Below are 72,089 nucleotides of genomic sequence, written 5' to 3'. Positions count from 1 at the left end.
AGAAAATGTAATCGATAATTTTGAGAAAACAGAACACGGAAAATATAAAAGTAGCTGGCGAAGTTGAAAAGCAACTCGCTCTCGAAAAAAAAGAAACTATAAATGGTATTCCATACATAACTGTTGTAGCGGATGGTAGTTGAATGAAGAGATCATACGGCAACGCCTGATTCTCTTTCTGGTGTTGGTGCTATAATTGATTATCGCACAAAAAAGATTCTCTTCGTCGGTGTTCGCAATAAATTTTGCACGATATGTGATGTAGCGGAACGAAACAGAATCGAACCAAAAAACCATAAATGCTACAAAAATTTCGATCGCAACGCAAGCTCTACAAGCATGGAGAGCGACGCCATTGCAGAAGGCTTTAAGGGGATCCTAATACGACGACCGAACTCCGACGGGATAGCGCCCTCATTTAAGCGTAATTAAAATTGTCGATAATACCGACAATTTTAATTTCGACATTACCGACAGTAGTATATATGCATAATTCATGTATATTACAAAGAATAATTTTTAATTGTGTTTAACATGTTAAAATCAGACAACATCTTTCTGCTTCTTTATCGCACGCATATCGAAGCATGTAGATAACAGAAAAATATAGATGTGTCTGGCATATCATATGTATAATTTAAACATAATTTAATGATTATTCATGACTATACATATATATATATATATATATATATATGTATATGTATATGTACATATACATATACATGTATATATGTATATGTACATTATGTACATATATATATGTATATGTACATAATCAATATATATATATATATATATATATATATATATATATATATATTGATTATGTGTCTTCTCATGTATCTTATAAGAGTAATAACACATTTGGCCATTTGTGTACATATGTATCTATAAATATATACATTTCTATATGTTATATTCTATATATTCTATATTTCTATATATTTTTTCCAATATAAAATATAAAAATTTATTATTCTGTCACGAATAAGACCATGTATTGTAAATGTTTGTAAATTTCTATTATAATTATATAAATAATTATACATATATCTAATGGAAGAAACATTTACATGAAAAAAAATTTAATTTCATAAAATGTATTTTTGTTAATTCCATTATACTGATTATGTGTTAAAAAAAACAATCTGTACTGCATAGATTGTAACTTATATAAAGTTACATTATATATATACAGGGTGAGTCAAAAGTATGTTTTAAAAATTTGTGAGCGTGTTCCTGGATAAAAAGGAAGAACAAATGTTGATATGAACATATGGTCGCAAATGCTTTGTTGTCGAGATAATGGACATAAATCAGCAGTATCAAATAATGCTTTATTTGAACGTTTACAATTTTGTTATTGTTACGAATGCGCCACCCCCCACCCCCTACCCCCCCTACCCAACCAAACCAAACCACACTACCAACCAAAAAAAAAACAAAAAAATAACAAACAACAATAACAAAATTGTAAACGTTCAAATAAAGCATTATTTGATACTGCTGATTTATGTCCATTATCTCGACAACAAAGCATTTGCGACCATATGTTCATATGAACATTTGTTTTTCCTTTTTATCCAGGAACACGCTCACAAATTTTTAAAACATACTTTTGACTCACCCTGTATATATATATAGTAGGTATTATCACACATGTAACTTTTTATAAAATACAATCTATGCAGTACAGTTTGCTTTTTTCACATATAATCGAATTAGAAAAAAATATTATATGAAGTCACATATTTTAATCATGTGTACATATTTGGTTTGTTACATGTGTGTACAAATGTTTATATTTATAATAAAAATTTACAAATATTTACAACATATTATCTCGATTGGGACAGAATACATTTGTAAAAAATATGGAAATATAGAAATATAAAATATAATAAAAATGCAAAAATATAGAAAAATATAGAATAGGCCCCTTCATCGCCCATTCCCGTGAGAACGCTACCAAAATATTTTATGTATTTAATTCGTCTCTGCGACAGTAATTTATAAGCGAAATTGAGGCGCGTTTTTTATTTGTCTCACTCTTACGAGTCAGAATATAGATCTTTTTGTTAAATTATAACATTTCATTTTGAAAAAGGCAACAGTTTATTGCTTTTTATAATTTTATAAAAATGTTTATATTTTTTTAATAACCAGCACACGAATAGATTGCCTTTGGATTACATTTTTTTAATAACCAGCACACGAATAGATCGCCTCTGGATTACATTTCTTTAATAACCAGCACACGAATAGATCGCCTCTGGATTACATTTTTCTAAAATAACCAGCATACAAGTAGTTCGCCTCTGGATATTTTGTTTAATAACCAGCACACGAATAGATCGTCTCTGGATATTTTTTTAAATAACCAGCACATGAATAGATCGTCTCTGAATTACATTTCTTTAATAACCAGCACACGAATAGATCGCCTCTGGATTATATTTCTTTAATAACCAGCACACGAATAAAGCGCCTTTGGATTACATTTTTCTAAAATAACCAGCACACAAGTAGTTCGCCTCTGGATATTTTGTTTAATAACCAGTACACGAATAGATCGCCTCTGGATATTTTTTTTTAATAACCAGCTCACGAATAGATCGCCTCTGGATATTTTTTTTTAATAACAAGTTCACGAATAGATCGCCTCTGGGATAAACTATTTTTTTTCATAATCAGAGCGCACATGCAAACCGCTTCTGACAAGAAATATTTTCTGAAACAACCAGCTCACGAATAGATCGCCTCTGGTATAAACTATTTTTTTCATAATCAGAGCGCACATGCAAACCGCTTCTGACAAGAAATATTTTCTGAAACAATCAGCTCACGAATAGATCGCCTCTGGGATAAACTATTTTTTTCATAATCAGAGCGCACATGCAAACCGCTTCTGACAAGAAATATTTTCTGAAACAACCAGCTCACGAATAGATCGCCTCTGGGATAAACTATTTTTTTCATAATCAGAGCGCACATGCAAACCGCTTCTGACAAGAAATATTTTCTGAAACAACCAGCTCACGAATAGATCGCCTCTGAGATAAACTATTTTTTTCATAATCAGAGCGCACATGCAAACCGCTTCTGACAAGAAATATTTTCTGAAACAACCAGCTCACGAATAGATCGCCTCTGTGTTGTTTTCATAATCTGTGCATGTTGTACATAACCCTAATTATAACAAAGTTCTACCGTTTAAACTATCCTGTTTTTATTGTAGAAAGTCGGCGAGCATACAAAAGTAAACATTTAGCGCTATACGTCACTACCATTGTATAAAAATAAATAAATATACAAAAAATAATAAATATATGTAACTTTCGTAACTTTCGATTGAAAACGTCACTAGTCACGATCGACTCTTTTTCCGCGCTGCCTTGTTCTTACGCGTAAGTACGGCGCGACAACGAGTACTGTTGGCGAAGTAAATATATCACAACATGATTCCGCGTTATACTATAGAAAATACAAATTTGATATTTTTTATTTTTTCAATTTGAAAATAATTGCAATAGATTAATGAGATTTTTTCAATTAAAATGACACCAAATACGACATAAATCGGATCATTTTTAATTAAATATATAATTAAAATTTAAAAATTAATTTGATTAAAAATAATCCGATTTATGCCGTGTTTGGTATCATTTTAACTGTAAAAATCTCATTAATCTATTGCAATTATTTTCAAATCGAAAAAATGTTAAATAAAAATTTTAATTTGTACGATATTTAAATCCATAACAGTTGTTATAGATAAAGAAAGGTCTCCGATTTGAAGCGAGAGCGGGAACGAGTAAAGAGCAAGCGAGATAACGAGTCATAAAAGAGTTCCGAAGTCCCGCTCGCCAGGCTCGCTGTTTCTTATCTTCATAGGTATACGTGTCATCTTATTCTAAAAAATAAAATTTTTATATTTCGCATTTTTTCGATTTAAAAATAATTTCAATGGATTAATGAGAATTTTGCGATTAAAATGACACCAAACACGACATAAATCGGATTATTTTTAATTAATTATATAATTAAAATTTAATAATTACTTTAATTAAAAATGATCCGATTTATATCGTGTTTGGTGTCATTTTAATCGCAAAAATCTCATTAATCCATTGCAATTATTTTCAAATCGAAAAAATGCGAAATATAAAAACTTTATTTTCCATAATAAGATGACATATATACGTATAAAGATAAGAAAATACGAGCCTGGCGAGCGAGACTTCGGAACTCTTTCATGATTCGTCATCTCGCTTGCTCCTTATTCCTTCTCGCTCTCGCTTGAAATCGGAGACCTTCCCTTATCTATAACAACTGTTATGGATTTAAATATCATATATATATTAAAATTTTTATTTAGCACTTTTTCAATTTGAAAATAATTGTAATGGATTCATGAGATTTTTACAATTAAAATGACACCAAACACGACATAAATCGAATCATTTTTAAATAAATTGTTAAATTTTAAATCTTTCTCGTTCACTACGTAGCGCTTGTCAGTTTCATGCTTCATTCTCTTACATTCGCACTTCTCTCTCTCTCTCTCTCTCTCTCTCTCCCTCTGTCTCTGTTTATTTGCCCGGTATTCTTCCATTCGCTTATGTCACTTTTACTTTTTTGATTCTCGTTCCTCCATATAAAATTAAATTTTATATATATATGCATTTTTATTTTATAATACTAACGAAATATAAAATATTAAATTTGTCTCTCTTTCTCTCTGTTTTGTTATAATAAATACACCTATGTAATACAATTAATATGTATTTTTTACATTTGCAGTAAGAAAAACGTTTAGGACAATTGATCATAATTTGTAGCTATTTACGAACAATAAAGTTGAATGTATATAGAATCAATTTACACAAAATAAAATTTGATAGATTTTATCAATTTATATTATTAAACATGTATGAGCGTATTCAATTTTATTTTAATTATTAATTTCATACAATACAATAATAATAATCACATGATTTTTATAGCTGATAAGTATGTATTTATAATTTATAAGAACTATATAGTCTATATTTGTCAACAAAACAAAATTTTCTTAAAGTAAAACTTGTAAATTTCATTATTATATCATATGTGGAGGTAATTCGTAGTAGTGATTTTATTAATATATATATTTGTGATGCAAATTGATTCTACTAAACTTTATTCTTGGTAAATAGTTGTGAATTGTTATCAATTATCATAAAGATTATTCTTACTGCAAATGTAAAAAGTATATATAAATTGTATTACATAGGTGTATTTATTATAACAAAACAGAGAGAAAGAGAGACAAATTTAATATTTTATATTTTGTTAATATTATAAAATAAAAATGCATACATATAAAAAGTTTTTTTTGATATAGAGTAATAAGAACCAAAAAACAGTAAAAAAAACATGAGCGAATGTAAGAATATAATACCGAGCAAAAAAACAGAGAGAGAGAGAGAGAGAGAGAGTGAGCAAGCGATAGAGAAAGAGCGAACGAGCGAGCGAGCGCGAGAGAGAGAGAACGAACGAGACAGAGAGAGAGAGAGAGAGAGAGAGAAACGCAACATGTAATGTGAAGCATGAAGCTGAGCTATATGTAGTGAGTGAGAGATTAAAAAGAGAGAGAATGAGCATATGATCGAGAAAACGAAAGAAAAAAATACGAGGGAGTGCAATAATAATAATGCGTATATGTATAAACTATTATCACAGGCATGAAAGAGGAAAAGAGAAAAAACGATTTTGTCTGTCCTTGTCAATAAAAGTTTAGATGGCAGTGCCCTCTATCATGCTATCCGTTAACTAATTTTGTTTGGTTTTACTCTTTTGATATCGATACTGTACACGCACGCACGTACACTAAACAGTTCGATCATATATCTTTTTATACAAGCTTCTAAGATCATTTCTTTTACTTCTGTATTATTCTTTCATGTTATCCCAAGTGAGGACGCTGTGTCTTTTACACAGACAAACTGCAAAACTTATATATTAAAACAATATTGTTACGACGTAATGCAAAAAGTCGGTAACACGACTGTAATTAACACAATTATAAATAACTTTTCTTGGTTTTTTGCATGAAGTTATAGCGTCCTCACTTCGTTATTCTTAGTACTTTAATTGTGGAAAAGGATTTATCGATCTGTGTAGCCAATAAAAAGATATATGATCGAACTGATTCTTCGCATTTTGTCGGTAAAAAAGTCGACTTTAGGATCCCCTTAAAAGTAGCCTGGAAATGCATGGAATAATTTATAGAACGGTTATTGCCGATGGTGATAGCAGCGTATGTCAGACCATCGTTGACAGTAGACCATATCGCGAACAAATGGTAACCGTGAAAAAAATAGAATGTACCAATCATTTGCTTCGCAATCTATGTACATAAAAAGTTGAGGGCTGTAACAGAAACAACTCAGCAAAAAATGCCCAGAAAGCGTGGTTTCGTGCAGCTACGAAATGTTATAAGAAACAACATTTTGAACATACGAAAAGAAGTGATAAAAGCAATTGATGTACGAAGAGAAGAAAAGCAACCTGATCATTATAAGGCTATGGAATTACAAAAAGATATATTGAATATTCCTAGTCATATATTTGGTGAACATAAACGGTGTAAGAAACGCAGTCGTATATGTGATGACTGTGATAAGACGAAGAAAAATTATGTTCTATATCTCAAATTGCACGGTCTTTACCAAAAAATAGAGAGTGCTATCGTATATTTAAGCGCTTATTCCGATAGCTTGTTGCTGAAATTCACCAACAATCCTGCAGAGTCCTTGAACTCGATAATCTGCAAAGAAATAGGTGGAAAGCGCATCAATTTTGGTAACCGAGGTTCCTACAATGCTAGAATTGCGGGGTCAGTTGTACAATTTAATACGCAACAAGTTCTCACGCAATTGCATAAAAGCATATGTAAAAATGTTCCTCCCATTGTCGAGACTATGGAAAAGCGACGACAAGCAAAAGTTGCAAGAACCAGAGAATCTCGAAAAATGAATGGAAGGCAAAAGAAATTTAAACGGGAGTCAGGAACGGATTGTCATTACGGCCCGCAATCACAAAAACCAGATCTTCCACCCAATGTTTTTGAGCAACTTCGACAAAATCATTTGGAAAAGTTGTTTGAAAATGGGAAGAATTGGAAATAAATTGAACATGATACGAGGGAGCAAAATGAATCGGATTTGTGGCATTCATTGAGACACGAAATGTTGACGGCGTCTAATTTTGGAATCGTATGTCGCATGAGACCGACAACATCTTGCGCCGCGACTGTGAAAAACATTTTATTTCCTCCCTCTATCGATACTGCAGCTATAAAATATGGTCGCGAGATGGAAAAAATGGCGAGAAAAGAATTGGCTGTAACATTGAAGAAGGACATTAAAACTTGCGGATTATTCATTGATATTGAAAATCCATGCTTGGGTGCTTCTCCTGATGGACTCATAGATGAAGATGGTCTGGTAGAAATAAAATGTCCTCTATCAGCTGAACATTTAACAATAGAAGAGGCCATAAAAACGCTGCCTCAACTAAAAAGCATCTTTGATAAGAACAAGCCAGATAAGGAATGGTGAATCGGAATCACCGATTTTTCTATTAAGTTCAAGGCCAGTTAAATATAACGCAGCGAGATTATTGTATTTTTGCTGTGTGGACGCCAAAAAGCTTGAAAATAATACGTGTAAATAGGGACAATGTATTTTGGAATAATCAAATGTTGTCCTTTTTAACACGTTTCTATTACGATTGCATGCTTCCAGAAATCTTGGATAGTCAGCATAATAGACATATACCAATTAGAAATCCAAGATATACATATAATAGAAGCTCAACAAGAAGCAACCAAAAAAATTAATCGAAAAAGTTTTCGACGATGTAATATAGAAGACGAAAACATTATACAAGAAAATAAATGTTTCGACTCTAATATTTTAACAATGGAAGCAACTGTTACTAGTCTAAGTACAAAACAAAATGACGATTGCATCGTTGTTAGTTGTTCGAAAAATGCAGAACAAACTGAGGACGATATGACAAGACAAAAAGAATTTTTAGATAATTCGGTTGCTCCTTTATATTTAGTAAAGGATAATGTATTACCTGTACATAGTAAAATAAATGACGAATCATTGGATCGATTTTTACGCGTTATAAGAGATAATTCATGTTTTGAAACACAAAGTGTCCTATATTTGGAATATCCTCATATTATTGTAGCAAGTCGTAGCGACAAAAGCTAACAAATTATTGGAGGAAATTGTAGCGATCACTGGCGATGTATTTTTTTTGACGGTATCAAGCTTCGAGTGTACGATAGCCTACCCGGCTGTTCATACAACAAATTGGTACCTAAAGAAAAAAATTACATTCGTCGCCGTTATCCACAAATAAACAAAAATAGTATAATATTTGAAAAAGTTCAAATACAACCTGATAGCACATGTTGTGGAATTTATGCTGCAGCTTTCGCTACAACTATAGCCTTAGGAGGCAATCCTTGTAATGAGAAATACTCCAATGACGTAAAATATATGAGAAAACATTTTTTACAAATTGTAGTAGAAAACAAGGTGTCATCTTTTCCAAAATGATAAAAATTTATCATGATATTATAATGAATATCATTGCAAAAAGACGCTTCAATGCAAATATCTCGATTGCAATATCGGAGAGACGAAAAAAAATATGATTGTGTCTCACGGGAATGGGCGATGGAGAGGCTCATTCTTTTCTCGATATAAATCTATGTCGATGTTTTTGAGGCAATAAAATGTATTGTGAACATTTGTAAATATTACACACACAAATATATAATGTTACATTAAAACATAATTTGCATAATATATTATGTATTATTAGCTTTTAATTATATTGATTTAGCAAACATGTCGTGCATAAATTGTAATTTGTAGAAAGTTACATACAAAAATCCTTTTTATTGTATATAACTGTATACAGGGTGACCCATTTTAACTTAGGCAGCCAAATAACTCGAAAAATAAGCAAGATAGAGAAAAATGTTTTAGACAAAAGTTGTATGGTTTCGAGGGGGCCATAAGATGGTATCATTGGTTTGACCTTGAAGAGTCATTTGAAGGTCACGTGAAGGTCACTTCAATTTTTTTAAATGGAATACCCTATATATTTTTGTACATTCTTGTAGCTTATTTCGAGAGCTTTCCAAAACACTATAATTACGTACCTTTCCGTTAAGTACTTTTTGAGTTATGATGCTTGAAATAATTTCTTAATTTTACATAAACCGTAAAATATCTTGTAAAATATTCATTTTTCGATTATCTTACCTTAATACTTTTATGTACAAAATAATGAGAGGAATCAATTGGTGTAAAGAAAACACATAGTTGTTTTTAAGAAAAAATATGGAATTGTTAATTGCAAATTACATATTTTTTCTTCGAAACAACTATGTGTTTTCTTTACACCAATTGATTCCTCTCATTATTTTGTACATAAAACTATTAAGGTAAGGTAATCGAAAAATGAATATTTTACAAGATATTTTACGGTTTATGTAAAATTAAGAAATTATTTCAAGCCTCATAACTCAAAAAGTACTTAACGAAAATGTACTTAATTATAGTGTTTTGGAAAGCTCTCGAGATGAGCTACAAGAATGTACAAAAATATATAGGATGTTCCATTTAAAAAAATTGAAGTGACCTTCACGTGACCTTCAAATGACTCTTCAAGGTCAAACCAATGATACCATCTTATGGCCCCCTCGAAACCATACAACTTTTGTCTAAAACATTTTTCTCTATCTTGCTTATTTTTCGAGTTATTTGGCTGCCTAAGTTAAAATGGGTCACCCTGTATACAGGGTGTCGCAGACCACCCGTATCAGCCGAATATCTCAAAAACTGAGCGCGGCAGACAAAAATATTTCAGACAAAAGTTGTAAGGTTTCAAGTAACGCATTACATGGCGATATCAGTATGACCTTGAAGAGTGTTGTCAAGGTCATGTAAAGGTCACCTTGAATTAAACGGAAACCCCAATTTTTTATTGCATATTCTTGTAGCTTATCTCAAGAACTTTCCAAAACACTACAATTAAGTTAGTTTTCATTAAGTACTTTCCAAGTTATGAGGCTTGAAGTCATTTCTTAATTTTACATAAACCGTAAAATATGTTGTAAAATATTCATTTTTCGATTATCTTACCTTAATTCTTTTATGCACAAAATAATGAGAGGAATCAATTGGTGTAAAGAAAACACATAGTTGTTTCGAAGAAAAAATATGTAATTGATAATTGCAAATTACATATTTTTTCTTCGAAACAACTATGTGTTTTCTTTACACCAATTGATTCTTCTCATTATTTTGTGCATAAAAGTATTAAGGTAAGATAATCGAAAAATGAATATTTTACAAGATATTTTACGGTTTATGTAAAATTAAGAAATGACTTCAAGCCTCATAACTTGGAAAGTACTTAATGAAAACTAACTTAATTGTAGTGTTTTGGAAAGTTCTTGAGATAAGCTACAAGAATATGCAATAAAAAATTGGGGTTTCCGTTTAATTCAAGGTGACCTTTACATGACCTTGACAACACTCTTCAAGGTCATACTGATATCGCCATGTAATGCGTTACTTGAAACCTTACAACTTTTGTCTGAAATATTTTTGTCTGCCGCGCTCAGTTTTTGAGATATTCGGCTGATACGGGTGGTCTGCGACACCCTGTATATACAGTTATATACAATAAAAAGGATTTTTGTATGTATTTTTCTACAAATTACAATTTATGCACGACATGTTTGCTAAATCGCTATAGTCAAAAGCTAATAATACATAATATATTATGCAAATTGTGTTTTAATGTAATATTGTATATTTCTGTGTGTGTATTATGTTTAAATATTCATTTATATATATATGACTAATGAGAGCAATTATAGCAGTGTGTTCAAAATATATATGCGACAAATACAGATCTGTACTCTACAATCGTTTGTGCGAGATGTTATAGCAGTAGAAATCCAACACATTTGTTGCATCAATATATCAAACACAATGCAAAAAAAATTTATATTTTATTGCTCTTTCTAATGCATACATGTGTCCTATTACCTCAGATAATATTGTCGGTAACGTAACTATAAGTGTTGGTAATATACCGACGCTTTTAGTTATGTTAAAATGAGGGCGCCTATCCGTCGGAGTTCGGCCGTCGCTCCAGCATCCTCTTAAATGATTCAATATGTTTAAAATTTTTATTGATAAAAATTTTTATTAATTTTCAAAAGTATTTGATATTTAATTGTGTCATCAGTGAAGATGTCCTCTTTATGGTGTTATTACAGAATCACCAACACTAAACATCTGTTCAACGGATGCACTACTCGGAAATGTGGTATTATATTTAATAAAAAGTTTTTTAATTGCAGTGTTATCATTTAACATATGAATACTGCAGTTACTCGATTTTAAAAATCGATACAATTCTTCTTGTGTGGATTCAACTTTTTTTGCTTGCTGATCAAAAGCAAAAAAGTCATCGCGGTCGTCAAATTTCTCACTAAGATTAGAGGAACTCTCAGTGGAACGGATTTTTAATAAATCTTCTAAATAATTTTTAGATTGGATTTACAGATTAAAATCTGGATGATTTGCAGAGATTTAAAATATGTATAAAGTAAGTATTAAAGTAATTATTAAATTAGTTACTAGTTACCGAAAATATGTAACTCAGTTAAGAGTTACAGTTACAAATTGAAAAAAAAGGAACGAGTTAAGTTAGTTACCGAAAGAAAGTAACTATAACTATAACTTCGTTACAAGTAATGAGTTACTTCCCAACCGTGGATTATTTCGTATTCGGCTAGTTTCAGCCACCATCGGACTAGCCTTGATGTGGGATCTTTTACCGAATGCAGCCATGTTAAAGGTTTGTGGTCGGTAACTAGGTTAAATTTCTTTCTATAGAAATATAGGGGCGGAAGTGATTTACGCAATATACTATCGCTAAGAGTTCCTTCTCTATAGTTGAATAGTTTCTCTCGGCGTTATTCAATAGCCGCGAGGTGTAAGCGATTGGTAGAGCTTTGCCTATTGTGCCTTAATATTCCTCTATTCCTCGCGAATTCTAACGCGTCGGTGATTAACACGAACGGCTTCGTTAAGTCGGGATACTGCAAGATGGGTTCCATGTAGAAAGCGTCGCAGAGGGTCGCGAAAGCTAGCTCGTGTTCTTGTTTCCAGATTGCTCGTCCTTTTTCAAAAGATTCGTGAGGAGGCGAGCTATTTTCGAGAAGTTAGGTATGAATTTACGATAGTATCCTACTAATCCTCCAGAAACTGTTTTATGTTTGTTGCGTGTTTTGGAGTGGGGAATTCCTTAATTGCACGGAATTTGCGTGATCCAGTTTTACCCCTTCGCTACTAATCGTATGCCCGAGGTATCCGACCTCCTTCCTTAGGAATTCGCATTTATCTGGTTGTAATCGTAGGTTGGCGTCATGCAATCTTTCGGCTAACTTAGCAAATTTCACTTTATGTTCTTGTAATGAACTGGCGTATAATACAATATCGTCTAAATAAACGAAGAATTTGATGTCTTGCAATCCGGACAATACTTAATCCATGAGTTTCTGAAATGTCGCTGACACGTTGAGTCCAAACGGCATTCTTCGAAATTCATAATGACCATGCGGAATAGAAAAGGCTGTTTTATGCGCATGAGACTCGTGCATCGGAATTTGATGGAACCCGGACGCGAGGTCAAAAACGCTGAAATATTTTGCGCTGCCTAATTGATATAAAATTTCAGTCATATTCGGTAGGGAGTACACGTCTCCTATCATTTTGTCGTTCAACATCCTCTAATCGATGATCATATGCCATCTTTTATTTTCTTTTGAAGCGGTCTTTTTTGAAACGATCCACAACGGTGAATTATAATGCGATTCGGAAGGCTTAATCACGTCGTTGCGCAATAGTTCCTCTATCTGTTTATTAATCTCTTCCTTACGAATTGGCGGAAAACGATATTGTTTCATGTGCATCGGCTGATCGTCGGTCATCGCTATTCTGTGCGCTAACACGTTTGTATACTCGAGTTTATCGTTTGGCAGTCGGAATAAATCGCTGTACTCTTCTATCGAGGCGGAGATGTGTTTCGATTCTTCCGAATTTAAGTGTTCCAAGTGAAAGAATTCGCGGACAGCGCGAGCCCGTTCTTTGTTCCGTTGATTTGATATCGAATATACTTGAAATTCTTTAGTTTGATCGTCTTCCGATTTGACTACTGAAATTTGTTCTACCTCTTGCAATTCTATGGGCACGATGAGTTCCTGATCTATTTCACTAGTATTGATCGCATAGAGCAGAGAGAAACCTGAGAGCGGCCACCTCGCTTTAACGAACACATTGTCATAATGCGCCGCCTGACAAAGTGGACGTCAACTACGTCCGTTACGCTCGATAATGATACATGGTTCGTGTCCGAGCTATGGTTTATGTCCGAGCTATGGTTCATGTCCGAACTATTCACATGAGATGGACATGAGAATTAGACAAGAGCCGATAATCTATCGTTCTGCTTTTGTCTCACCAATGATAGCAGACCACGCGGCGGTAGGCATGAGGCGAGCTAGCGGTGATTTTATATCGTAAAGCTCATGTCTCCTTCCATCCCTCGTCGGCCCCATCTCATCTTTCACGCGCTACATTTTACATAATTCGGATAGGATTTCGAGACGACTTCGGGCGCCCAATACATAGAGACAAATTTATTTATTTATTATAAAGACATTTATTAAAAATGTTTTTTAATAAAACCTTTTCTTTTTATTTAAAATAATTATATCTGTATTTCATAAATGCTTGCAATTCTCATATTATTAATATTTTATTTTATATATTTTTTAAATAATTAATTCGAAAAATATACATGTCGATGCGAATGATATCTTACTTTGATGCATTTTCGTGTTAGTGTTAGACATGAAAAACATAATGTAATACAACATCTAGCGTATCGAATGTTGTGAACAGTTTTCTGGTAAAAAAATAAAGTTTCAATAAGATTACTCACACGTATATGCCACAATACAGCATCCAATGCGCTAGATGTTGTATTACATTATGTTTTTCATGTTTTTATGATAAATATCATCCTGGTTCATGTCTTGATGAGATCGATAATTCGGATGATTAATTTTATGTAATCATTTTTTATGTAATCATGTTTAATTTTAAAAATAATAACAAAAAGATAGATAAACCAGTTTGTGAAACTATAATTCTTTGTATGATGACATACAAAATAACTTTACATTAATAATAAACAGATTCTTTAATCTTTTATTAATATATAAAAGAATTACGTTTCAAAGTGTCGTGATTTCACGGCTATTTGATGCTATGAAACAAGTAATGCGCGACAACACGCTGAGAATAATCAGTCAGCGTAGCGAGCTTTACAAGTGACGTTCGATTCTGCGGTGCTTCATTATCTGTGCATAACAGATCTCTTCTATTGTTTTAAATTTATATTTTTTTAACTATCTGTAAGATCTGTGTATTTTGCAACACGTGTTATCGTTTCTTTTATAGAACACGACACATTATCTGTAAATACTTTTGCGTGTACACGTACGTGCGTGTATGCTTTTATTGTGTCGGTTGTGTAATTTCTTTATTTTTTTATTATGTGTTGTATTTCTCTTTTATTTCTACTTTTAAGTTTTTTTAATTTTATTATTATATTTTTTTGTTTTGCATTACAATAAACAATCACTATGTCGAGTCAGTGCCCTGTAGATAGTTATTATGATAAGTGCGTGTACAAAGAATGTAAGAATGGGAGATTTTCGCATGGGAAACGGCTATTCCGATTTCCAATGCAGAAGGATACAAGATGCAATACATGGATACGCAATACAGATATGCTTTTGTGTAATAATTGTCATTAATTTTATTAATTTTTTGCCTTTTCTGCTCCCAAATTAAATATATATTATTTGCTATTTTATTATTTCATAAAATAAAAATAAAAAAAAACGACAGCAGTGAGATTCGAACTCGGGTCAGCGCCGTGACAAGCAGACATCTTACGTGCACTGCCACGCGCTATTACGAAGTAGCGCTTTATCGAATTGGTTATAACCGACACGCCCGACATAGAAAATTATTTTTACCAAACACTCGGTATATCAATTGCTATGTCAGCTTGAAGTAAACATGTAATCGTAATTTTCATAATGTGTTGTATTTTTGTTACAGGAAATACAAATTTGGAAAAATTGTCTGCCAATACCCTTAGAAAATTAGGATTGTGTGAAGATCATTTCTTTATTACATCATTTACAAACGCAACAAAAGGACGATTAAGAAAGGATGCTGTACCAATTGCGTATGAAAACGCTGGCTCAAATTCTGTAAACGAAAATGTTGAAGTAGGTGAAATGCAAAGAGATATTACAGAAGCACTTTCATCCAACGATGAAAATCTAATAATGGAGGAACAAATATCTGAAGAGTGTGCTCTACGGACATACAGGCCTGCAGCTTTCAATTTCGAAATATCTGCGGAAGAGGAAAACGTAATGGAATGGGTACATTTGGAGCCACTCATACATCAAGATATTGAATGTAAAAGCAGTGAAAGAAATGTTGAATGCGAAGATGATAGCATTCCAAGAAATAATAAAGAAAAAAGTGATCTAAAAGCAAAAAAACAAAGCATTGGAAATTGAGAATTTGAATTTGCGGCAAAAAATCAAGCGCTTAGAATTTCGAATTCAAAGGATGGCACAAACATGTAAATGTAAAAATTCAAATAAAAAGAAAGAAAAGAAAAAAGTGCTAAAAAATTTAATAAATGCACAAGAACTGCATCCTGTAGCAAGGACCATGATACATTTACAACTGCATACACCACGTACACGATATACTGAGGAAGAGAAAATACTTTCAAAACAATTATATTATTATTCAGCGTCAGCATTTTGCCGTTTAAAGAAAGCAGATTGCAATTTCCCTGGACAAAGAACAATTAGAAGATGGGTAGAAGAATATAATATAAAACCAGGATTTTGTGATATTATATTTCAAAAATTGAAAGAAAAAGTTGCACAAATTCCTGAGGAAGAAAGAGTGTGTGCATTGAAATGGGACGAGATGTCTATTAAAAGCTATGAAGAATATTCCTCAAAATTAGACGAAATAGAAAGTTTTGTTGATCTAGAACCTTTAGGCAGACAAACAGAAAAAACGAAGTGCATTTTTGTCTTTTGCCTTGATAGCTTAAATGCACGTCATCCATGGCGACAACCATTGGCATATTTTCTTCCAGGTAAATGTATGAAATCACATGAAATAATTCACTTAATTGAGATGTGTCTAGATAAATTGAATGACACGGGTGCGAATGTGAAACTTTTGACATGTGATCAAGGTACAAATAATCAAGCCACTTATAATCAACTAGGCGTTGATGTAGAAAATCCATATTTTATATATAATAATAAAAAATGTTATACTTTATACGATTTTCCGCATCTAGTAAAAAGATTAGCGAGTTTTCTTAGAACACATGACAATATATGTATATTGCAAAGGAGAAATAATTGCATCATATTCTGATTTTGTGAAAACCTGGAGCATTGATAATGCGACAAAAGGAGACTCTAATTTATTGTCCCATATTTCAAGGGCACACATTCATCCAAATTGTTTTGAAGCAATGAATGTAAAAAGAGCGTTTCAATTATTTAGCCATACATTCGCATGTGCAATTAAAATAGCCCGTGACTCTAAAGAATTAAATTCAAATACATGGGAAGCGACAGCTGATTTTGCAGAGCATATGAACAGCGTAATTGATGCTTGCAACTCCCACAGTTTTAATGTCACATTCGGCGGAAAACGATCATTATCAAGGAAAAATCCAGATATTGAAGATCTGTTGACAAACTTTGTGCAGTGGTGTTCAGGATGGTCAAAATTTTCGGACAGAATATATCAAGTTCCTTGTTTCAAAGGTTTTATCATTACGACACAAGCAATTCTTGCTCTGTATAAAGAACTTGCAAGTAAAAATGAAGAATTTGAACTTGCAACAGGTTTATGCAACTAGGATTTAGTGGAACATTTATTTTCAAAACTTCGGCAACGAGGAGGATTTAATCCAAATCCAACTGCAAGAATGGTCCGACTATCAATTAGACATATATTATCCACTGGTTACATTCAGACAAGTGATAAAGGCAACGTGCAATGCTCTGAAAGTGAAGCTCTCATTACTAAACCGAATCAAGTTATTAAGACGGTTGAATATTGTATGAGTGCAAATAATGTTGTTGCTGTTGATGATGTTGAAGACGATGTTGATGATGTCGATTTAGTAACAGAATTATTTGACAAACATTCAGACATTCTCGAGGAATATGATGTGGACATAAATAATGTAAGTACTTAATAATTATGATGATAACGCAATAACATATTTTGTAGGGTGTGTCGCACGACGATGTATTGAGAAAAATAATTGTGAGAATTGTCGTACAACAATATTAAAAACGCCAATGGAGGACGCAACGCCAAATGAAAGATACATTGAATACCGTGAATATCCCAACGCAGACGAGGATGCTCCAACAATTACAAAATTAACTCGACCAACAAGCCTCTTTATAAATATAATTAAAACACAGTTGAGCTTCAATCGTACGTGGCAACATCATTGGGCATCCACACAGATTCTTGAGAAGATTGCGAATGAAGGTATGTATGCAACGAATAAAATGCATGCCGGATGGTTTGATATAAATGATAAGTGTTACGATCACCGCATGCAAGCGTTAAAATTTTTAATGACAGTTAAAATATATTCCCGTACGCGATACAATAATCACGCTGCAAAGGCAGTGAATACATTTAAAAGAAAAATAAAAAACTTGTCAAATAAGTAAAGTTTTATAAAAAGATTAAAATATTATAAAATAAAGAAAATAAGTAACATAGAACGTACTTTAAATTTATATTGTAACTTACATAAAAGTACGAAAATATTTCCTTCACTTTTTATATTATTAGTATCTTAAAAATCGTTAAATATATCTTAAAGATTGTTGCACTAATTAATTTAAAACTTTTAATTTACTGACATTTTCTGTTCAATAACGGGAAAAAGAAATATGCAATTCCCAATGTCATAGAAAATCGCAATCACAGTTAAAATTATTGCATAAATGTCTGAGACTAGCAAATCTATCACGAAAAGACAAAAAAATAAAACAAAATGTTATAATGCGAGCATGCCATGAAATTGGAAAATCATATTTAAATGTCTTACTATTAATGATATCCTAAGATACGAATAATATAAATATTTTAAGAAAATGCATTTATGTTTGTCTCATTACTCGTTGGCACACGGTATTCATATATGAATATTCATATATAATTAAAGAGAAAGATGTAAATGAATATCGTGCAGATATAACAAATATATAACAAATCACATAAAAATATATAACAGTGATTTTGAACAAATCACAATCAAAAGAGACGTCTATAAAAATACAATTAGTATAAACGTATAATTACAGAAAAAGAGACGTAACATACATACTCATACACTTCAAGGAAATCTACATATAGATTTCCCCGTGATAAGATTTGCTAGTCTTTCTTATACAATTTTTTTAACTGTGAGTGCAATCTTAACGTCATGCTTAATAATGTCAACGAGAAATAAATTTTTTTTTCTAAACTTCGAATTTAAATACATGTTCTATGTTACATACAATAAGAAATATGAATAAAATTATTAAATAATCATGGAGACTAAAATTAGTACACAGAAGAGACAGCTTACTATAAGAGATTAGAATCTCAAACTTAGAGTGATATTGCAAAAAAGTCACTTACATGTGTTATGTACATATATGTTTAATTACAATTAAAAATTAAAATTTTTATGTATAAAAGTCTAAATAAAAAACGTTATACATGTTATTTGAAATGAAGCTACTACCTGGTTTCGCGAATAACATCTATATGTATACTTCTATTTATTTGTCAATTTGTTTTTCATTCTGGTCGAATTATATTAATATATAATTACTTATTGGCGAAGCCCCAGATATTAGTATTATTTATTTACAACCTAATCTGTTCTTATTCCAAATATTTGTTCTATATTTTTCTTATTCCCATAATATTTTATCTTAATCGACACATATATTAAATTACCACAAATCTTTTCTCAGTTTAAACATCATATATGGCACATTAATATTTTTAACATGGATGTATCACATATATGACTGTCTTCGTATCTCAATGAGATAATTATAATATATTAAAATATTTGTGAAACATTAGTTTTCGTTAAACAATATAATTTATGTTCTAAAAGTAATAGAAAAATTAAAAAATTTATTAAATAAAGAAAAAGAAAAAACTAACACACTCTTCATATAATAACGTAAACTGTTGTTAAAGAAGCGAGATATACTACATGCTCCTTACATTTAATATATATGTAATACATTTATAATTGTACACACAAATATGAGTTGGAAGACTGTCTCACTCGTTGCAAGACTCACGCAAGATGTAAATAGAATTGCTTTTTTTTATAAACTGAAATGTTGTATACTTAGAATGTACTAGATTTATTGTCAGATAAAGTTAAATAAAGCCAGATAAAAGTTTTTTTATTATGTAAAGTCCTTCAAGGAAATGTATTAAATTGTACAAAAATTGGAACATTTTTGGGAACAACAAATATATAATTTATTATATATTTTAGATTATACATTAATTATACAAATAATTTACAATTTGTATTTTATGCAATATTAAGAATAAAGAATAAAGTGTGATTATCATTGTCTGTAACTTTACAATCTAGCGATTTGATAGAACGCGCGTACATGTGCATGTCAGAAATTATTTGACTATCTTTGCGTCTTGCTTGCCATCAACGTTTACGCGATCGGTGTTTTCGGTGATGCCAGATTCGAGACGCTGCCCGCTACGCACACAAGAAAAGAACCGTGTACGTGTGCGCTCGGTTAACTTCGGACAATAGAAGGGCAGACAATAATTCGCTGACTCTTTCTTTCCCGAGCGGCTCTTTCTTTGTCTGCGCTCTTCTATTGCCCAAAGTTGACCGAGCGCACACGTATACGGCTCTTTCCTTGTGTGCGTAGCGGGCAGCGTCTCGAATCTGGCATCACTATCGGCGATCGGATTCACGATTATTCGATGCCTGGAAGTACAGGAGGAAGGACAAGGAAGGACGGCGCCAAGTTTAGTGAGTACATACAGGGTGTTGAAAAAAAAGGGTCACATATTTTGATAGCAGGTAGTATTGATCAAAACAAGAAGAAAAGGTCTAATTAACATGGGTCCTAAGACTAATATCTTCAAAGATACAAGCTATTTTGTTATTTGAGCTCTTTGTCATTTTCTTATTAGTCGTGTCATCTTTAGAATGTAATGAACAAAGGAGTAGGGGAGAGTGGGGTACAGGAGGGGAGATGGTCCCGATGGCCACAGCGATCACGGTGGCGATGGCCCCGACGGCCACGGCAACGGGCCTGATGACCACGGCGACCACGGTGGCGATGATGGCGACGGCCCCGACGACGGCGACGGCGACGGCCCCGACGGCCACGGCAACGGCCCCGACGGCCACGGCAACGGCCCCGACGGCCACGGCAACGGCCCCGATGACCACGGTGGCGACGGTCCCGACCGCCACGACAACGGAGCCGATTGTATTAACCGTAAGTAAAGATTAATACATTTTATATTATAAATATTAATATTTTGACGACCGCACATATATCACATGTGTAACAGCGGTCAACAGTGTTAATAAAAGAAATCGCGGAATGTTTTGCTTTGTCTCGCTTTCATGTATATTTACGAAAGCATATTGTTTTTAGATATATATACATATATACATATATATATATTTGACACCTTGCACGAGGCTGTTTCAGAGTTCGCTTTTCGAGGGGGGGGTAATATAATATTTATTATATATATAATATTTATCTCTTATTGCAGCAAAAACAATTACAATCGGTGATACAAGCAGCTGTTGCTGCTGCGCAGAGAGGATAGAGGGGAAGAGGAGGATGGAGAGGTAGAAGAGGAAGAGGAAGAGGAAGAGGTAGAGGCCGGGGTAGAGGTGGAGGCGGAGAAAAAGGAAATTTACTATTATTAACTCTAAAAGTTAAAAATAATATATAAATAAATAAATAAAAAATAACTAAAAAATATTTTTATAAATGTATTTATTTAATGTTAACTGTGCCCGAATTTTTTTAACATTTTCTGTCCTCAATTAATTACGAAAAACGTAAAAGCGCGACGAGAGGAAGGGGAAGGGAAAAGAGATAAAATCGTAAGCTCGTCGCGTGGCAGTCGCGTGGTCTGTCGTTGGTGAGACAAAGGCAGAACGATGAATTATCGGTTCTTATCTGACTGTTCATCTCATCTGAATAGTTCGGACATGAACCATATCATAGACACAAACCATGTTTCGTTACCGAACGTAATGGACATAGTTCACGTCCACTTTGTCAGATGGCGCGTCAAGCGTCGAGAAATGTGCCCGTCGAGGCTGGTGACCGCTCTCAGGTTTCTCTCTGCGTAGAGGTATGCCTTGCCATTTCGATTCACTACTAAAACGTCTCCTAAGTATACATCTTCGCTAACGTTAGTCGCGGAACGTAACCTATGGCGGTATCTTGATTCTCTACTCTTACATAAAAGGTTACGAGATCTAGCTGGAATGACTACTGTTTCGCGTTGCGAGAAAGAGACCTTTATTTCTTGCCACAACACGTTGCCACAATTGAACCCTAAGGTCAATGTTGGTTGCGTTTTGCAGGAAGTTCCGTCCTAGGATTCCTTCTTGAGGAATTGGGAAATTATCTGGCAGTAAGTGTACATCAACGGGTTAACCCATGCAGAATATTTCTGCAGAGCCTAGAGTTTTTATCTTTCCGTTATTCCGCTAAAAGGAATAGAATGTCGCCTTTACGACTATTAAATCCGGGAAGTAAGATACGAATTTTTACTAGATTTATGAGAGCTCCTAAGCGTCTATCATAAGTTCGTGTCATAAGCTCCGTGTCTATCATGAAGCTTGTCTCCTGCATAAGACCGTCAGCGACTAACGAAACAGTAATCACGTCTTAATGTGTTTGAGGATTTAAAGTTATGATTCGGTATTCGGGGAGAGGGGGAGCGCTGTTTCCTCCATTACATTTATCGGGCGCGTTGGTTGAGTTATTGGCCCACGGCTGGAATTGCCCGTACGACCCGTTGCGTTTCCCTGTTCGTTTTTGTGGGAATTATTGTATTCTCGCTTTCTACATTCTTCTATCTCGTGACCTTGATTTTTACAGTAGTGGCAATATTTGGTGGGTGTGCGATTATCGCGATATCCATTGTTCGAATTTGAACTAGTGCGGATATTATGCGTACTATTACCAAAGGGTCTACTGTGCTCGTCGCGTGTCATTTCGGGATGTGAGTGACTACCTTGTGGATGTGTGTGTTCACGTGCGCGGCTGTCGGAAAAACTTAAATGCCTGGCTTGCGGGGGAGGCATGTACGCGGCTGAGCGCTGTGAGCGCTCCGTTCTAAATTTTTCTGTTTCGAATCGGCTATCGGTTCCGTATCTTTGTTTGTCCAATTCTATGCGTTTGGCGACAGTCTTGGTGAAAAGGCTTTAAATGGGGAATAGTGTGATTTATCTCTCATATGTGAATGATATTCCAGGGGTAGTCCGTCGCAAAAAGATTTCCCGGTTAATTCATTTGTCTCGGCTTCCATTCTACTACTGACAGACCCTACTTCGCGGCACTCCGCATCGAGAATAGTCGATCGAAGATCTTTGACTCTACTGATGTAGTCTAGTATATGTTCTCAGGGTTTTAAGTATATATTACTGAGTTCACCGCGATATTGATTGATTGTTTTGTATGATCCAAAGGCTGCTGTTAAAAGATGGATAATGTTATCGCACGATTCGTCATCTACGGCATAATAGGCTCGTCCGCGTAATTTTTTTATGAGTAATTTCGTGAGGTTCCGTTCGCAAGACGGAGAGACGATCTCCTTAGCGTGGCGGCACGCCTTAATAAATTGTGCTAAGGGAATGTTATACCCGTCGAAGTGGGGAATGGATTCTCTTGCTTCGCGGAATGAGACCTTTGGGATCGCGGACGCGTCGACATACCATTCGTCGCGTTGTCTTCGTTGATTATGCTCGCGAAGCTCCGATTCTTGACTCTGTTGATCACGGTGAGCCGTTTCGCGTAGATATTCATTTTCAACTCGCAGTCGTTCTAATTCACGGTCACTAATTTCGTCCGGTACGTGATTTCATTTGTTTGCTTCAGTGTCTCTTTCGATTTGGTCAGAGGTTATCGAGCGCGCATTCTCCTCTCGTATTCTCCGCGCTGCCCTTCTACGTACTTTGTTTCATCCTTTAATATTTTTTTTCGGTTCTAAAGGTCTTATTCGCGCTTATCTAATATGCTTTGAAGCTTCATTAGTTCGTCTTCGGACAGTGTCTTCTACGGGCCAGAGTCACCCAACCTACTGTGTTCGGCCTTGGACATGCTGCGCGTTAGAACTATCACGAATTAATTTCGTATCCCACCGCTGTCATCAAATTTGTTGCGTCCCGGCCGGTCGTGGCTGCGAAGGCGGATGCAGGTATTCGGACTACAGTCCGGACAATGATCGCTTTTTCGAGTTCGAATCTATGCGATTCTCCCCGGGAATACGCGTGATCTATTATATTCGCGATGTATAAAAGCACCAAAATTTTCTTCAACGATACGATTAAGAATAGTGCAAGATCTATAAGGCGAGTGCAAATAAATCGGCTAATTCGTCTCTAGCGGTTAACTCGATTTACTATGTGTATGTATATCATTCCGTCGGAGTTGCGGGTATAACCGTTAGGATTATTTTGATATTCCAAATACTTTCGCTAACACGCGAGACATTCGTCTACGTCTTGCACGTGAGTCAAACGATTTGGACACGTAGAACACTCTAAATCGATTGAGCTGTTTCCGATTAGTAATGAGTGTCTAATTATAAATTCCCAAGACGTCTGCTCTGCTGCGGGGAGCTTATCGCGACAAAAAAAACAAAGGGCGTCTTTATATAGTAATAATATGGCGATAGCCGCATGCTTTGGAGCAAAAAATGTGTTTGGGTTCGAGAATAACGTCCTCCTCTTCGGGAGCAGGAATAATGTAATCGTAGAATTTTCGTGGACACATGAGTCGAAGGTTACACGAATGTTAATAACAATTAGAAAAGTTTTTATAATTAATCAATTTTTAATATAACAGAGTGTCTTCATATCTAATTTAAGCTTAATGATTCTACGCCGTCTAATTTACTTAGTTATTGATTATTAATTATTAATTTAATAATATTTATATCGCTAATTATGAATAATTTGAATTAAGAAAAGTATATATATATATATATATATATATATATATATATTGTTACGTCCCTGGTTTAAGTCGCGGTCAAGTCCGTTTTAGAAATGGAAGATCTCGATGTCAAGGAATTGTTGTTGAGCCGTCATCTGAGTCGGAACCCAGCTGTGCGGACGTGTTTATGTTACGAATCGCTTTTGAGTTTAATTCCTGTTATAATCTGTTGTTTTGTGCGAGTGTTCAGTGTTGTATTAAAGTTCTTCATTACTTCTAATAGTGCCTTATTATTTCTCGCGGTCCGCGAGTGCCGATCGGATGTGTCGCGCGCGCGTTCGATATATCGAGGTTGTCGCCGCGGACGCAACAATATATATGTCTTACGTGAGGATAATATTAGAAAATATTTTAGACGGTTAAAACCGACTGGAAAATGTGGTGAAACTCGAATGTTGTTTGGGGCAATAAGAGTGAAATCTCCCCGACTCAGAAAAAACAAAGGGTCGCCCAGGGCAATAAAAGTGAAACTCGGGTCGCGTCATAAAACATAGATCGGGGTAATAAAAGTGAAACTACAGACACAGGATCTCTCGAACAAGAATTTTCAAGTTTTCCACTTACCTGATATCTTCTAGAATTTTCCGGAATATTCTTTGCCACGTGTTTGATTATTTCCTTTGCTAATTAATTATGCAGCTGTGATGGATGACGTTGCGCCTCGTGGATCCTTCTCGTGAAAAGTTGTCGGGCGGTAGAGCTTGTCCTCGCTTATCTATCGGTGTGAGCTGAGTTGGCCACCTTAATCTCGCACTCGTTACTTATACTTTACCAGAGAAGTTCGTATTCTTTGTTGTAATGATTCAACTGCACGATATAGTCAATGAACGCGGTAATATCTTGCTACTAAATGACGGAGTTGATTTTTCCTACCGGCACGGCGTGTCTGGCATTGTAGAGAATAAAAGTCATATTCAGATTTGTGTTGTCTTGGCAATGGCTCGATGTATGGCGGTTCTCACTATCAAGGATTACCTTGGCTGTGTCTGCGAGCGGGTCGTCCTCTCGGAACAAATACCACAACTCTAAATTATTAATTTGAATAATTATTTATGTCTCAGGTTCTCTGTAGCGGCGAGCGGTTCGTCCTCTTTGAGCCGTCACTTCAAAAATCCGAAATTCTGTTATAATTATTATTATGAATCTATTATCACGCGCCTGGATAAGAATATATCTATATTAACGTCGCGTCACGTGGAATATGGATTTAGTGGAGTAGGATACTTTTGAATAATCACAAGATTTAGCACACACTAATATACAGAGTGTAACAGAGGCGCAACTTTACTCAATAATCACCGCTTTATTAAGCATTATAGGAAAAAATGATTCAGGACTTTTCGACTCGATTTTTAATTAGGAATAACGCTATTTGCTCCGTGGGCGCTTTTTCAGTTACACCCTGTATATTTCTACATTAATACACACTACATAATATGGCTTATATTTTAGAATAAAGTTAAAGTTAACAAAATTAGAATTAACTTAGAATTAGAATTTAAAGTTAGAATTAGAATTACCATTTAAAGTTAGAACTGGAATTAGAATTTAGAGTTAGAGCCCAGCTTAGGATTTGTCGGTCCGGTTGTCGCGAGTTAGTCTGACTGAGTCTGGGCCTGCTCTGAGATCCCTCGATTTCGACGGCTCGGCCGCTGTGGCGGTTGAGAGTGGGGAACCCCTAAAATAGGGAGCTCTGAAAGTAGAATAAGCTAACGGAGCGCCGCCCTACGACGCTGACTGGAGTTTAATGTCATGGCGCGCCATTGGCGCGCAGTTCAAAGTGCGCTAAATGGACTTTATGATTTTTATAAGAGAGAAGGAAAAGAAAAGTTTGAAAATTGGCGGGACGTGACACTTCCTTTACATATGGAAAGAAAAGATATATTAAAAATAATTAGTCTAAAAGTTTAATAAGCGCTTTGATTCCCCTCTATCCTCAAAGTCAATCCTTTAAATATAAAGATTCTAATTTTCTATTAATAAAATATATGTTTAAATATATTAGTGTATTAATAAAGTATGTTGATATATATATCATTATGTTTGATTGTAAAGGGTGTAGAATTCTTATCATACGCTCCTGAAAAATGGGAGTAGGAAAGTAGGGATAAAGAAGATTCCTCCTTGCTTTCCTGCGTGAGACACGAGGCAGTTGAGTTGAGTCGGGAATTGAGTCTAGTCGAGATATATCCATTCGTATACCAATTCTCCAAATGTCTATATCTCGATATAGACATTTGGAGAATTATGTAGAAAATTAGAAGAATTTTATGCGCCAGAACCGTTAAAAATTGCGGAAATATATACTTTTCCCAAGCGTTTGCAAAAGGAGGGTGAGTCAGCGCAGGAGTATATGGCGGCTTTGCAGAAACTCTCTTTACATTGTAAATTTGGCAATTATTTAAAAACGGAGATACGCATCAATACGTTTTTGTGATAAAATACCCGCGGATTCAAGCTAGACTATTGGAAACTGTAGATCTGACAATGGAGTCAGTCCTTAATATTGCTTGCTCCATGGAAAAAACAGATCAAGGGATTCATCAATTGAAAGAAGATCAAAAAGGGTCAGGGCCCTTAGTGCCTGTGGACTACATTAGAACAGGAGCCAAATCCAAAAAGAAAAGGAAAGAGAAGGAATGCCAGAGGCCGGTGCCGTCTATGAAACCGGAAGCGAAGAATAATGACGAATAGTTCTTCTAATAATAGTTCTTCTAAAAGTGACTCGATTAACGCTTTGTTCGTTTCGTTCGAAATTATCGTTATTGTCTAGTTTGCGCGCTTCGGACGATTCAGAACTCGAATAGCAGTCTTCTAAATTTTTTCGTACGCTATTTCGGATGTCGCGAGCAGCTTCTTCCGCTACTTGTATCGGTATCCTAATCTATTTGCCAATCGTGCTGGCTCGCTCAAAAATCACGGGCTTTGGAATCTAACTCGCTTTAGTTGTTCCGACATTTAATTATAAATTTGCGACTTACATTAGTAGTACGATGACTCGCATGGTCGCGTATCGGGTCGCTCGATTGCTGACGCTGCGTGTTGATATGATGGGTCGTTGTCCCACGGTGACGCGTTGTCCGTCGGCGATGCGTTGCCTCTGCGAAGGTTGTAGATCGGTGCTGGTCCTTGAGCGCTGGTGTCCCCTTTCGGCTTTCAGCTGCTTGACCGTGATTCCTTATCTGCTTTCCGTCGTCCGTAGGTGTTGCGTGTTCGGTGGCTTGTTTTAGTCCATCCGCTTTAATGTATTTGCTTTCTTAGGCTTCCTTTTGATGTATTTTTTAATTTGTATCTTTTTTTCTGTTCCAGCCGTTAGTAGTCTGAATTCGGCGGTTCTTCCGGCGTGCATCCCACCGCTGCCATCAATATGTTGTGCCGGGAGCGGCACGGGATGTGGGAAGCAGTCGGGAGATATGAAATATCTCAGGCCGCCGAAGGATCAGGAGCCGGGGTTTCGGCTGCTTTTAATAATTTAATATAATTTTTGTTTAATTATACCTTGTATTTCAATCTTCGGAATATACATCAATTTGTACAGAAGCCTCTCTTATTTCTGCTGATTTAGTTGAGTCTTTCCGCCTTGTCCTTCGTCTTCGATAATAATCTCTAAAACAGTTTTCTTATAACACGTGATCGGTTCGCACTTAACACTGATTACACTTGCTTTACGACTGTTCGCTGTGCTCCTCCGGTGGTTCGTATTTAAACCCTTGTTTGAGGAGGTTTTTTGAGAGGGGGACCGCTTAGTAACATAGCCACATGGGGTCATGGTGCGGTCAAATTGAAGTGCAAGCGAAGATGATTTGGTGTCGAAATCCTTCGTTGCACTTCCGCGTTTTTTGGCGAATTCGCTGGTGGTTCGCTGAGATAGTGACTTTATGAGGTGAATGCTCGATATCGCATTTAGCAATAATATTTTATGCTAACGCTTAATATTTTAATTATGTACAGGTTATAGTCTGTGAGACTATAACAGTCGATTTATAGAAAATTTAAGTGATATAAGACCGCTCAACGAATTATTGAAAAAGAACGTTTTAAGTGGACGCAGGAATGTGAAAAAGCTTTTAACTGTGCCAAGCAAGCTTTTTGTAGTGATAATATATTAGTATCATTTAATCCAAAACTGCCAATTGTTGTAGCTACAGATGCCAGTCCGTATGGAGTCTGCGCGGTTTTGTCACATAAATACCCGGATGGGTCAGAACGAGTAATACAATACGCTTCACGTACTTTAAATGAAACGCAGAATAAAAACATTCCATAATTTTTTATACGGTATTCATTTTACATTGCTTACGGATAATAAACCGATTACACAAATTTTGAATCCACGTAAGGGTTTACCGGCGTATAGCGCAATGCGCATGCAGCATTACGCGGTTTTTCTTCAAGGTTTTGATTTTGATATCAAATACAGGAAAACTGAAAATCATGGTAATGCTGATGCGTTCTCTCGATTACCGATTAAAGAGAAAAGTTTATCAAATTATGATGCATTGGATATTTATACTATGGAAACTGTAAATATGTTGCCAGTTAAAGCTAACGAAATTCGAATAGAAACGTTCAAGGATACTGATCTGGTGAAAATAAAAGAAGCATTAGAAACCGGAAAAAGTTTGAGAAAGTTAGGATTACAGGATCACGAATTTACTTTGTGTAATGGAATATTATTGCGAAAAGATAGAGTAGTGATTCCAAAAACTTTAAAAGATAAAATTCTTAAAGAACTACATTCTGGACATGTAGGAATTGTTAGAATGAAGGGTTTAGGGAGAAATTATATATGGTGGCGTAGTATCGATAAAGATACCGAAAATACGGTATAAAATTGTAAAGAATGTAGTCGTCACATGAATAATCCTAAACCAGTGTCATGGCATCATTGGGAGCCTACGGAAGAACCGTTCCCAAGAATTCATATAGATTTTGCATTTGACCATTTGAAGATTACAATTTCTTAGTTTGCGTAGATTCGTTTTCAAAATGGCCCGAAGTATATATAATGAAAAGTATTACCGCGAAATGTACAATAGAAAAATGTCGAAAAATATTTTCAAGATTTGATATACCGCAGATATTAGTAACGGATAATGGTAGAACGTTTATTTCGCAGGAGTTTCAAGACTTTATTGAAACTAATAGAATTATTTATAAACGAACGGCTCCGTATCATCCAGCGACTAATGGTTTAATGGAAAGTTTCGTGCAAACACTTAAGCAAGGGTTACGTAAAGTTAAATTAACGAAAGATATGATAGAAGAAAATGTTCAAAAATTTCTTTTTCATTATCGCATCACTCCAATTCCAGAGTTGAAGAGATCGCCAGCGGAAATTATGTTTGGGCGAAAGTTGCGTAGTCGATTGGATTTAATTTTTCCTAAAGAATTAATAACAATGATAAATTTAAAATGCGATGATGAAACGAGGAATTTTCAGATTGGAGATAACATAGCCGCACGGAAATATTTAAATAAAAAAATTAAATGGCGTTTTGGCACGGTAGTTAGAAAGTTAGGAAAGCTTCACTATTTAATAAAATTAGAAAATGGAAAAATATGGAAGCGACACATAAATCAGTTACGCAGTGATAAATCTAAGAATACAGAAATTGTTAAAGCGAGAGAGGAACTTGATGTAGCGTGTAACAGAGATAACGCGGTTGATATTCCAACCGAGGAAGAGACAGAGAAGAACGCGCCGAAAAAGATATCTGCAGAGCAGGAAAAAGAATCTAGGCAAAATGTAAATGTACGTCTTCGACGCAGAAGATTGGAACTAGCTTATTTTAAAGATTATTTGGTTTCTTATTAGAGTAAGAATTTTTGTTAAAAAGGGGAAGAGCTAATATATACAGGGTGGCCCACGTAAAGTGTTACAAATTTATATCTCGGAAACGAAGCAATTTAGAGAAAAATGTTTCAGACAAAAGTTGTATGGTTTCAAGGGGGACATAAGATGGTGTCATTAGTTTGACCTTGAAGAGTCACCTGAAAGTCATGTGAAGGTCACCTCCAACTTTTTAAATGGGTCACCCTATATGCTTTTGCATATTCTTGTAGCTCATCTTGAGAGCTTTCCAAACCACTATTCCATTTCAAAAATTCAAGGTGGCCTTGTCGTGACCTTGGCGACGCCATCCAAGGTCAAACACATGGCGCCAGTAAATAGACCTTTTTACACCCTACAACTTTTGTTGAAACAATTTTTTGTAAAACCTATTTTTTGTGATATTTCGAGGTCCCGACTCTTTCGAACACTCCGTATGCCGTAGCGATGTAATGACACGTTTCCGACCCCAGGTTCATTTACAAAAAATGATTCTTATGGTGCCCCCGACAATCTCTGAAAATTTGTCGCTAGAATTTCCGAACACCCTGTATATAGGAAAATAATAACTTATATATAGGATAAAAAAAAAATTTCGGTAAATGTTTACTTTACGTTGCACAGCTCAAAAAAATTTTATTTTCACATATGTTGTAGAGGATACATTCCTAAGTAATACACCGTTTGAATTTTGCGGCGGTCTCGTTTCTGAGATATACACTTTTGAAGTTTCATACTTTTATGTCATCTTTTCGTTATATCCTATTTATGTGTTTACATTTTTTGTTTACATTTGCTCATCACGATTTCATATTATATTTTACTTGTGTGTTTATATTTTTTGTTTACGTTTGCTCGTTATCCCTTCCATGTCGCTAAGCTATAGAATTATTGTTTAGTTTCGCTAAACAAAAATTGTACTTTTTATTTTATCTAAACTTTTAATAAGTGTGTATATAACTTCCTTCATTTTGCAAAGTACACGCGTGAACACCGCATGTTCCGCCCTACGGGGGGCTCCACTGGCCGAGGTCACCTCCTCATCGGAGCTATCAATCCCGCTCCAGCGAGCCCTCTTGGCACGATGGTTCCTCGCCATCGAGGGGGGAAAGTGGGGAGTCTTACTCTCGAGGCGCTTTTTATCTCCTCGATCTCCCTTCGGAGCTTTTTATTCTCCTTTCGGAGCCTCTCTTCTCTCTCGCCGAAGACGAATGGTTTCGTCGCTCTCTCCTTTTTCCTGGCCCGGGTTATTGGTAACTGCTCTGCACGTAGCCGCTGATCGCCTCAACTTGCCGACCAGGAAACCCTTCATGTTTGCGGAGCAGTTTGCTGCCTTAAACATTTGGGTAGTCTCCTGAATCAGCTGCGCGGCCAGGTCTGGTGTTGGGGCCCCAGCGAGCTCCTCCTCCAGCTTCCACCTTGAGGAAAGCCTTCCATGCCTTAGTTTTAGGAACCGAGTTGTCAAAGATCTTTGCGATCCTCTCCTCGAGTTCCTTATCCTTCCTCTGCCTATCCCTCTCCTCTTTCTCTCTGACCAGGCGATAGTCTACGTATTCGTCCGTAGTAAATGGTCTTCCCGGTCCCCTCTTCTCCTGGGAGACTTCGTCCTCTAGTACCGAGCAGACATCTATATTGTCGTCTTCCTCCGCTTCTTTTCTAGTGAACTCCCCTTCTTTGGCATCCCCGTCTATGGAGTCTGCATCAAAGTCGCCCATTTGCGCGACCTCCATATCGCTGCAGATCTTCGTAGGCGCTAGCGACTGGGTTAACCACGCGTGGTTGACCTCCTGCACGCGGCGGAGCAAGCTCCGCTTTGCGTCTCCCTGGCCTCTGTGCTAACAGTGGGGGTGGGACAAAGTCCCACGCCGCACAATGGGTCTAGAAGCTCCTTTTGTGGTTAAAATTCGAGCCGTGCGCCAATTCTTAACGGATTTTCATTATTTTTTTTTAATTTTTCGGAAATTGAATAATCTATACAAATATTCTGCGCCAATTTTGATTTCGTTCTAAATTCAAAATGGCGGATCCCATAAAGTGGGCATAAAATGCCAAAACTATGAATGCGAGTAAATTTGTAACAAACCGTGCATGTATTTACGAAAAAATATTATTATGTGTTGTATAGTCGATAATGACGAATCTGCAATTTAAGTAAAAGAAAATGGCGGATCCAAGATGGCGGAAAACTTAATAAATATACTTCGTAATATGAATGCTAATAAGTTCATTACATCTTGAAACATTACGTAAGACCCTTTACTAATATCAAGATATTCATCATGAAGAGGTAGATTTTTTTAGACTGTACGTACACATATATATTTTAAAATTGTCTTTTGTTCTTAATGTTTTAAATTTTTTTCGAGTTTTTTGATTTTTTCGATTTTTTATTTTTTTAGATTTTTTAAAATTTATTTTAAAGGATCAACAAATTAATTTACATTTAATTTAATAGCAACTGTAATACATCTTCGTCTAATTCTACGGTAGTTTTTCGAGAATTACTTCTAAGACTGGTTATATACGGATCTGATGTGTAAAGTAATGTATGAAAGACATCTTCATTTGCGGCAAACCTGGAACATTTCCTAGCATGATGTAATCTGAACTTCTTGTCTTTATTTCTTGATTCCTGTGCATCTTCGGATAACTGTCCAAGTGGTAAAATGGCATTGTAACGAATTATATCCTCTCCATGAATTAATACTTTATGTACGGATGATGGCATATGATACCATTCATATTTAGTTACGTACAACTCTTTAGTCGAAGCAAGTTGAGGCAGACGGTGTATTTGTTAATACTTGTACCACCTTTCCATCTACCATTGTTACTTTAAAGAATCAACGTGTGTTATATGTACGCATTTGTTTGTATACGCTTGTATACACGCAATAACTTCGACTACTGACTGCTAGTGTGTTGTATACCGAAAAGCTTCGACTGAAGTTGATTCACAGTTAGACTGTTTTTTTTTTGGTAACCCTGGGGAAATGCTTTATGCATACCCCCGCACCCTCGGGGGAGGGGCGGGGGTTATGCGGGACTCCCGACCATAAACGCCGGTTTACCCGCTAAAACCCCAGGGATGGCCTTCCGCGCGTCTGGAGGGGCAGGCGGGGACCCGGGACTGGCTGATGCAATTCATCGGCATCCCCGACTGGTCTCCCCTCCGCGCTTAGGACCCGGCGGCCTTTTTGGTGCTGACCGCCGGGCCTCCATCCTGGGGGAGGGCGTAGCCCTCCCCCCTCCCTCCTAACTGTGGAGGAATGGGGCCATACCATCCTCCCACCTTCCTCGTGGACCCGTCTGGTCGCCTCGGGCCCCCGCCCTCGGCGACCGGGTCCAGAGGGAATCGCACAGCGGGGCGTCCGCGGACGCCTCCCGTGCATTCCAGGGGGGTACTCGGTCCCCCCCTTCAACTGCTAACTCCGCCCTTTGTTCGGGCTCGAGGGAGCCGTAGCTCACTCTCCTCTTCCAACGCCGCTCCTCTGACGTTGTGAGGAGGGAGAAGGGACTGGTCCTCTTCTCACCTCCTCGCCATCCCGCTTGGGTGCAGATCGGCGCTCGCGTGGGAGTAGGCGTTACGCTGCCTCCCCCCGCGTCTCATCTTCCCTGTGTTGGGAGGGACATAGCCCCCCTCAACGCGAGTCTCTGGCTCCTCCTGACTGCTGGGGCCGGAGGGGATGGAGGGGGGGTGTTCGTACAATCCCCTCGTCCCCCTCGGACTTCCCCTCCTCTTCGTCGCTGCTGTCCGCGACCGCCCCCCGCCGGTGTTGGTGGCGCTGCCAATTCCCGACGGCGGATACGCTCCGCCGTCTCCTTTTGCAGCACCACCTCGCAGAAGGCGACGACAGCCCTCCACACCTCCTCGCTGCCGACCATCTTGGCTACCAAGACTGGCAGCGAGAGGTTCTCCCCGGCCACCATCCTGAGTGCACGGCGCTGCTCGCACCACGCCTCGCAGTGTTCGAGGGTGTGCTGCGCCGTGTCACACAGGATGGGGCAGTGGTGGCACGCCGTGGTGGGTTCCCGGTTGATTTGACGCAGGTACTTGCCGAAGCAACCATACCCCGTCAGCACCTGCGTCAACCGGAATGTAACCTACCCCTGAGCTCTGTCTCCACTCGGAAAGACAGGGCCGGACGGCCTCGACGGTCCTCTGACCCGCTGTACGCGGGTCGGAGAGGAGAGTGTTCCACCTCTCCAACATTGACCCCCGGGCATAGATCCGGATGATCTTCTTGGCCTTGGGCGGCAGCCTTCCACCTATGGCCCCTAGAGCCTCCCGCTCGCACCGATATACTTCGGCGTACATCGAAGCGAGAAGCTCCAGGGGGGGCCACCTGCCAGGACGGTTGCCGCAGCGTGCGACACCGTCCTGTACGCCCTCACCACTCTGGCGGTCATGCATCTTTGCATACGGCGAAGGCGATCCTTCGCCTGCCGTCTGGCCGCCAGGTCTGTCACCCATATGGGTGCGCCGTACAGGGCCACTGAATTAATAGTGGCCATGTACATTCGGCGCACCCAACCATCCGGACCCCCAAGGTTTGGGAGGAGTCGGGCAAGTGCCGCCGCGACCCTCTCCACCCTGGGGGCAAAGGCATCGAAGTGATGCCCAAACGTCCATGTACCGTCCAGCAGGAGACCGAGATACTTTAATCGGTCTCCCACCAGGATGGAGGTTTCACCGACACTGATATGGGTCGGCGGCGGTGCTCCGGAGGCTTTGTTATGGAAGAACATCGCCTCCATTTTCGGCACCGCCACTTGGAGACCCATATCAGTGATCTCCTTCACCACGCGTGCCACCGCAATTTCGGCCCTGGCCGCAGCGTCCCCCCAGCTATCCCCCACGGCCACAACGAGCGTGTCATCCGCATAGCAGATGGCGCTGCAGCCGCGGGGGAGCGGCAGGCAGAGTACCTTGTCGTATGCGAGGTCCCAGAGTAGGGGTCCCAGAACGGACCCCTGCGGGACCCCGCAGCGGATACCCCTGGTATGTTGGCCATCCTGGCCGACATACTCCAGACTCCTGTCCTGGAAATACTCGCTTATGACCCCCACGAGGTAGCAGGGGACCCCGCGCTCGCGCAAGGCGTCCCCCACTCGGTCCCAGGGCAGGGTGTTAAACGCATTTTTGATATCCAGCGATATCGCCATGCACACCCTGCCCTCCGACGTCGCGGCCTCCGCGAGGGATCTCACGCGCTTGAGGCGTCGATCGTGGATCTCCCCTCGCGGAAGCCGTACTGCTCCTCGTGGAGGTCTCCTTCCCGGGACAGGTGCTGGATGAGGCGGGTCGCGAGAATCCTCTCGAAAATCTTACCCACCTCATTCAGCAGGCATATCGGCCTGTATGCCGATGGAGTACCCGCTTCTCTGCCCGCCTTGGGAAGAAGGACCAGTTTGGCCTTCTTCCACTGCTGGAGGGACTGCCCGCGTCTGAGGCACTTGTTGAAGATGTGCCCCAGACGTGCGCCCAGAAAGTCTAGGGCACGGACCCATATCTTTCCCGGTATGCTGTCCGGACCTGGGACCTTACGAGACCCGATCCTCCGGACGGCCCGGGAAAGTTCAACCCCGGAGACTAGTTGCTCCTCGATCAGTTCGTGGGGTCCGTCTAGATCTGGATCCCACTCTAGAGTGGACCCCTCCACCAAACGTGGGAAAAGGGTATCCACGATGTCGCCGAGGAGCTGCGACTCCAGGGTCTCCGTCACCGGGGGCGTCCAGGCTCTGTGCCTTTTGAGTACAATCTTATACGGACCCCCATGGGTCCGTGTTTAGGGACGAGAGTAACTCGTCCCAGCATTTTTCCCTAGACCTTCTAATAGCGCTACTAAGGGCGCATCGGGCTCTTCTGAACGCAGCCAGGGCCTCCACCCTGTCGTCTTCGTCCCCGTTTCTCGGGAACCTCGAGAGGGCCCTGCGAGCCTGGACCGACGAGCGACGGAGCTCCGCCAGCTCGTCGGTCCACCAATAGGTGGCCCGCCTGGGGGGGGTGGGACTTGGCGCAGATGCGATGCATTGTGTCCCGCAGCCAGTCCACCTCTCGGTGGATGTCCCACTCCCCCTCCTCCTCGTCCTTCAATCCCCATGTGGTGGCCATGAGGGCGATCTTCAATTTCTCGTCATCGAGCTTGGTGAGGGCCCACCGTTTCTCGCCCCCGGAGGGTGGGCGTCGCACTGGCTGACGCGCGATCCCGAGGACTACCTCGATGTACTGATGATCTGAGAGGGTTTCCCCCCTCAGATCCTCAATCACGCGTCAGCTGCTGACTCTGTGCGCGGCACTTGGGGAGGCCATCGTAATGTCAATGACTGACTCCCCCTGCGGCGGAACACATGTGCTGGCACGGCCCGTGTTTAATAAGCCGAGGCCGTGCCCGCTCATCCAATCCTCCAGGGGCTGCCCCCTGGGATTCCGGCGGGTATCGCCCCAGGCCGAGGACCTCGCGTTGAAGTCCCCGGCCACTATGATAAGGGCATCGGGGGTGTCGCGACGAATGTCATCAGCGATCACCCGCTCAAGGAGCGCGTTGTACCCATTGGAATCCCATCTCGGGGGGGCGTAACACGATATTACGTGATAGGGCCCCCACTTCGTTGCGATGTATCCCCCCCTCTCCCAATGGTCTGGAGAGGGGGGAGAGATCGACCGCCGCCGTGCCGCTGGTGTCCCCGACCCAATTTGGGTTATCCTCGGGGATCCGATACGGCTCGGCGACGATCGCCAATCCCAAACCACGCTCTGCCAGGCATTGCATCATGAGATGTTGCGCCTGACGGGCGTGATTGAGATTGGCCTGGAGGATCCGTGTGGCCATATCTAGACGCGATTACACGGCTCCTCCATTGCCACCTCCATGGGAGTGCCCTCCACGTCGATACGTGGAGAGCATTCCTCGGGCGCGTTCTTCGCGCCCCTTTCCTTCTCCTCTCTGCGCGGGAGTGGCTCCGTCTCCATCTTCTCCACTGTGGAGGAGGTGGAGGCTACCGCCATAACCTTCTCGGGGGCTGGGAGATTATGGTTCTTCCCCCTGCGGGAGGTGGCAGGCTTACTCGTTTGAGTTTTACCCGCCCCCCACCCTTATTCCCTTTGGGGGCGTTGCACGCCCTCGATCCAGCTCGGTGTCCGGCCGGTCGCCCTAGGTCTAAACAGACCGGGCATTGTTGCGGCCGCGCGCAGTCCCTCGCGACGTGACCGGGCCGTCCGCACCTATAAGACTGCACGCTCCACGTCGCTCGGGCACTGGGCTCTCACATGGTCCTTGCCAAGGCATCGGAAGCACTGGAGGGGCCTGGCCTCCAGTGCCTCGACGCGGGCGTTCGTCCACCCGATCTTGAGCCTCCCAGCGGCAGACAAGATGTTTGCCACCGCCAGGGGGCATCTCGCCGTTTCCAACCCTCTGCCGGTTACCCTGATGGGTCCAACTTGGACTTGCTCAGGGGCGCATTTGCCGACAGAGGTTATGGCCTTGATCAGGTCCCCCTCCTCCACGGCATCGCAGAGATCCCTAATACGGATCTCCGCCGTGGGAGAGGGGCGGGGTCACCCTAACTCCCTCGATCCCGGCAAGGGCCTCGCTGACGCGCTTGGCGAGTGCGTCGGCCTTCTCCTGGTGTTTGGGGCCCCCGACCTCAAAGATCTGGGCCCCCGTGACGGCTCTACGTGCCGACATTCCTTCTATCCCCAGGCTGGCCGGATCGACCTGATCCATAGTCAGCCTGAGGACTTCCTTGTACTTCCCGTCCGGACACGTGATAACGATCGCGGCCGTGCGCGGTGCCCTTCGTTTCCTTCCCTTTCTTTCCCCTTCTTCGCAGGGGGGGCAAGGGGCTGAGCCTGTGCTTGGAGAGGCTTCCCAGCCTCTTTAGGCTTGATCTGAGCGGGGGCGTCACCGGCGCGTACCGCCTCGGCCCGAGCCTTCCCCTTACCGGCTTCCTTCCTTACCACCATCCACTCTTTGTCCCCCTTAATGGGGGGCGGTGGGTCTAGTTTGACGGCGGTAGCCGTCTTGCCACCCTTCTGAGAGGGGGCTTCTCCTGCCTTCTTCCCAGGTCCCTGGTCGCCTTTGGAGGGTTAAGGGGGCTTTGGTTCCCTCCCCTCCTCTGGCCGGCCGGCCGGACCGGGTTGAGGGGCAACTAGCTTACTCCTCTTCTTCCTTTTCTTTTTCTTCTTACCGCCACCCACCGGTACCTCCGCCAACGTGACGGTAGGCACCGGGGGCCCCGCCTCCCTCTGCATCTGTGCATTCCCCCTCTGAGACCTGGAGGCTTTGGCCTCCCGGTCGATGACCGAGGGGGACACATATTGCTCTAGTGTCAGGGAGACGGGTTTAGCTGGAGCGGACTCGGTTGGTGGCCCGGCCGGGAGTGAACCCCGGCCGAAGCCATACGATGCCGTGTCTGAGGGCATCGGGGGGGGAGTATAATCCTCCCCCCTCAGTGCGCACAGCTGACTCTTCAGAGAGTTCAACTGCGCCCACAACACCCTATATTCCAACCCCTCCTTGTTGCCTTGGAGACTCATCTTCTCCAAGACAGGGGTCAGAGCCGACATCAGCGCGTCGTGTTCGGCCCTCTTCCCTTCTTCGAGGCCAGGTGGATATGGGTCCACCTGCCTCTCAACCCCTCTCAGGGTCAGACCCGTTCTGATGAGCGGCCTTTTCTTTTGGGGGGCTCCCCTTCCTGTATCCTCCCTCCTCCTCTCCCCTCTCTGCGGTAGAGGAGGGAAGGCCACCATATTCTCCAGGGGAGGAAGGTCTTACCCTTTCCCTCCCCCTCCGAGTCCGTCAACTCGGCAACCCTTCTCCTCTTTGCAGCGGAGGAGCGCTTCTGCCGAGCCATTGTCGGAGCGAGGGGGGACAATCGAAGGGGGGAGACGAGTCTATATACTCCATCTCCCCTATGAGCCGGATGTTTTCGGCCCTGAGCTCCCCAATTATCTTGGGGAGCTCATCAGTGTCCCCCTCCCTACGGACTTCTCTGGCCCTGGCGGCCAAAACACTGGTGGCTGCCCGAACCAGTGCTACAGCCCCCCGCAGCTCCCTAACCAGGCTGCCTTTCATACTATTGGAGCAGTCGGCAATCTTAAAGATTTTGACCGACTGCTCCACCATCCTGGAGGCGATATCCTGGGTAGGAGTTTCGGCTAGCTCGTACTCGAGCTCCTCTTCCCTCTTCTGCACCATGGCCCATTTCTCCTTCCCCTTCGGAGGGAAGGACCTAAGGGCCTCTGCCGCCCTCCTCGTCTTCTCCATCTTCTTGAACCTAAGGGCCCTCTGCGCGTCCTTTAGCTTCTTCCTCTGAAACTCGCCCGTGGTTTCGGGACGTCCCGGGCCTCTCTTTTCTTTTTGCCCGGTGATCTCGTCCAGGACCTCTTCGATTCCAACATCGACCTCGCTAGGGGAGTCACCGCTTACTCCAGCGGGCTTCCCCTGGGAGCTCAAAAAGTCCATGATGACAATCGGTGCGGGGGGCATGTCCCTGTCCGCACCGACATCCTGGACCACCTCATCCTGGGCCACCTCATCCTTGGCGGGGGTATCAGAGGTCCCCAACCCGCTAGTTCCGGGATGTGGGTCTGGCGTCTCCTTTTAGGAGACTCCCCCTCCGTCTTCGCCGTCAACACAAACGTGGAGTCGGTCTTCTCCACGCCAAAGTGGACCACCTCCATCCTATCCATAAGGACGCATGGTCTTCGGTCCACGACAGCGGCAACGGGCTTCGGTTTCTCGTAAGGAGCCTCCCTGCTCCTGCCACGGCTTCTGGCCGCAGTTGCCTTACCGGTCGATCTTGTTGACCGTAGGCTTGATGTGCGGCTGATTTGGAGTCCAAGCCCGTCTCCCTCAAAAGTCTCCTCCCCGCACACTTGATTTTTATTTTTAAGGTTTTGATTTTTAGGTGTAGTCATCGTGAATTAATCCCACGATCCCCCATCGGCTCCCTCGTCCGGGTATACCGAGGACTCCTCGAGATAAATCTCGACGGGGAGCCCTGAGTTCCCCCAGGGGGACGAGATACACCACGGGCCGGCGGCCAAAGGCAGCACCGGCGCAGGGTCTCAGCTCCTTACTGACCCATGGGGATTTGACTCCCCATGGGCTTTCGGGGGTTCCGTGCCTCCGATTTCACGGATACCGATGGGGATGGCGCCACCCGAGGGGCCCCACGGACGGTTAGGACGGGGCAGCCGCTCCCCTACCCCGCCTTACCCGCCGTGGCGACCAGCTCATTGCTCGCCCCAGATCCTCGAGATCTGGGGCCTAGCGCCGTCCCGGTGGTTGCCGCTTTGGAAGGGGAAACGGTTGCGGCAACCACCGGGTACATCTACTCGCCGCCAGACCCCGACCTCGGAATATGTCCGAGCGGCTCTGGCGGCTGGCAGCGGCGAGGGACCCGTTGGGGGGAAGACTTCCCCCCAGGAACACCCAGCCGCTGCTTCCTCCGTCGCACCGACCCGAGCTCGGAAACGTCCGAGTGGCCCGGCACGACCCAGGCCGGCAGCCCGGGCAAGCCCGGTTGTCCGGATATCTCCGGACGTAATATTACCGGCCCGTCGCCTTTCCTACCTGGCGCGTATCCCGGAGTCACACTCCGGGCCGTTTGCCAGGCGGTGGAGGCCCTCCCCCTTGTGGGACGCCGCTTCCCCCCAAGACGGTGGACGCCCAACTATGGACGCCACCCGTAGACAGGGAGGACCGGCACCCACATCCCCCTTGGACAGAGGACCCATCCGACTGGGCAAGCCCAGCCGGCCCCCCTCCGTCCACTGTGGGACGCTGAAGAGACGCACCGCACCGGGTCGACATCCAAGGATATCGCCTCCCCGGACGCGGGAGTGCCCCCCAGCCATCACATCCCCCCAACTGGGGATCCAGGAGACCCCATGCCGGAGTGCACGCCCTGAAAAGGATGTCATCCCCAGACACAAAGTCCATCCCCCTTCACCCCATCCCCCCTCACGGCCCGAAGCCGTCCACACCCCTCAAGCGGGAGCACCCGCCAAACCATCGGGATGGTAGGCCCCACCGCAAGCAGCAGGGTCATCCCTAACGGTCGCGGTGGACCGGGCGATTGTAGTCAGGGCCGCCTACCCCTATGCGCATCAGGTCATAGTGCCCGGAGGGAGCGCAACCCCCCTTCTCTCCTCTTTCGAGGAGAGGAAGTGCAATGGACGCTCTTAGTAGGGCCCCGCCCGCCCAGGCCGGAATGGCAGTCAGTGACTAACCAGACCGCTCCAGTCGACCGGGACCCCTTAAGCCCTTCCACCACGACAAGGTGGCGTCCATCGGAAGGGATTCATAGTTAGACTGACTTCTAGTGTGTTGTATGTATGCATTTGTTTGTATACGCTTGTATACACGCAATAACTTCGACTACTGACTGCTAGTGTGTTGTATACTCTTTAAAATCATTTTATCGACGCACACATAACACTATGGCATCTTTTAAAATCATTAAACGTAATATCTGTCTTGCCTTAATAGAACACGGCAAACATTTTTCTACAACCGAAAGATATCAAGGAAAATTTCGATCTCTCTGAAAACGAGCTGGTGTGTGTGCTTAATATGGTACGGAAGAATTTGCTTCCCGAATTTCAAAAACGTTGGAATCAGGCTTATAGGAAAAAGGAACGATTCCTGCAAAAGAATGCTAGCTGGTTGAACAGTGAATATTCCGTGAATTTGTATACATTCGATGAACCTTCTACATCTGGAAAGAAAGTAGGGAGACCATGCAAGGCTTTCAAAGAATCGGCCGAAGTAACACAAAAACAAAAAGCTATAAAATTATTCCGTGATTTAGGACTTGATCATATCTATCACTCATATATTCGAGGACTGCGTTCAATTGGTGAGGAAAAAGAATCAGAAATTATTCAACAGTTACGATCTGCATCACCAGAGGTAAAAGAAATGATGCACCAACAGCTAACTAAAGATCATACTCCTATAGTTTCGTTTACTAATGAGGAAGCTTTGGCTATGTTTGTTGATTTAGATTTAACAAGAAATCAATATGTGCACCTCAGAAAATGCTTAATAGAAAAGGGATGTAGATTATTGCCATCTTACAAACAAATAGATCAAGCGAAAGAGGAATGCTATCCGGATAAATCAAATATTAAAATAACCGATACTAGCGCAAAGGTAAATCTGCAGTCCCTTTTAAATCATACTACCAATCGATTGTTGATGATAAATTCGCTTCAAACGATGAATCCACGAAACTTTGTTTTATACAGTAAGTGGGGTTGTGATGGTTCATCCGGACAATCTGAATATAAACAAATACTTTCCAGAGAGAGTGAGTTAATTTCTGATGCCAATTTGTTAATATCATCTTTGGTTCCCATAAGACTAATTAATGAGGACACAGATGATGTTATTTGGCAAAATCCGACTCCTTCTTCCGTTCAATTTTGTCGACCTATTTCAATAGGATTTTCGAAAGAGACACCAGAAAAAACAAACAATCTTGTCAATGACATTGAAGCACAGATACGTGTACTTGCACCCACCTCAGCTATAATTGGAGAGAAAACAGTGACGATAAATCATGAATTGTTCTTAACAATGGTAGATGGAAAGGTGGTACAAGTATTAACAAATACACCGTCTGCCTCAACTTGCAATGTATGTCGCGCCAAACCATCAGAAATGAACGATTTAAATCGCATAACGCGAAAAGTTGGAAATGAAGAAACCTACAAATTTAGACTTTCCACGTTACATGCGTGGATTCGATTTATGGAGTTGGTTTTACATATATATCGTATAACTTGTCCTTCAAAAAATGGTATGAAACCACTGATGTTACACAAAAAGGAGAAAGAAACTAAAAAGCGATATATACAAAAACGTTTTCGAAAAGAACTAGGTTTAATAATTGATAAACCACGCCAAGTTAGTGGAAATAGCAATGACGGCAATACTGCACGAAGATTTTTTGACAATGAAGCTTGCATTGCTAACATTACAGGAATTGATGAAGAACTAATAAGACGATTCCATGTTATATTGCAAGCTATGTCATCTGGAATACAAATAAATCCTCAAAAATTTGAAGAATATGCTTATAGAACAGCAGAGTTGTACATAACTAAATATGAATGGTATCATATGACATCCGTACATAAAGTACATAAAATATTAATTCATGGAGAGGATATAATTCGTTACAATGCCATTTTACCACTTGGATAGTTATCCGAAGATGCACAGGAATCAAGAAGTTCAGATTACATCATGCTAGGAAATGTTCCAGGTTTGCCGCAAATGAAGATGTCTTTCATACATTACTTTACACATCAGATCCGTATATAACCAGTCTTAGAAGTAATTCTCGAAAAACTACCGTAGAATTAGACGAAGATGTATTACAGTTGCTATTAAACTAAATGTAAATTAATTTGTTGATCTTTTAAAATAAATTTTAAAAAATTTTAAAAAATAAAAAATCGAAAAAAATGTAAAACATTAAAAACAAAAGACAATTTTAATATACAGGGTGGGCTATTTTAATCTATGCACCCAAATTTCTTTGTACCTAAGACAGATACGGAAAAATGATTCAGACAAAAGTTGTTCAAGATAATGGGGGTCACCTATCTGTGTAACTAGCTTTGACCTTGAGACTACTTTTCAAGGTTATTTGAAGGTCAGAGTGGTTTTTTAAAATGGGAACCCCTATTTCTGACACCGGATTCGAAAAGAGCGGAAAATTTTACGTCCGAAATGATATTTTGAAGTTTTTTTCGTGACCTTGAGAAGGTCAATTTAAGGTCAAATGCTAAATAACTGCCTGGTAGCTGTTTATTTAAATTTTCTGGCGGAATAAACGTTGTGAAGGTACCTTTATAAGAAAGATCGAACTGGAATGTGACAACAACCTCAACAATGTTGACCTTGACGTTATTTTTCAAGGTCATTTAAAGAACAGAGTGGTTTTATTAACAAGAAACATTATTTTTGATACCGAATCAAGAAAAAATGAAAAATTTAACGTTTTAAGGTTTTTCATAACATAAAAAGGCCATTTAGTGTTTCTTATTCCACAAGCTCTTAGTAGCTGTTGCTTTACATGAGTTAACTTTACTTTTAGCGTTACCCGGAAACAACGACGTGGACGTAGCAAGTTCTGTTTCCTTTGGGGTGCTTGATTAAAGTGAGTCCCCTTGCCTCTCACTATTCGGGGTGCTTGATTAAAGTGAGTCCCCTTGCCTCTCACTATCGTTACGATTATAACTTTAACCACGAAGCAAATGTTCGAAGTTGCCTCCATTTGCTTCAAGGCACAAAGTTAAACGCCTTTGAAAATGGCGTACGGTGTTTTTCAAAGTCAGCCTTGGAATTGCTGCGCATGCTTGACGAATGCGGTTTTACATGTCAGCTCTAGTTGTGGGTCGTTGTTGAAAAATAACATTCTTTAAATAGCCCCATAAATAAAAATCTGGAGATGTGAGATCAGGTGAGCAAGGAGGCCAATTAACTGGACCTCCTCGTCCGATCCATCTCTCATTATAATTTTCATTTAAAAAGTCCTGTACGATTCGTGCGAAATGTGGTGCTGCACCATCGTGCTGAAACCACATTCTTCGTCTTGTTTCTAAATCAACATTTTCCAATAATTCTGGCAACCGATCTCTTATCAACTCCAAGTAGCTTTCTCTATCAACATTTCGCTCAAAAAAGTAAGGACCAATTAAATATCCATTTACAATCCCACACCATACCATAAGGCTCCAACGATTCTGATGGTCTACAGATCGATGCCAGTGAGGATTCTCGTCTAACCAATAATGGCAATTGTGCCTATTCAGTTGTCCGTCACTATAAAATGTAGCCTCATCTGAAAAAAGCACAAACCTGAAAAAATCTGGATTATTTTCTATCATCTGCAAAGCCCATTGGCAAAATTCAATACGCAGTTGAATATGACGTTGCTTTAATTCTTGCACTAACGTTATGTGATAAGCATGATATCTAAGGACTTTTACGATTCTTAAAAATGTTTTTCTTGGTATACAAATTTCTTTTTCAACTTGGCGACTACTGATATGAGGGTCAAGATAAACAGCTGCAAGAATAGTTACAACACGAGGATCATTTTCGTTGTACTCGTGGCGCCTACGTTGGCGAGTAAGATGTCCATCACGAGCTCTTCCAGTTAAACTGCGTATTGTCATATCACTAGGGTGTCTTCTATCTGGAAAGCGTTCAGCATAACGCCTTGCTGCAGCACGATAATTGTTATTACATTCTCCTAAAACCATTATCATATCAACAATTTGATTGGGAGTATAGTCAGTCATTCTTAGGACTTTACTAAATTTCCATACGACTGAGATAATGAAATGTTAATCGAAATTAAACAGACTTACAAAAAATGAGAAATATCGAACAATTACCGACACGTATTTTGAATGTACACACTGATAGAAAAAGTTCGGTATTCCAGCGAATAATTCGGTAGCGCAGCGAAATTTCGATACTAGTTTTGGGTCAGCGAAAGTTGCCGCTTCTGCAGCCAATTGAATTGGCCAATGGCTACAATATGCTACAATATGCATTTTCAAAGGCGTTTAACTTTGTGCTTTGTGCTGCAGAAGCGGCAACTTTCGCTGACCCAAAACTAGTATCGAAATTTCGCTGCGCTACCGAATTATTCGCTGGAATACCGAACTTTTTCTATCAGTGTGTACATTCAAAATACGTGTCGGTAATTATTCGATATTTCTCATTTTTTGTAAGTCTGTTTAATTTCGATTAACATTTCATTATCTCAGTCGTATGGAAATTTAGTAAAGTCCTAAAAATGACTGACTATACTCCCAATCAAATTGTTGATATGATAATGGTTTTAGGAGAATGTAATAACAATTATCGTGCTGCAGCAAGGCGTTATACTGAACGCTTTCCAGATAGAAGACACCCTAGTGATATGACAATACGCAGTTTAACTAGAAGAGCTCGTGATGGACATCTTACTCGCCAACGTAGGCGCCACGAGTACAACGAAAATGATCCTCGTGTTGTAACTATTCTTGCAGCTGTTTATCTTGACCCTCATATCAGTAGTCGCCAAGTTGAAAAAGAAATTGGTATACCAAGAAAAACATTTTTAAGAATCGTAAAAGTCCTTAGATATCATGCTTATCACATAATGTTAGTGCAAGAATTAAAGCAACGTCATATTCAACTGCGTATTGAATTTTGCCAATGGGCTTTGCAGATGATAGAAAATAATCCAGATTTTTTCAGGTTTGTGCTTTTTTCAGATGAGGCTACATTTTATAGTGACGGACAACTGAATAGGCACAATTGCCATTATTGGTTAGACGAGAATCCTCACTGGCATCGATCTGTAGACCATCAGAATCGTTGGAGCCTTATGGTATGGTGTGGGATTGTAAATGGATATTTAATTGGTCCTTATTTTTTTGAGCGAAATGTTGATAGAGAAAGCTACTTGGAGTTGATAAGAGATCGGTTGCCAGAATTATTGGAAAATGTTGATTTAGAAACAAGACGAAGAATGTGGTTTCAGCACGATGGTGCAGCACCACATTTCGCACGAATCGTACAGGACTTTTTAAATGAAAATTATAATGAGAGATGGATCGGACGAGGAGGTCCAGTTAATTGGCCTCCTTGCTCACTTGATCTCACATCTCCAGATTTTTATTTATGGGGCTATTTAAAGAATGTTATTTTTCAACAACGACCCACAACTAGAGCTGACATGCAAAACCGCATTCGTCAAGCATGCGCAGCAATTCCAAGGCTGACTTTGAAAAACACCGTACGCCATTTTCAAAGGCGTTTAACTTTGTGCCTTGAAGCAAATGGAGGCAACTTCGAACATTTGCTTCGTGGTTAAAGTTATAATCGTAACGATAGTGAGAGGCAAGGGGACTCACTTTAATCAAGCACCCCGAATAGTGAGAGGCAAGGGGACTCACTTTAATCAAGCACCCCAAAGGAAACAGAACTTGCTACGTCCACGTCGTTGTTTCCGGGTAACGCTAAAAGTAAAGTTAACTCATGTAAAGCAACAGCTACTAAGAGCTTGTGGAATAAGAAACACTGGCCTTTTTATGTTATGAAAAACCTTAAAACGTTAAATTTTTCATTTTTTCTTGATTCGATATCAAAAATAAAGTTTTTTGTTAATAAAACCACTCTGTTCTTTAAATGACCTTGAAAAATAACGTCAAGGTCAACATTGTTGAGGTTGTTGTCACATTCCAGTTCGATCTTTCTTATAAAGGTACCTTCACAACGTTTATTCCGCCAGAAAATTTAAATAAACAGCTACCAGGCAGTTATTTAGCATTTGACCTTAAATTGACCTTCTCAAGGTCACGAAAAAAACTTCAAAATATCATTTCGGACGTAAAATTTTCCGCTCTTTTCGAATCCGGTGTCAGAAATAGGGGTTCCCATTTTAAAAAACCACTCTGACCTTCAAATAACCTTGAAAAGTAGTCTCAAGGTCAAAGCTAGTTACACAGATAGGTGACCCCCATTATCTTGAACAACTTTTGTCTGAATCATTTTTCCGTATCTGTCTTAGGTACAAAGAAATTTGGGTGCATAGATTAAAATGGCCCACCCTGTATATATATGTACGTGCAGTCTAAAAAAATCTCCCTTTTCATGATGAATATCTTGATATTAGTAAAGGGACTTACGTAATGTTTCAAGATATAATGAATTTATTAGCATTCATATTACGAAGTATATTTATTAAGTTTTCCGCCATCTTGGATCCGCCATCTTGGATCCGCCATTTTCTTTTACTTAAACTGCAGATTTGTCATTATCGATTATACAACACATAATAATATTTTTTCGTAAATACATGCACGGTTCGTTACAAATTTACTCGCATTCGTACAGTTTTGGCATTTTATGCCCACTTTATGGGATCCGCCATTTTGAATTTAGAACGAAATCAAAATTGGCGCAGAATATTTGTATAGCTTATTCAATTTCCGAAAAATTAAAAAAAAAATAATGAAAATTCGTTAAGAATTGGCGCACGGCTCGAATTTTAATCACAAAAGGAGCTTCTAGACTCACTGTGCGCCGCTGGTACCAGGGAGAGGGGATGCCTCCCTTTGTTCATCCATCCTCGTGATGTTGAGCTTAAGGTTGACTGCTTCAATCTTGGCCTGTCCAACAGGATAACGGGCGACATCGTTGGTTCTTGCGAACCAAGCGCGCCTGCACGACCCGGCATTGGGTTTGCGCGTGCATCCCTATTCTAGGATGTGCGCACCTTCCCGAGAGACGACCTTGTCCTCGTGGAGTTGACCGGGGAGGGAGACCGTGTAACGATCCTATCCCTCTCACTCTCTTCTTCATCGATTTTATTATTATTATTTATGTGGGTTTTATTTAAAGTTGAATCTGTCATTGCAAATCAATCCCACTGTCCCGCAGCAGCTCCCTCGACCCCCGGATATACCCTCTCTAGGGTTTCCAATCCCGGGATCCCGGGATCCCGGCCAAATTTACGGTCCCGAAAATACTCGGGATTCAACATTACAAATCCCGGGATTTTTCGGGATTATAAAATTCACTATTTGGAATTTTTAAGCGTACGTATAACATAACCGGCACCCGTAAACTATCGGTGGCAGGCGGCAGGTGGCAGCATAATCAAATGATCATGTCGCTAGCGCGTATTTGTCAGTATACAATTATAAGTTAGGTTAGAACAAATGCGTGCTCGTTTTACCAGTCTTTTTACATTAAATATAAAAACTAATTTTAATTCGTAAAACATGGAACAACAAGATGTTACGTATATTACACATAAAAAAGATAAATGTGATACATCTGTATGGTATTATTTTTTAAAAGCTGTAGATGGAAGAACAGCAAAATGTAAACAGTGTAACGCTGTGTTGAAGACCCTCGGTGGCAGTACAAAAGGTTTACATACTCATTTAATGTCTAAACATAACAAAAAGATTAATGATAACACTTCAAACTTGCCTGGACCAAGTAATATAAATGACAGTGAAGTTGAAGTGCCACCAATGAAACGAAAAATCTCCAATTATTTCCTACCTTCTGAAAAATCTTCATGCGATGTAATTTTAGCTCGGATGACTGCTTTAGATGGATTGTCATTTAATCTGTTTGTTACTTCACAAGATTTAAGACAACTTTTGATATCAAGAGGTTATAATAATTTACCTACTTCTGTCACTACTATACGTAATAGAGTTGTGAATTATTCGTTGCAAATACGAGAACGTCTAATTAAAGAAATATGTCAATACAAAGCAAAGGGAATGCGCTTTTCATTAACTTTTAACGAATGGACATTCACAGCTAATAAAAGATATATGAATATTAATGTACATTGCAAAGAGAAATTTTGGAGTTTGGGTCTCATTCGTATTCACGGATCTATGTCTGCCGAAAGATGTAAAGATATTTTAGAGCAATGTTTGCATAAACACAGCATCTCACTTACAAAAGACATTGCAGTTGCTATAGTTACAGATGGCCCTAACATAATGCTAAAAGTTGGAAGAATAGTAGAAGCTGAACATCATTTGTGCCTAGCACACGGTATACACCTAGCTGTTTGTGATGTTCTTTACAATAAAAATAAAGAACTACAACTAAACACTATAATATCGGAAACTCTAACAAATGAAATAGTTGCCTCACAAATAGAAGACGATTGTTACAGTAGCGATGATGATGTTGATGAAGATTTCACAAATCCGCAGATGGGATTAGACTTTGAATCTATTTACAAAGATATTGAATTATCAAGTCAGAATGAGATTAATATTAACAAGCTAGTGAAGAAAATACGTAAAACTGTTGTCTTATTCAAGAGATCTTCAACAAAAAACGATTCTATTTTACAAAAATATGTGAAAGCAGAAAAGGGAAAAGAATTATCTCTCCTTTTAGATTGTAAAACACGATGGAATTCTCTTTTAATAATGCTTGAACGTTTTCTTTCTTTGAAAACATGCATACAAAAAGCTTTGATTGATTTAAAATCTCCTATAATATTTGAGGAAGATGATTTTAATATAATTGCTAATATAATAGACGTGCTTACTCCAGTGAAATTAACTGTGGAGGCATTATGTCGTCGAGATGCAAATTTGTGTATGGCAGATGCAGTTCTTAAACTCCTTATGTCTGAGATATCTAAAAAACAATCATATTTAGTTCAAAATATGTTCCAAGCTTTGAAGACTAGAATAAGCCAAAGACGTAAAGAAGAATTGTCCGGAGTTTTATAATATTTACACAAACTCGCATTTAATGATGAAGAGGAATTTCAATTATTTCCTTTGCCTAGCCAAATAATTATTAGAAAACAATTAAAAAAATTATAGAAAAATTGAACGCTGATGAAAATTATTGCAAAAATACATATAGCAATGCAGAAAACGAAAGTGAGCCAAAAATAATAGAAAAAGAGCCATTAACTTTAAAAGAAAAATTTCAGCAACAAATAGAAAAAAGTATGCAAGTAATAAAACCAGAAACTCAAAAATTAAATGATTTAATGTCAACCTTAAGAAAAGAAATGGCTCTTTTTGAATCAGTTGGGAAAAGAGGACATCATCTTGATTTGGCATATCAATATTTAATGTCAATACCTCCAACAAGTGTGGAATCTGAACGAGCGTTTTCAGCAGCTGGATGTATTGGAACTAACAAGGGTAGGTCGCGGTTGACTCTTCACCGATTTTGATCTCCTTTGATGTGGTGAATCTGCATCGAAAAAAAGTTGATTCGTGTTCGAGCTTTTCGTCTAATGCGCCTTGTAAAAAAAATTTTTTTTTTCCCGAAGTTTAGAGAAATTGCCAGGTTCGTTATCAGGCCTAAAGAAAGACACACTTTCGATCGGTACCGCTAGTCCAGTGGCAGAGCGCAAGAATAGTAATCCCGGGATCCCAGATTCAGGACTTTGGGCTGTCATAATTTTTTCTTTTTTTTTATTTTATTTATATATATGTATATAACATGTATTATTTATTATGTTAAATAAATATTCGGCATACTAATAATGTTAGAATACACACTTTTCATTTTTCATTGCTTTACAAAATCGGTTTTTCTACCTGCTGTGAACCGCTGGATGCTACCGCCGTTAAAGTATCGTTACAGAAAACGTTACGCGGGGGGGAAGGGGGGAAGGGTCGTGTGATCCTGTCCACCAATAAGGGTTCTAGAAGGGCTCTCGAAAGACTCTAGAAGGTCGTAGAAAATCAGTCTTGTTCTGTAACTGCTAGTAGTCAGACGCAAGACATTTTTTCCCGTACTTTTACACTGTATTATTTCGCCTGTGTATAATTTTTACTTCGATTATTTAAAAATGGAATCAAAATCAGAAATTAGTGAGCAACCATCCACAAGCAGAGGCCATGAAGAAGTCAGGGAAGAAGACGAATATGCATTCATGCAATCCTACGAACAACAGGATATTACGGATGGTTTGCAAGTTTGTTCTCAAATTTTGGAAAAACTGCAAATTGTGAAAGGACCTGCGAGTGGATCTGCATCGTATAAAGCAACCGCTTTAGGAGAAAGATTTGCGAAAGCAATAATAGAAATTTTAAAGGAATGGGATTTTCAAGAAGCAGAGGAATTATTTCTACCTCACGAAAATATTCCGGAAGATGAGATAGAATATCCGTTAACTTATAGTTCTTCTTCTGAAAAAGTGCCAGAAACATTAAATACGAGCTTCACGAGCTCTTCACAAAGCATAGAAACTAGTGAAGACGAATTTGAACCTCCTGCATCCAAAAAAATAAAAAGTGATTATATATCGATCGATACAAAAATGAAAATCTTGAATTTGGTTCGAGAACATTCAAATTGGAGCTTAAAAACAATCCACAAACATGGAGGGAGTGCACTTAAAAACAAAAGTGATTTGAAAAAATGGCAAGTACAAATCGAGCAAGGTGGAGGAGTAAAAGAAAAGTTTAACATGATCCAGAAATGGACTTTCGATCGTTTTGTTGAAGCCCGACAGCAGATGCAACCTATTTTGACAAGAACTATACAGCAGTGGGCTTCTCAAGCTGCTATACAATATCAAGGACCAGAGTTTTCTTTTACAGCATCGCATACTTGGGTTACAAAATTTAAAACAATCCATTCTATTCGCCAAAGAAAAGTAACGCGTTATTTAAAATCAAAAAATGCATTGGATTTACCGACGATTAAAAGAAGCAGAAAAATTCCAGAAACGGATCGCAAAAAAAATTTTAAATTTTCATCCTGACTTTGTTATTAATACAGATCAGACAGGTTGCGAATATCGTGTTGATGTACGCAGAACATTAGCCGAGAAAGGACAAAAAATGATAGATGTTTTTCTTGGTGACTTTAATAAAGTCACACATAGTTATACAGCACAATATGCGATTACCGCTTCTGGAAAACTTCTTCCGAAAGTGTTTCTTTGTATGCAAGAACCTAAAGGAGTTTTTGGTCCTCGAGTTTCGGTCACTGTCGAAGAATTAACTAAAAATTACGGAAATGTATTTGTCACGGCATCAAAATCAGAAAAATTAACAAAAGGCCATTTCACTTGTTTTGTAGAAAATGTTCTTACGGAATATTGCAAAAAAGAGGAATTTTTACTTATTCTAGATTCATGGGGAGGTCAAACAGATTCGGCTCATTTTAATAGTATTTTTAACGATGATGATGGAAATTACAATTCAACTATCGAAATCATTCCTCCTCATTGCACTCCATATTGTCAACCATGCGATGTTTATTTTTTTCACCAAGTTAAGAATTTTATTAAAAAGTTGCAAAATTCTGTAGAGATGTTGCAAAATAAGCGGCAATTATCTGCGAGAGAAGATGCTATAAAAATCCATTCTCTCATTCACCATCAACTTTCCGCTGATGCATTTTTAAATATGATACAATATGCATGGTATGCGTCAAAATTAATATCAGAAAGAAAATTTTTTTCAAATGTAAATGAAATTTGCTTTCCTAAAGATATACGTTCGTTAAAATGTAATTGTAATGCGTGTGCTTTTATTAAGGGGACCGCCTACATTAGAGGGTCAAAAAAATCGATTTTTTTTGCTTAAATTGAAAGTATATCATCTGTAGAATATGCTCCCAAAGTTTCAAGTCCGAATTCGAACTGTAAACAGTCGAAATATAATATATAGTGCGCGTGCTCCGAGCGCTCCGAGCGCTACGAGCAGAGCGGCAGGTGAGAATCTCCAACGGTCGGGAGGGGAAGGGATCCTGGCAGCTGGCGTTCTTAAATACATCATAACAGGTAAGAGTACAGTATATACACTACTGTAATGTGTTCTCAAAGCCACTGAGAAAGAGCCTAGTGTATATTTCGATGCCAATCAAGCCGAAGCGTCGGTAGAACGACCGTTGCTGCAGCGTGCGCGTCTGTTGTATTTATTGTGCTCTTGCTCGTTGCTCTGCTCTTGTGCTGTAAATATTTATAAATTATCGTGATTTTGTCAACATGGTTTCGTATCCGAAAGGTGAAAAAGAAGATTCGTTTCGTTCATCAAGACCAAAAAGAAGACGGGATTTTCACGGTAATCGCTTTACAGGTGAAGATAACGAGCCTGTCGGACAAGGCACGTCTGCTCGAAAATTAGAAACTGCGTCCCAAGAAGATGTGTGTGTAAAACTAACTCATTTCTATAGAATAATTGAGTTTGTAAGTGTTTTCGCTGCCATTTCAGAACTCGCGATTTGTAAAGTGTGCAAGCGTAATTTGAATTTTGAAGAAACGGGAACTCGTGGCCTTGGTTTCAAAATTGCAGTCAAGTGCGCGTGTGGTACTCGTCTGATTGATTCTGGGCCGTTAAGAAACACTGGCTATGAAATAAATCATCGAATTATATTTGCCATGAGACTTTTGGGTATCGGATTACAAGGCCTCAACTTATTTGTTTCACTCATGGATATTAGCAAGGGACTCAGCAAAGGAACGTATGATAGAGTAGTACAGCATATACATGAATGTACGAAACTGGTGTTTGATGCTATGTGCCTAAGAGTAGTTGAGCAAGAGAAAAAAGAGAATGAAAAAAGGGAGAGGCCTTTACTCGATTTCAAAGTTTCCGGTGATGGGAGCTGGAAAAAACGAGGATTTACTTCATTATACGGCGTTACAACATTGATTGCCTCTTTCAGCGGTAAAGTTATTGATCTGGTGGTGAAAAGTTCTTATTGTCAACCGTGCATTGCTTGGAAAGGAAAAGAACAAACAGAAGAATTTAAAAATTGGTACGAGACACACGAAGAAGAATGCTCGGCGAATCATATTGGCAGTGTGGGTAAAATGGAAGTGGACTCAATAAAAGAAATGTTCTCGGCTTCTGAAAGGAAATACGGCGTGCGTTACATGAACTATATCGGTGACGGGGACTCGAAAACTTTCAAAGCTATCCTTGATTTGAATCCCTACGGAGACGAGCATGTTGTAGTAAAAAGTGAGTGTGTGAATCACGTAGAAAAACGTATGGGTACTCGGCTCCGCAACATAAAAAAAGAGAAAAAGCTCGGAGGCAAAGGAAAACTAACCGATGCTCTTATTAAAAAAATTACAAAGTATTACGGCCTTGCTATAATGAGAAATAGCGACTCTGTTGAGGATATACAGAGAAATGTAATGGCAACGTATTGGCATATGGTCTCAATAGATGAGAATCCGAAACATGAAAATTGCCCCGCAGGAGAAGACAGCTGGTGTAAATTTCGTGTTGCAGAGAGCCGTGGACTTGAATACACCCACCCACCTCCTTTGGATGCTACAGTAGCTAAATATATTTTCCCGATATTTGAAGATCTTTCAAGAAAAGATTTACTTGAGAGGTGCTTAGGCGGACACATACAGAATGCAAACGAAAGCTTCAACGCGACGGTTTGGCGACTGGCACCAAAACATCTTCATTGCGGCCGTAAAATAATCGAAATCGCCGCTTGGATCGCCGCTGGGATTTTTAACGAAGGCTATTTGTCAGTCCTAAGGATTATGTCAAGCATGGACATCACTATTGGGCCAGTTTGCCGCGAAATAGCTTCGAGAAATGATGAAAACCGGACGAAAAGCCAGGAACGCCGCAGCAGATCACTTGGGCAGCCAGCAACAAAACTCGTAAAACAACAACAATTACAAAGGAATGAACTGTTTGAAGAAGAGGAGGGACTTTCTTATGGAGCAGGGATAGCAGATTGACCAAAAAGTTAAGGTAAATAAACGATAAAAAATTTTTATCGACTATTTTTCATGTACGAAAACTTTAAACGCGTTTTTCTCGAAACGATGTTTTTCAAATTGGCGTGCACGATTACTCAAAAACTACTTGACGGATCGACTTTTTTTTTTTTTAAATTAAAGCTTATTTAATTACCTTCTATTTGAACTAAAAAAATCAGTAAAAATTATTGCCAAAAAAAAGTTATTAACAAAAAAACACGAAAATTTTCCACAAAAAATCAATTTTATTGTTTAAACAACAATTTTTTTTATTTATTTTAATAAATTCATGATTTTTTTTAGTTCAAATAGAAGCTATATTCATAAACTTTACAAAAATTTTTTATTTTTATGATTCAGATGATTCTATGGGACGCTATCCTGCACGCCGTGGAGAAGGAATTTTCAAAGGCATCGGCATTCAATTATTAATAACTTTTATTTAAACATATGAAATTTAATAAAAAAAATTTTTTTGTAAACCTTTTGATATACATAATAAACAGTACAAATTTCAAAACAATCCATTGTGTAGTTTCTTTGTAAAAAATTCACGAAAAAGTGCTTGATTTTGACCTCCTAATGTAGGCGGTCCCCTTAAATGTGCTGTATGCGGAAAATATTTATGTTTTGCATGTTTTTATGATTTATATCATCCGGCGCAATGTAACAAATAAACAAAAAATGTATTTATTTTTTTTTATTTTTTAACTAATTATTTTTTTATGTATCTATTTAATTCTTTATGTATCTATTATGTAATTATTTCTTTATCTATCTATTTAATTTATTACTCATTATTATTTTCTGCATAAATATGTAATATGTAATAAATATATTATAAATATATAAGTAAGATATTTTCTAATCGACCTTCTAGAATCTTTGACAGGATCACACGACCCTTCCCCCCTCCCCCCCGCGTAACGTTTTCTGTAACGATACTTTAACGGCGGTAGCATCCAGCGGTTCACAGCAGGTAGAAAAACCGATTTTGTAAAGCAATGAAAAATGAAAAGTGTGTATTCTAACATTATTAGTATGCCGAATATTTATTTAACATAATAAATAATACATGTTATATACATATATATAAATAAAATTAAAAAAAATAAAAGAAATAAAAAAATTATGACAGCCCAAAGTCCTGAACCTGGGATCCCGGGATTACTATTCTTGCGCTCTGCCACTGGACTAGCGGCACCGATCGAAAGTGTGTCTTTCTTTAGGCCTGATAACGAACCTGGCAATTTCTCTAAACTTCGGGAAAAAAAAAATTTTTTTTACAAGGCGCATTAGACGAAAAGCTCGAACACGAATCAACTTTTTTTCGATGCAGATTCACTGCACCAAAGGAGATCAAAATCGGTAAAGAGTCAACCGCGACCTCCCCTTGTAAGATCAGAAGTCGACTTGGGGATGCAACTTTAGATGCATTACTATTTTTAAGATCATTTTTTCAAAACCAAAGAACGAAATAAGATCTCAATTTTTAATTTCAAAAGCTTTATTTTTATTTATAATTTTATTTTCAAGACTGATTTTAATTTTATTTAATGATTTTAATATTATAGATTGTTTTTTTTTATTACTAAACTAAGATTATATTTTATAATCTAGTCTATATATTAAGTATATAGTTTATAAATATTTCATTTCTTATAAAAAGTAATTTTTTAGTAAAAGTTATATCTTTCATTTCTAATTTAATAGAAATTATATTTTTTATTTTAAGTTTTAATTATTGTAAAATTTATAAAAATTATCTTTATTTGTGAGTTGCGTTTACATTCATAATTTCTAATTTTTACGTAAAAAAGATAACGTTAAATTTTATTTTACTTGTATGTGATTTTATTTTACTTGTATGAGATTTTATTTTAATAAGTTACCTTTTGTTTGATTTTAACTTTCCATTAAAAGATTCTTATTGATAGTTTATGTTAGACATTTGATTAATAATATAAATTTTATATATATATATATATATATTATTCTGTTTTTAATTACATATATTAATAAAATTATAAATTATAATTATATTCTTATTTTTATATATAAGGGAAAGTGGGGCAATTTTTTCTACTAAATAAACTAATAAACTGTTTTTTTGTTTTTTGACCCGCCTACCCTGTATTATCCAACTTTCTCCTGTACATGATCCCGGGATATAATACAAAATATCCCGAAATCCCGGGATTATAAATCGTCTTCGGGATTGGAAACTCGAACCCTCTCCCTCTCCGAGAATGTCCCGAAACATGACCGGCAATACTCCCGACGGGGGGTCGATATATGTTTCAGGCCGGCAGCTAAAAGCAGCACCGACACTGGACTCCAGTCCCCTGTCGGGGGGGGTTTTAACGCCCCCATGGGCTTTCAGGGGTCTCACGCCTCTGACCTCTTGGGCACTGCTGCGGGCGGCGCCACCCGGGGGGTCCCACGGACGGTTGGGGCGAGGTCGCTGCTCCCCGGTCTCGCCTTACCCGCCGTGGCAGCCAGCCACCCCCTCACCGGGGCTCCAAGTCCGGTTTTTGGGGGCAAGAGCCGTCCGGGTGGGACCGCTTCGGGAGGGGAAACGGTCGCGATATCCCACCGCGTACCCTTACTCTCGCCGCCAGACCCCGACCTCGGAATATGTCCGAGCGGATTACACAACGCGACGACGCGACAACGCGACGATATTTACCCGGCGACAGCAAACAGTTTTTGGTTATGGTAGGTTACGGTAGGTTAAGGTACTAACAGCGCTGTCGAACGTGAACATGTGTTTGATTGAAGACGCGACAATTTAGCGTATAATATTATTATCATATGATATTTATACATCGTATATTTGTTTCAAAATTAATTAGAATAAATAAATGTTTAATACTGTAGCGGTTGAAGTCGCCGGCAGAGCGATCGCCGCTTATCGCCGATACTGTTTATGTTTATGACTGGCCGATAATTCGACCATCGTGCGGCCAACGCCGAAGCGTACGCGATAGATCTTTTAACGGTGTCCTTTGTCTAATTGCGGTTGCCAAGACAACGACACACGGATATAAAGTCGAGGACGTGCGCCAACGGGCAGTCTCCCGACGATTACAGAAGCGACCACTGTACCTTCGATGAATAATAAATCTTTGTCTTAGTAAATTGTGAGTGAAGTAAGACCTGTCCGTTCCGTATCAAGATTCCAGCATCCTAACAAGTCAGAAGTGGGATACGAAGGCGGGATACGGATACGAAGACGGAATACGGATACGAAGACGGGATACAAAGAATCATACGAAGAATCATCGAAGGGTCGTGAATGAAAAGGGAGACCACTTATGTTTATGAACTTCGCCGGTGAAGTTAGTTATGTATTCGGTGAAGTTAGTTATGTGTTGATAGATTACGGCTCGTGTGAGTTTATGAATTTTATGCGAAGCGATCGTGTTTACGAGTGCCACGACACGCTTAATACGAACTACTCATTACGAATTGACGTTGTGTGATTCTGCCGCGAGACAAGACTGCATTTTATGATGAGCACGTTGACGGTCGTCGAACTTAAAGAGAGGCTGAAGAGCCGAAACTTATCGCTAGCAGGTACGAAGAGCGAATTAATAAAGCGGTTGCTTGACGCGGGAGTCTCATCTGAGGAATTGTATGCGACGGAACCAGCATCGAATGCGACGCACGAGGTGCAGGATGATGAGCTTCGGCAGGCGATGAGCGCCGAGAACACCGTTTCCTCTGCCCGTGAAGTCGAGCTTTTGAGGAAAGAACGAGATCTAGCGGAGCGGGAAGCCGAACTGTTAAGAAGAGAGCTTGAAGTGTTGAGGATGACGCAACAGCCAGCAAGAAACGTGTCGGCTCGAATCAGTGTGCGGAAGTGGCAGGATCTTAAAGATCTAATCGGTGAATTTGACGGAAGCGATTTAGACTACGACCGATGGGAGAAGCAGATGAGAAAATTGCTTCTCACCTACGACCATAAGGCGAAGGCGTTGATGTGCAGTAAATTATCTGGAAAAGCGCTAAAATGGTATCATTCGAGGATCGATTGCGTCGAGTTAAGTTGTGACGATCTCCTTCAGGAACTGAAACGAATGTACGGGCAACGGTTGGATCCAGTGAGACTACGACGCGAACTCGAGGCAAGGATGTGGAACGCAGGCGAAACCTTTACGGACTACCTGCACGATAAAGTGACTCTTGCGAATAGAGTGCCAGTTGATGAGACAGAAATGATCAGCTATATTATCGAAGGCATACCGAGCCAAGAACTACGTGTACAAGCCCAAGTGCAACGTTATCGATCAGTAGACGAATTACTGACGGCATTTGCAAACATCACGGCGCCGAAAGAAGCTCCTAAGCGGTCAGCCACGGTTGGAAAAGGCAAACAGAGCAAGGAGCAAAAATCCAAGAAAACAAGTTCCCAAAGGTGCTACAATTGTAACGAGGGCGGTCACATCGCAGCGAAGTGCACGAAGCCGAAGAGAGAGCGGGGGTCCTGCTTCAAGTGCGGCAAGCTTGGACATCGGGCAGCTCAATGCGATTCTCCAGCGGAAGGCATCCACTGGTTGACCCAGGAACAACGAGAAGACGACGATTGTCGACGAGCGGTGGAATTACAGATAAGTGACAAGGACGATACTTTTAGCATAAACTTTGACGCGCTAATCGATTCCGGTAGCCCCATTTGCATCGTTAAAGAACGATATATTCCGCGGAAACATGTAATCGCTGACTCGGAACTCGAACGGTTTCACGGGATAAACGGCAGCGGATTAAGAGTAATAGGTTGTGTACGAGCGACGCTTATTTTTGAGCGTGAAAAATACGACGTTGTGATACGAGTCGTTCCGAACGACACGATGCGAACCTCACTACTTTTAGGGCGCGATTTTATGAAGATAGCGAAGTTATCGATAAGTAGCGATAAAGAGGTTACCGATAAAGAGATCGCCGATATTATGAACATCGAAATAGACAAAGACGCCGGTACGATCGTGCAAGATATGCGAATCAACGACGATCTTTCGTTTAAGGTGCAGCGACGAGCGCGCGATTTATTAGAGACAAATTATGTTAACGCGCAGAGGCCGTTAAAACCTGCGGTAGAAAATGTCATGACCCTTACGACCAATGAATCGCCATGACGCTTACCCTTACGAGCAATGAATCGTTCTATTGCAAACCGCGTAGGCTTTCCCACCACAAGAAAAATAAATTACGCGAAATTTTGGACAGATTAATTACAGACGGTATTATTAGAGAAAGCACGTCCGAATACGCGTCGCCGGTCGTGTTAACAAAGAAAAAAAACGGGGAAATAAGGATGTGCGTAGATTTTAGAACGCTCAATAAAATGACGAAACGTGATCATTTCCCGCTTCCACTAATCGAGGATCAGTTAGATTTATTGGAAGGAAAAAAATACTTTACGACACTCGATCTCAAGGACGGATTTTTTCACATAAAGATGCACGAGGATTCAATCAAATACACATCGTTTGTTACGCAGTTCGGATAGTACGAGTATTTAAGAATGCCTTTCGGCTTAAAAGGCGGGCCTCTCAAATTTCAACGCTACGTCGCACAAATATTTAAAGAACAAATCAACGAAGGGGAGATATCGGTATATCTAGATGATTTCCTTATAGCTACTGAAACAATCGAGCATCACTTTCACGTATTAAAAAAAGTCCTCGAATTACTGGTCGCGAATCGTTTAGAATTACGGATGGATAAATGCCGATTTTTCCAAACAAAGATAGATTATCTAGGATACACGGTGACGAGCGAAGGTATCCGATCGACGGATCAAGGCCTCGAAGCGGTAAAGACTTTTCCGGCCCCGCGAAACACCCGGGATATGCAAAGTTTTCTGGGACTGTGCTCCTATTTTAGAAAGTTCGTGGAAAATTTTTCCGTTATAGCTAAACCATTGTATGATTCCATTAAAAAGAACGTGGATTTTAAATTTGAAGAAGAGCATAGACAAGCCTTTGAAACGCTTAAAAATCGGTTAATGAGAGCCCCTATTTTAAGTATATATAATCCGCGAGATGAAACCGAACTGCACTATGATGCAAGCGCGATAGGCTTCGGTGCAATTCTGTTGCAGAGGAAATAGGATCGAAAATTGTATCCGACCTTCTATTTTTCGAAGCGACCTACTGACGTCGAGTCAAAGTACCACAGTTACGAGCTAGAGACTTTAGCAATAGTCTATGCACTCCGCCGATTCCGGACGTACTTACTCGGGATCAAATTTAAAATAATTACGGACTGTCAAGCCCTGAGCCTGACGTTAAATAAAAAAGAAACCAATCCACGTATAGCGCGATGGGTGCTCGAGGGCGCGCGATGGGTGCTCGAGGGTGCAAAATTACGATTACGCTTTAGAACATAGAGCCGGGTCTCGAATGTTGCACGTGGACGCGTTAAGCCGTCAAATCCTCGTAATTGAAGATAATTCATTCGATAGGAACCTCGCGTTGTGTCAAAACGACGACTCAGCAATCAGGAAAATCCGAGAAGAGTTAGAGTGTTCGGAAAATAAATTTTTTGAAATGAGAAACGGTCTCGTTTATAGGAAACACCGAGAACAGATTTTATTTTACGTTCCCTCCGCGTTAGAAACTAACGTCATACGTAAATATCATGATGACATGAGCCATGTCGGAACAGAGAAAACCGTCCGACATATTCTGGATAGTTACTGGTTTCCTGAAATGAAGGCGAAGGTACGAAAATACATTAAGAGCTGTTTAAAATGTGTCGCGTTTGCGCCAAATACTGGAAAACCAGAAGGATCATTACATTGTATACCGAAGAAAAATGTACCGTTCGACACAATCCATGTAGATCATTTGGCCCCAGTGTCTAGAACAAGTTCGTGCAAGAATCGCTATATTTTCCTAGTTGTTGACGCATTCACGAAATATTTGAAATTGTACGCTACCAACAGTACTAATGCCATGGAAGTTATTAAGTGTCTTAGATCTTATTTTGAATACTATAGTCGTCCGCTACGACTGGTTTCCGATCGAGGTAGCTGTTTTACGTCGCGTGAATTTGAGGAATTTTTGAGCAATCAAAATATACAACACATCAAGATCGCTACCGCCTCGCCTCAAGCGAATGGTCAGGTCGAAAGATTTAACCGCACAATATTACCTATGATAGCCAAGTTAGCTAGTGAACGTAACACACGTGGTATAATGTACTCAAAGATGTAGAGTTTGCGTGTAATAATACAGTGTCTAAAGCTACGAATGAATGTCCGAGTAAACTGCTTTTTGGAATACTACAGCGCAGTGATACAATCGATGAATTGCGCGACGCGCTCGAAGCTAACGACCAGACGGAAGTGACCCGCGATATATTGAAATTAAGAGAAAGAGCTAACTCGCAAATCGAGAAACAGCAAGACACAAGTAAGCGCCGATTCGACAGTAAGCATAAAGTCGCAAACAAATATCGAGTAGGCGACAAAGTGATGATAAAAAATGTTGACACTTCCCCGGGAGTCTACGAAATTGATACCTAAGTTTAAAGGGCCATATCAAGTCGACCGCGTACTTAGAAACAATATGTTATATATGTTATCAAGGATATTGAAGGGTTTCAATTATCACAAATACCATACCACGGTACATGGGAAGCATCCAATATGCGGCCGTGGGTGCCATGAGTAGGCCCACTCAATTTAAAATATTAAGATTACACGTTTGGTATTCTATATTTTCGTTTATATAAGCACTGCATGTTTACTTATAAGTTACGCTTAAACACACCATAGCTGTTAAGGTAGAATTAAGGAAATTCTGTTGCTAACAGACGCGGAGTTATGAGCGAACTTAGTTTTTATGAGCTTATTTTTATGGTTGTAGCGCATTATCATATTTTGTTTCGTTTTATATTGTTAATCGAGGCGATTAATAGTCAGGCTGGCCGAAATTGTAGCGGTTGAAGTCGCCGGCAGAGCGATCGCCGCTTATCGCCGATATTGTTTATGTTTATGACTGGCCGATAATTCGACCACCGTGCGACCAACGCCGAAGCGTACGCGATAGATCTTTTAACGGTGTCCTTTGTCTAATTGCGGTTGCCAAGACAACGACACACGGATATAAAGTCGAGGACGTGCGCCAACGGGCAGTCTCCCGACGATTACAGAAGCGACCACTGTACCTTCGATGAATAATAAATCTTTGTCTTAGTAAATTGTGAGTGAAGTAAGACCTGTCCGTTCCGTATCAAGATTCCGGCATCCTAACAATACTTTCACTATTAATGTTAAATATTATTTATTATTAATACTAAATATTATTATTAAATATTCTTAAGTATTATTATTAATATTAAATATTTATTTATTATTATTAAATAGTATTATTAATATTAAATATTTATTTATTATTATTAAATATTATTATTAATATTAAATAAATTTATTTATTATTATTAAATATTTATTAAACTATTATCTGATTGAAAATCGATAATCATATGAAAATAATATGAAAAAATATCATTAAATTCTGGCGTTTCAATCTCTCTTGGTTTTTTCTTATGGTTTTAAAAACGAAAGAAAATGTTCCAAATGTTCAAAAATATTGGTCGCTCTGAAAAGAGCGGATTGTTTCTGATCACCTTAAAAAGGGCGGATTAATTTAGAAATCATAATAGGTGCTCGAAATGGCCCCCATCCATCCTAACGCAAGCTCTCATGCGTTTCAATAAATTTTCTTGGACATTCTCCATTACGTCTTCTTCAATAGACCATATGGCATATCGTAATCTTGTTTCTAAATCTTCAATGTCTTCAGGGAACGTTTTATAAATTTTTTCTTTGCAATAATTAAAGTATAATAATTAAAGCGTAAAATGTATAATAATAAAAAGTAAATAATAATTTAAGTAAGAATAATAATGACTTAAAGTGAGCAAATGAGAGAGAGAGAGAGTGAGGGAGGGAGAGAGAGAGGCAGAGAGAGAGAGAGAGAGAGAGAGAGAGAATGAGAATGTATGTATTCGCATGTGTGTGTCTGTAGCGATCAGGTGATCGCAGCAGGCGCCCCACGTAAGCACCCGCGTCTGACGGTGAATCGCGCCACCCTTGCCTGCCTCTTGTATCCGACCCGTCATAAGTTAATTACTCTTTTTAATAATTCAAAAACTAAGCGTCGGACGAAATTTTGCCAAAGGAAAAATCGTCTTAGAATTGACTCAAGAATGTGTCATTTTAAGTACAATTAGGTTATTTTGAATCACCCTGTATATATATATATATATATATATATATATATATATATTAGTCTAAGAGCTGGCTACAGAGCGAGCAACATGCCTCTGTCCACGAAATATCTTACCTGGAAAAGGTTCGATTGCAATCGGCAAAGTAAAAGCACGACCGTCAGAAGGCAGTCTGGAAGCTAAATGCGTGGGCGGGCGACGGAACGTGCAGATTTCCCGACAAAAAAAACTGTCAATTGACACCGCTAAAAATTTGCATAGGTATCGAGGAGCATGAGAGAAAGTAGGAAAAAAATTGTCAGAAGGATAAGTAGAAGCTAAAGGGTTGTCAGAAGTTGCCAAAGTTGCGAAAAATCTCGGAAAATTTACATATTAAGAAGAACTTCTGACAATTTGCATTTGTATTGTTTACGTATAGAATAAACTACGTTCAAAGTGTCAGAAGGCAAAGTGGAAAAGATCATGAGAAATTCGGGTGCAAAGTGCGAGAGTGTTTTGCGGCGCGCGTAAAAAACTGTTAATTGGCACCGCTGAAAATTTGCATAGGTATCGAGGAGCATGAGAGAAAGTAGGAAAAAAATTGTCAGAAGGATAAGTAGAAGCTAAAGGGTTGTCAGAAGTTGCCGAAGTTGCGAAAAATCTCGGAAAATTTACATATTAAGAAGAACTTCTGACAATTTGCATTTGTATTGTTTACATATAGAATAAACTACGTGCAAAGTGTCGGAAGGCAAAGTGGAAAAGATCATGAGAAATTCGGGTGCAAAGTGCGAGAGCGTTTTGCGGCGCGCGGCGCCGCGCTCAGTGGACCGATCGCTTTTCTCTTGATTTTCACACTGTCTTGATTTTCACATACTTTATAGCACTTCTGACAATTTATCCGAATATTCATAAAGGACTAAAGGAACTATTTTTAAAATGTCAGAAGTCAATTGAGAAGATATAAATTTTTATATGAAATTAAAAGAAATAAATTTTATTTTTCCCTGTAGCAAAGTAAAAAATTTTGAAAAAAATCAATCGATTTCATATTCTGTATCTTGCACATTTTCTTCATATTCAGGATCTTCATCGCTATCATATTCGGACTCCTCGTCATCAACTGAAAATAATAAATAGTTAAATAAATCAAATAAATCATATATACAATCAAGAGTCGCGAATTGAAAATTACCTTCCGAATTCTCATCATCCAAAATGACATCTTTAACTGATGGTGGCAACTGTCGGCCTTCAAACCATAGAAATTCGTATTTATTTCCAGTTAATGTCCATACGAAGTTTTTCGCGGCACTGTTGTAAATTTTCTTCGGTAAATTTCATAATTTTACCGGAAACAGCTTCACACTTAAAAACACAAGATAGCTTAGAACTCATTTTGTCGTTTAGAACTACAGAATGAAAATGAGAAAATAAATCTCGGGGCCAACTATGTTCAAGCCTCCGAGTTACAAGCCAAACTGCCGTTTCGATCCCCTTCGAAAGCGTCCTTCCCCCTCTCTTTTAAAATAACGGACATTTCAAAGCGAAGGATCGAAAGAGAGAGAGAGAAAGAGAGACAGCAAACGAATACGCGCGCCGCAAGACGCTCTCGCACTTTGCACCCGAATTTCTCATGATCTTTTCCACTTTGCCTTCCGACACTTTGCACGTAGTTTATTCTATATGTAAACAATACAAATGCAAATTGTCAGAAGTTCTTCTTAATATGTAAATTTTCCGAGATTTTTCGCAACTTCGGCAACTTCTGACAACCCTTTAGCTTCTACTTATCCTTCTGACAATTTTTTTCCTACTTTCTCTCATGCTCCTCGATACCTATGCAAATTTTCAGCGGTGCCAATTAACAGTTTTTTACGCGCGCCGCAAAACACTCTCGCACTTTGCACCCGAATTTCTCATGATCTTTTCCACTTTGCCTTCTGACACTTTGAACGTAGTTTATTCTATACGTAAACAATACAAATGCAAATTGTCAGAAGTTCTTCTTAATATGTAAATTTTCCGAGATTTTTCGCAACTTTGGCAACTTCTGACAACCCTTTAGCTTCTACTTATCTTTCTGACAATTTTTTTCCTACTTTCTCTCATGCTCCTCGATACCTATGCAAATTTTTAGCGGTGTCAATTGACAGTTTTTTTTGTCGGGAAATCTGCACGTTCCGTCGCCCGCCCACGCATTTAGCTTCCAGACTGCCTTCTGACGGTCGGGCTTTTACTTTGCCGATTGCAATCGAACCTTTTCCAGGTAAGATATTTCGTGGACAGAGGCATGTTGCTCGCTCTGTAGCCAGCTCTTAGACTAATATATATATATATATATATATATATATACAGGGTGATTCAAAATAACCTAATTGTACTTAAAATGACACATTCTTGAGTCAATTCTAAGACGATTTTTCCTTTGGCAAAATTTCGTCCGACGCTTAGTTTTTGAATTATTAAAAAGAGTAATTAACTTATGACGGGTCGGATACAAGAGGCAGGCAAGGGTGGCGCGATTCACCGTCAGACGCGGGTGCTTACGTGGGGCGCCTGCTGCGATCACCTGATCGCTACAGACACACACATGCGAATACATACATTCTCATTCTCTCTCTCTCTCTCTCTCTCTCTCTCTCTCTCTGCCTCTCTCTCTCCGTCCCTCACTCTCTCTCTCTCTCATTTGCTCACTTTAAGTCATTATTATTCTTACTTAAATTATTATTTACTTTTTATTATTATACATTTTACGCTTTAATTATTATACTTTAATTATTGCAAAGAAAAAATTTATAAAACGTTCCCTGAAGACATTGAAGATTTAGAAACAAGATTACGATATGCCATATGGTCTATTGAAGAAGACGTAATGGAGAATGTCCAAGAAAATTTATTGAAACGCATGAGAGCTTGCGTTAGGATGGATGGGGGCCATTTCGAGCACCTATTATGATTTCTAAATTAATCCGCCCTTTTTAAGGTGATCAGAAACAATCCGCTCTTTTCAGAGCGACCAATATTTTTGAACATTTGGAACATTTTCTTTCGTTTTTAAAACCATAAGAAAAAACCAAGAGAGATTGAAACGCCAGAATTTAATGATATTTTTTCATATTATTTTCATATGATTATCGATTTTCAATCAGATAATAGTTTAATAAATATTTAATAATAATAAATAAATTTATTTAATATTAATAATAATATTTAATAATAATAAATAAATATTTAATATTAATAATACTATTTAATAATAATAAATAAATATTTAATATTAATAATAATACTTAAGAATATTTAATAATAATATTTAGTATTAATAATAAATAATATTTAACATTAATAGTGAAAGTATTGTTAGGATGCCGGAATCTTGATACGGAACGGACAGGTCTTACTTCACTCACAATTTACTAAGACAAAGATTTATTATTCATCGAAGGTACAGTGGTCGCTTCTGTAATCGTCGGGAGACTGCCCGTTGGCGCACGTCCTCGACTTTATATCCGTGTGTCGTTGTCTTGGCAACCGCAATTAGACAAAGGACACCGTTAAAAGATCTATCGCGTACGCTTCGGCGTTGGCCGCACGATGGTCGAATTATCGGCCAGTCATAAACATAAACAGTATCGGCGATAAGCGGCGATCGCTCTGCCGGCGACTTCAACCGCTACAATTTCGGCCAGCCTGACTATTAATCGCCTCGATTAACAATATAAAACGAAACAAAATATGATAATGCGCTACAACCATAAAAATAAGCTCATAAAAACTAAGTTCGCTCATAACTCCGCGTCTGTTAGCAACAGAATTTCCTTAATTCTACCTTAACAGCTATGGTGTGTTTAAGCGTAACTTATAAGTAAACATGCAGTGCTTATATAAACGAAAATATAGAATACCAAACGTGTAATCTTAATATTTTAAATTGAGTGGGCCTACTCATGGCACCCACGGCCGCATATTGGATGCTTCCCATGTACCGTGGTATGGTATTTGTGATAATTGAAACCCTTCAATATCCTTGATAACATATATAACATATTGTTTCTAAGTACGCGGTCGACTTGATATGGCCCTTTAAACTTAGGTATCAATTTCGTAGACTCCCGGGGAAGTGTCAACATTTTTTATCATCACTTTGTCGCCTACTCGATATTTGTTTGCGACTTTATGCTTACTGTCGAATCGGCGCTTACTTGTGTCTTGCTGTTTCTCGATTTGCGAGTTAGCTCTTTCTCTTAATTTCAATATATCGCGGGTCACTTCCGTCTGGTCGTTAGCTTCGAGCGCGTCGCGCAATTCATCGATTGTATCACTGCGCTGTAGTATTCCAAAAAGCAGTTTACTCGGACATTCATTCGTAGCTTTAGACACTGTATTATTACACGCAAACTCTACATCTTTGAGTACATTATACCACGTGTGTTACGTTCACTAGCTAACTTGGCTATCATAGGTAATATTGTGCGGTTAAATCTTTCGACCTGACCATTCGCTTGAGGCGAGGCGGTAGCGATCTTGATGTGTTGTATATTTTGATTGCTCAAAAATTCCTCAAATTCACGCGACGTAAAACAGCTACCTCGATCGGAAACCAGTCGTAGCGGACGACTATAGTATTCAAAATAAGATCTAAGACACTTAATAACTTCCATGGCATTAGTACTGTTGGTAGCGTACAATTTCAAATATTTCGTGAATGCGTCAACAACTAGGAAAATATAGCGATTCTTGCACGAACTTGTTCTAGACACTGGGGCCAAATGATCTACATGGATTGTGTCGAACGGTACATTTTTCTTCGGTATACAATGTAATGATCCTTCTGGTTTTCCAGTATTTGGCGCAAACGCGACACATTTTAAACAGCTCTTAATGTATTTTCGTACCTTCGCCTTCATTTCAGGAAACCAGTAACTATCCAGAATATGTCGGACGGTTTTCTCTGTTCCGACATGGCTCATGTCATCATGATATTTACGTATGACGTTAGTTTCTAACGCGGAGGGAACGTAAAATAAAATCTGTTCTCGGTGTTTCCTATAAACGAGACCGTTTCTCATTTCAAAAAATTTATTTTCCGAACACTCTAACTCTTCTCGGATTTTCCTGATTGCTGAGTCGTCGTTTTGACACAACGCGAGGTTCCTATCGAATGAATTATCTTCAATTACGAGGATTTGACGGCTTAACGCGTCCACGTGCAACATTCGAGACCCGGCTCTATGTTCTAAAGCGTAATCGTAATTTTGCACCCTCGAGCACCCATCGCGCGCCCTCGAGCACCCATCGCGCTATACGTGGATTGGTTTCTTTTTTATTTAACGTCAGGCTCAGGGCTTGACAGTCCGTAATTATTTTAAATTTGATCCCGAGTAAGTACGTCCGGAATCGGCGGAGTGCATAGACTATTGCTAAAGTCTCTAGCTCGTAACTGTGGTACTTTGACTCGACGTCAGTAGGTCGCTTCGAAAAATAGAAGGTCGGATACAATTTTCGATCCTATTTCCTCTGCAACAGAATTGCACCGAAGCCTATCGCGCTTGCATCATAGTGCAGTTCGGTTTCATCTCGCGGATTATATATACTTAAAATAGGGGCTCTCATTAACCGATTTTTAAGCGTTTCAAAGGCTTGTCTATGCTCTTCTTCAAATTTAAAATCCACGTTCTTTTTAATGGAATCATACAATGGTTTAGCTATAACGGAAAAATTTTCCACGAACTTTCTAAAATAGGAGCACAGTCCCAGAAAACTTTGCATATCCCGGGTGTTTCGCGGGGCCGGAAAAGTCTTTACCGCTTCGAGGCCTTGATCCGTCGATCGGATACCTTCGCTCGTCACCGTGTATCCTAGATAATCTATCTTTGTTTGGAAAAATCGGCATTTATCCATCCGTAATTCTAAACGATTCGCGACCAGTAATTCGAGGACTTTTTTTAATACGTGAAAGTGATGCTCGATTGTTTCAGTAGCTATAAGGAAATCATCTAGATATACCGATATCTCCCCTTCGTTGATTTGTTCTTTAAATATTTGTGCGACGTAGCGTTGAAATTTGAGAGGCCCGCCTTTTAAGCCGAAAGGCATTCTTAAATACTCGTACTATCCGAACTGCGTAACAAACGATGTGTATTTGATTGAATCCTCGTGCATCTTTATGTGAAAAAATCCGTCCTTGAGATCGAGTGTCGTAAAGTATTTTTTTCCTTCCAATAAATCTAACTGATCCTCGATTAGTGGAAGCGGGAAATGATCACGTTTCGTCATTTTATTGAGCGTTCTAAAATCTACGCACATCCTTATTTCCCCGTTTTTTTTCTTTGTTAACACGACCGGCGACGCGTATTCGGACGTGCTTTCTCTAATAATACCGTCTGTAATTAATCTGTCCAAAATTTCGCGTAATTTATTTTTCTTGTGGTGGGAAAGCCTACGCGGTTTGCAATAGAACGATTCATTGCTCGTAAGGGTAAGCGTCATGGCGATTCATTGGTCGTAAGGGTCATGACATTTTCTACCGCAGGTTTTAACGGCCTCTGCGCGTTAACATAATTTGTCTCTAATAAATCGCGCACTCGTCGCTGCACCTTAAACGAAAGATCGTCGTTGATTCGCATATCTTGCACGATCGTACCGGCGTCTTTGTCTATTTCGATGTTCATAATATCGGCGATCTCTTTATCGGTAACCTCTTTATCGCTACTTATCGATAACTTCGCTATCTTCATAAAATCGCGCCCTAAGAGTAGTGAGGTTCGCATCGTGTCGTTCGGAACGACTCGTATCACAACGTCGTATTTTTCACGCTCAAAAATAAGCGTCGCTCGTACACAACCTATTACTCTTAATCCGCTGCCGTTTATCCCGTGAAACCGTTCGAGTTCCGAGTCAGCGATTACATGTTTCCGCGGAATATATCGTTCTTTAACGATGCAAATGGGGCTACCGGAATCGATTAGCGCGTCAAAGTTTATGCTAAAAGTATCGTCCTTGTCACTTATCTGTAATTCCACCGCTCGTCGACAATCGTCGTCTTCTCGTTGTTCCTGGTTCAACCAGTGGATGCCTTCCGCTGGAGAATCGCATTGAGCTGCCCGATGTCCAAGCTTGCCGCACTTGAAGCAGGACCCCCGCTCTCTCTTCGGCTTCGTGCACTTCGCTGCGATGTGACCGCCCTCGTTA

At 39.5% G+C, this 72,089-nt stretch overlaps 4 protein-coding genes and 2 pseudogenes across 4 annotated transcripts; 4 read left to right on the top strand and 2 right to left on the bottom strand.

Moving 5' to 3' along the window:
* Window positions 1-17,214: 17,214 nt before the first annotated feature.
* LOC145977209 (uncharacterized) lies at window positions 17,215-17,980 on the top strand (annotated as a pseudogene).
* Window positions 17,981-35,602: 17,622 nt separating this feature from the next.
* Window positions 35,603-37,228, bottom strand: LOC145977292 (uncharacterized). Its single transcript, XM_083109151.1, has 3 exons — window positions 36,988-37,228; window positions 36,268-36,632; window positions 35,603-36,157 (listed from the first exon to the last, which is right to left on the bottom strand). Exons 1-3 carry the CDS (start codon window positions 37,226-37,228, stop codon window positions 35,603-35,605), a joined length of 1,161 nt encoding a protein of 386 aa, XP_082965277.1.
* A 7,430-nt stretch (window positions 37,229-44,658) lies between these two features.
* Window positions 44,659-45,723, bottom strand: LOC145977291 (histone-lysine N-methyltransferase SETMAR-like; annotated as a pseudogene).
* A 503-nt stretch (window positions 45,724-46,226) lies between these two features.
* Window positions 46,227-47,291, top strand: LOC145977290 (uncharacterized). The gene has a single exon (XM_083109150.1). The coding sequence runs from the start codon at window positions 46,227-46,229 to the stop codon at window positions 47,289-47,291; it is 1,065 nt and encodes a 354-aa protein (XP_082965276.1).
* A 5,590-nt stretch (window positions 47,292-52,881) lies between these two features.
* On the top strand, window positions 52,882-56,350 carry LOC145977288 (uncharacterized). Its single transcript, XM_083109149.1, has 2 exons — window positions 52,882-53,464; window positions 56,262-56,350. The coding sequence occupies exons 1-2, from the start codon at window positions 52,882-52,884 to the stop codon at window positions 56,348-56,350; spliced, it is 672 nt and encodes a 223-aa protein (XP_082965275.1).
* Window positions 53,928-55,652, top strand: LOC145977208 (uncharacterized). Its single transcript, XM_083108995.1, has one exon. It carries the CDS (start codon window positions 53,928-53,930, stop codon window positions 55,650-55,652), a length of 1,725 nt encoding a protein of 574 aa, XP_082965121.1.
* Window positions 56,351-72,089: the final 15,739 nt, after the last annotated feature.

Source organism: Camponotus vicinus, unplaced genomic scaffold (assembly GCF_025532165.1).
Source record: "Camponotus vicinus isolate PSW18456_S1 unplaced genomic scaffold, iyCamVici1.0 SCAF_9, whole genome shotgun sequence".
NCBI lineage: Eukaryota > Metazoa > Arthropoda > Insecta > Hymenoptera > Formicidae > Camponotus > Camponotus vicinus.
Note: the sequence above shows the minus strand (reverse complement) of the source record. Positions and strands in the feature narration are given on the sequence as shown.

What these genes read in the sequence shown, in the direction of transcription:
- LOC145977288 (XM_083109149.1), top strand. Translation starts at nt 52,882, where the DNA reads ATGCAAGAACCTAAAGGAGTTTTTGGTCCTCGAGTTTCGGTCACTGTC. An exon ending in AAAATGTAATTGTAATGCGT is followed by an intron (nt 53,465 to 56,261) that starts GTGCTTTTATTA and finishes CTCCTAATGTAG; the next exon opens with GCGGTCCCCTTAAATGTGCT.
- LOC145977292 (XM_083109151.1), bottom strand. Translation starts at nt 37,228, where the DNA reads ATGGCCACACGGATCCTCCAGGCCAATCTCAATCACGCCCGTCAGGCG. An exon ending in CGAAGTGGGGGCCCTATCAC is followed by an intron (nt 36,633 to 36,987) that starts GTAATATCGTGT and finishes AAACCCTCTCAG; the next exon opens with ATCATCAGTACATCGAGGTA. An exon ending in AGGGTGGAGGCCCTGGCTGC is followed by an intron (nt 36,158 to 36,267) that starts GTTCAGAAGAGC and finishes GGTCCGTATAAG; the next exon opens with ATTGTACTCAAAAGGCACAG.
- LOC145977290 (XM_083109150.1), top strand. Translation starts at nt 46,227, where the DNA reads ATGACTGACTATACTCCCAATCAAATTGTTGATATGATAATGGTTTTA.
- LOC145977208 (XM_083108995.1), top strand. Translation starts at nt 53,928, where the DNA reads ATGGTTTCGTATCCGAAAGGTGAAAAAGAAGATTCGTTTCGTTCATCA.